This window comes from Talpa occidentalis, unplaced genomic scaffold, assembly GCF_014898055.3.
Source record: "Talpa occidentalis isolate TD23 unplaced genomic scaffold, MPIMG_talOcc4v2.1 talOcc4.11, whole genome shotgun sequence".
Lineage (NCBI taxonomy): Eukaryota > Metazoa > Chordata > Mammalia > Eulipotyphla > Talpidae > Talpa > Talpa occidentalis.
The window spans coordinates 64,753,907-64,814,854 of record NW_023601104.1 but is presented as its reverse complement, the minus strand read 5'-3'; the positions used below and the strand labels follow the sequence as shown (position 1 = coordinate 64,814,854).

At 39.9% G+C, this 60,948-nt stretch overlaps 2 protein-coding genes across 3 annotated transcripts; one reads left to right on the top strand and one right to left on the bottom strand.

Annotated features, from left to right (window-relative positions):
• Positions 1–5,524: 5,524 nt before the first annotated feature.
• DLGAP5 (DLG associated protein 5) lies at positions 5,525–39,548 on the top strand. Of its 2 annotated transcripts, none has more exons than XM_037503388.2 (19): positions 5,525–5,646; positions 8,620–8,855; positions 11,278–11,450; positions 13,044–13,106; positions 14,341–14,425; positions 14,522–14,644; positions 15,649–15,713; positions 16,703–16,971; positions 17,724–17,836; positions 18,213–18,336; positions 21,429–21,514; positions 22,544–22,704; positions 26,722–26,814; positions 29,283–29,502; positions 32,260–32,449; positions 34,330–34,390; positions 34,955–35,207; positions 36,510–36,559; positions 38,537–39,548. In XM_037503388.2, the coding sequence occupies exons 2-19, from the start codon at positions 8,621–8,623 to the stop codon at positions 38,675–38,677; spliced, it is 2,505 nt and encodes an 834-aa protein (XP_037359285.1). In that variant the 5' UTR covers positions 5,525–5,646; position 8,620; the 3' UTR covers positions 38,678–39,548. The 2 variants fall into 2 exon arrangements, with proteins under 2 accessions (XP_037359285.1, XP_037359284.1); XM_037503387.2 differs by lacking the exon at positions 5,525–5,646 and adding an exon at positions 5,863–6,250.
• A 2,788-nt stretch (positions 39,549–42,336) lies between these two features.
• LGALS3 (galectin 3) lies at positions 42,337–59,126 on the bottom strand. Its single transcript, XM_037503385.1, has 6 exons — positions 59,073–59,126; positions 50,229–50,250; positions 49,159–49,614; positions 46,733–46,821; positions 43,800–43,965; positions 42,337–42,616 (listed from the first exon to the last, which is right to left on the bottom strand). The coding sequence occupies exons 2-6, from the start codon at positions 50,244–50,246 to the stop codon at positions 42,461–42,463; spliced, it is 885 nt and encodes a 294-aa protein (XP_037359282.1). The 5' UTR covers positions 50,247–50,250; positions 59,073–59,126; the 3' UTR covers positions 42,337–42,460.
• Between the last annotated feature and the right edge of the window lie 1,822 nt (positions 59,127–60,948).

Genomic DNA, 60,948 nt, shown 5'->3' with positions numbered 1-60,948 from the left:
CAATGGCAGCTTTTATCTTGATGTTGATTTTGCTCTTTTCCTTCCGGGCTTGTCTGGTTGTTTGTGACCCTTTTCTGTGGGTCCCCACTGGAAGATGTTTTAGACTTGTGGTAGACTTTGGGGCCTTGTTCTGGGCCGATCCCATATGGATGGACTTTTACCCACGAGGGGATGGGTAACTTTGGGTGCTTCATTTAGAAACTAGATTCTTTGCCTTACCTGTATTGTTTCCTAGTTTTATTAAAGATCCTTCCCATTAGTCTCATGTGTTTTGTGTTGATGCGGCGGATGGCAGAACCCATTTAGTATAGGCAGGTTTGCGGGGTTTGGGCTGCCCCTCTCCCTGTCCTATAACAATACCACACATGAATCAATTTGAGAATGATCATAGATCTAACATAAGAACTAAACAGAGAATAAGTTCATAGTCTTGTGGTAGTCAAACACTTCTTAGAAAGGAGACAAAACAAAGATAAAAGAAAAAATGATAAATTAAACTTTATCAAACTTAACTCTCCTCATTAATGATGCTGTAAAGAAAATTGCTGCACCTCCCCCTGCAGTGACCTTTAGGGTTAACCAGCCCTAGGTCCGGCTGGGCAACCAGCGCGCAGGGGAAGAACAGCAAAACCCTACCTGCTGCACCTCCCCCCGCAGTGATCTTTAGGAATGGCTTTCGCCACGGTCCCTAGATCCGGCTGGGCAACCAGCGCGCGGCGGGAGAACAGCCTGAAGCAGAGGAAGTTCAGCGGAAGTTCCCTGAAAAGGCAGAAGCTTATCAAAAGATAACGACCACCAAGAACCACTACAAGAATGCTAAAAATCTTATCCCGTCTTTCTAGAACTACAAACTTTAATCCCTTATTTGTCTTTCTAAACTTCCTTCTTTCTTCTATAATGGTCATTGCTTGTTATGTAGATCACCTCCCTGATGGTGATAAACTGAGCCCATGAGCAAGCTAATTTCACTGATATTCATTCCTGTGCTTTTGGAAAACATATATATACTGGTCACAAACTCAAAGAAAATTACACTCAGATTTTCACTCTTGAAGTGTGTCTGTTTGTCATTTCTTTCACCGACGCCCTGACCACCCTGCACGCTTCTCTCAACCCTGAGGTGGCCTCATCGTCTACTGCTGTGCTGGTCCGTGGCAGAAAATGAAAAGGCAACTGTTAACAGAGGCAGGTTTTCCACTGTTGGAGTGGAAGCTTACAGATAAGCAAGGGAAGGAGGCTAGAATTGTTAGGGGGAAAAGGCGGTCCCAAAGCAAATTCCATACAGGCTTTGTGGACTCCACCCCCACCCCAGGTCAAAGCCAAAGACACTGGGAACTCCAAATCCCATCACCACCAAAGGGAAGGTGGCTGGGACCTGAGGGTGGGGTTAAGCAGCCAGGTGGATACAAAAGGCAGACACGTGGGCTTTGGGGGTCTCTCTCTCTCCATTTTGGGCTCTGGGCCAGCGCGGAGCCTCCGGCCAGCTCTGGGAGTGACTTTGGGTTTCCAGGTCGTCGGATCGGGTAGGACGCATTAAAGACTTTATTTCCCTATTTTCTCCCTGAGTTGTACATTTTCCTTATTTCCTTTCCTCTTGTAAATAAACCTTTTATTAACCCTTTTGTGTGTGTCTGTAGTAGAGTATTCATAAGTCCCTTTAAAGCGCGCGGGTGAGGACCCACAGCCAGGAACCCGTTTAATATCGGGGTTGCTCTATAACAGCTTGGCGCCGGAACCCGTTTAATATCGGGGTTGCTCTATAACAGAATGACCCATGTAGTAATGGATTAGAGTTTGGAGACATCAGGATGAACCCATGATTAGCTTAATAGATACAGATGGCTACATGTAGAAACATTTATACATATGTTTAAACCTATCATAAGTAGACAGGAATATTTATTCATTCTGTCAGCCAAGAGAAAATTAGCAAGAAGCATATTTAATGCTCAGATCTTGGTTTCTAGTACCATTCTCTAGTAAAAGGAACCAGGATACCTTGGAGAAGTGGCTGGCTCTTGTAATGGGGCAGGGAAATTACAGGATGAACCTGGCAATCGTGTAGTTCCAGAAAGTAAGAAAGTTACTAAAGCAAAAAAATAAATAACAAAATCCCATAGTGATGGGGCTATGCCAAGGTGACGGAACAAACTCAACTAGCCAATGGACAAAGTTAGAACAATTTGAACCATAAAATAAAGTAGGCGGCCTCCCTGGTGGCACAGCGGGTTGAGCACATTGCTGTGAAGCTGTCCATGGCCTCTGCAGTGCAGGTTCGATTCCCGGCCAGCCAGGGAGATACCCACATGGCAGAACTCTCCTGTCTTGCCCGCTGCTCCCTTCAGCAGTGTATTTTGGTCAATCTGCCTGTTCTGCTCCCCGCTCTGTCTCTGGTGAATTCTTTCACCCTCCTGTGCCTCTGGCCTGTACCCCAGTTCTTGTATAAATCAAAATAAAATCTTCAAAATAAATAAATAAAATAAAGTAGTATGGGAGCATAATCCAAAGTATAAAATCATCCATTCCATCAATTATAACAAATGAACCACACTAATGTAATAGTGGGAAACTTGGTGTGGTGCACATAGAAACTCTCTAGTATCCTTGTAATTTTCCCATGACTCTAACACAATTGTAAAATTTAAAGCTTATTATTTTAAAAAAGACAACCCACAGATTGGGAGAACATATTCAAAATACATGTATCTCCAAAGGATTTGCACCAGAATTGACAGTTCTCACAAATGAATACCAGAAAGACAAAAAAATTAAAAAGATAACCCCTAATTTAAAAAGCATAGGCAAAAGACTTGAACAGACATTTCAAAAAAGAAGATATAAAAAAATTCAATAAGCACATAAAAGAGGCTCATCATGATTTGTTACTGGGACAAAAATAAAAGGAGATACCATTTCATACCCACTAGAAGGGATAAAATTAAGAGTGATAACTCCAAGTGTTGGCAGGCATCTGAAGAACACCCAGCACTCTTGTACAGGACTTTAGGGAGTGTAAAATGTACAGTCACTTTGGAAAACTCCTTAAGTACAGCCAGAACAACCCAGAAATTCCACATCTCTATTTCCCAAGATAAATAAAACATGCCCACAAAGCCTTGTACGGGAATATTTGTAAACTTCATAATAGCTGAAAACTGAAACAATTCTGAAAGGTTCGGCGCGGTAAAGAAAAGGAGAGCCAGGCTACATTTCTCAAAGGGAGGGAAAGTTGATTGCGCCCCGGGCGGACCTCACGCACCCAAGGTGGGGGTCAGTGAAGCCGCCCACGTTGTTAGGGGGAAGCAGGGTTTTATAGGGTGAGGAGAGGTCAGGTGGGTAGTTGGGCTCCTAGGGCGGGAAAAGTTTGTAGGGCAGGTAGAGGTTCTTTGTCTGAGAAGAGACTCCTAGCGGGAGGGGGGAGGCTCATTGTCTGAGTCCTCCAGGCAGGTATCCCCATTCCTGCCCCCCAGGTGGGCTTCTGGGTAGGCTTTTGCATTGCAGCCTGCTGCATGGACCTTTCAAATTCAAATGTCAATAAACAGGTGAATGGATAAAGAAGTCAATGGAATACTTTTCAGCAATAAAAACAACCAACTGTTGAATCTCACAAACTAGGGATAGATCTCAAAACATTCTACTGAGAAAAAAAAAGGCAGAGAGGAGAGAGTACCTATCACCTTCATTTTTAAAAGAAATATTATTTATTTATTTATGGATACAAGAGCTGGGGTACAGGCCAGAGGTGGGGGGTTGGTGAGAGGATTCACCAGAGACAGAGTGGGGAGCAGAACAGGCAGACTACCTGAAATATACTGCTGAGAGGAGTAGCGGGCAAGACAGGAGAGGTCTGCTGTGTCATGTGGGTTAGCTCCCTGGCCAGGGATCAAGCTCTTGCTGCAGAGGCTGCAGATTGCCTCATAGGTTGCCTCTTAACCCCTTGCGCCACCAGGGAGGCCCCATCTTCATTTTTATAGCAACAGGAATCAGAGAAATGGTTGCCTAAGTGGTGGGAGGTTATGTAACAGGGTGGTCCCCAGGAAAGGGGGAGGTTCCCTGCCCCACCCAAGGGAGGGTGGAGCTGAGCAGGAAGAGGAGGAGCTGCAGAAGAGACTGAGGAAGGAAGCAGGATGGAGCCAGCAGACCTGGAGGAGGCGCATGGAGCCTAGAGACACGTGAAGAAACTGCACTTGTCTTTTGGTCGTGGACTGGGTGACACAGATGTGGGTGAGACCCGTGGGGAGGTGACAATGGCAGCTTTTATCTTGATGTTGATTTTGCTCTTTTCCTTCCGGGCTTGTCTGGTTGTTTCTGACCCTTTTCTGTGGGTCCCCACTGGAAGATGCTTTAGACTTGCAGCAGGCTTTGGGTTCTTGTTCTGGGCCAATCCCATATGGATGGAGTTTTACCCAGGAGGGGACGGGTAACTTTGGGTGCTTGATTTAGAAACTAGATTCTTTGCCTTTCCTGTATTGTTTCCTAGTTTTATTAAAGTTCCTTCCCATTAAAGTCTCATATGTTTTGTGTTGATGCGGTGGATGGCAGAACCCATTTAGAACAGGCAGGTTTGCGGGGCTTGGGCTGCCCCTCTCCCTGTCCTATAACAGTTAGAAGGCTATAAGAGAATGCCTGGGTGATGGAAATACTCTATATCCTGAATGCTGGTGATGACAGCTGTTTACGTTTAGCAAAACTTACCAAAGTGTACACTTAAGAAACTATGCTTTTCCTTGTATTTAAACTTTATGTCAATTTTTAAAAATGGGAGTGGAAAAAGAAAAAAAAATTAGTGACGTGGAAAACACCAAACTGCAGGGAGAAACTTGGAGTGGTAAGCCCTTTCTTTAAAAGGTTAAGAAAACATCCCAAAGCTTCGCTCAATTTTTTTTTTAAAGATTTATTTATTTATGCATACAAGAACTGCGGTACAGGAGGGGGGGTGGGGGGGCGGTGAGAGGATTCACCAGAGACAAAGCAGGGAAGAGAACAGACTGAGTCAAATACACTGCTGAGGGGAGCAGCTGGCGTCAGGAAAGGTCTGCTGCGCCATGTGGGTATCTCGCTGGCCGGGGATCGAACTCGTGCTGCAGAGATCACGGACAGCTTCACAGGTTGCGTCTTAACCCCTTGCGCCACCTGGGAGGCCCTTCGCTCGATTTTTATGATGAAATAAAGACGTTAAAAAGTCCCGCAAACTGGGTGCCTTCCTTTCCCCCCGCGTCCCCTTGCCCTTCTCCACTACCGAAGACGCCCTGGCAGCTCCGGCGGACTCGCGTCGGGGGCTGCCACGCCCGCCCCCACGCCCTCCCAGACTCCCGCCGCGGGCGGGGCCCCAGGGCGCCCCACAGCCCCGCCCCATCCCGCCGCAGCCCCGCCCATTGCTTTGCTCACACCCAACCGTGTGCGAGCACCGACGGCTCACCTTTCAATCAATTCCAACAGCGCGAGGAGCGAACCAATCGCAAGCCTTATCCAAGGGGAAGGGGCGTGTACCTTCCCCGGAAGTTTGGTTAAAGCCTCTCCAATCAGCGGCGCGGGGCGCCGAGTTTGAATTTGCCGAGGGCCGGGTGCGGAGCGCCGGCGTCGGCCGGCCCGGAGGGTGCCTTTCCTGTTAGTTTGGGTGAAACTTCACGCCAGCGGCGGCCTCAGGTAGGTGGGGGCCGGGGCGCGGGAGGGAGGGCGCCGGCCCGCTTCCTTCTAGAAGGTCCAGACGGCCTGGGGACTTGCCGCTGCCGGCGGGACGCCGCCCTTGGGAGGCTCCTCCGGCCTCTCCCTGCCTGTCCCCGCCGAGCCGCGGGCACTGCCTTCCGGGCGAGCAGGTCGGGGGTGCCAGGGCCCGTAGTGGCGTCTCCCGCCCGCTCGTGACTGGACTTTGGGGCGGGGCAGTACTGCAGCTGGGGCCGGTTAGCCCCCTTCGCCCGGACGTTCAGTGGCTTACATCCTCCCGGAGGCCCGGAGAGCCGAAAACGCCCGGGTTGGAACCTCTGGGCAAGCAAGACGAAGGCACTGTAGGCTTCCAAGCCCGAGGAAACAGCAGTCAGCTCAAGGGAACTTCGCTGTGGGTGAGATGCCAGCTGCCTGGCTTGTGATGCCAGCCCCAGCGTTAATTGTGCCGCTGTGGGCAGTTCATTGAGCTCACCTGTAGCACGCGAGCGTTGTAACTACCTTCTGGGGTTACTGTGATCATTAAATATGCCTTCAGTAAAGAGGGAGCTTTGTCTCTACTGTGTATGGTGCTAGCTGTAGTTTTAAAGTAAGTAATACGTACGTTTTCTTTAAAGAATTAAACCAAGTTTTAAGGGTGCTAACATCTGTTATGACATTGCATGAGTTTCAGGTATACAACTTGATATTTCGACATCTGTATATACGATTGAGATCACTAGTAGGTTGCCATCCGCCATCATACCACTGATTCAGTGCTCCTCCCAACTAGTTTTATCCATCCTCTAATCCCCTTCCCGCCTGGTCACCATCACTGTTAAGAGAATTTTAAGTCTGCGTTCTTTATCTTCCACCTAGGAATGAGATTATATTTGTCTTTCTACGTCTGATTTGTTTCACTTGGCATAATCCTTTCGATTTGTTTCACTTAGCATAATCCTTTCAGGGTCTATCCACGCTGTCCCAAATGACACAAGTTCATGTATTTTTTTTTATTATGAATTTTATTTTTATATTCCCCTTACAATTGTGAACCCCTTATTTTGACCCCAATCCCGCCCCTCCCCCCCCCCACCCCCCATAGAGTGTCTCTGGTTCATAGTTGTTTGTTGATTTTGATTTTTACTTTCTTATAGTTATTCTTTTTCCTGGTCCCTTATTTAAGTTTTCTAGATTCCTGCTATGAGACCATCCGGTACTTTTCTTTTTCTTTCTGGCTTATTTCGCTGAGCATTTCCCTTCCAGCTCCATCCATGTTGCTGCAAATTGCATGTGCTTATCTTTTTTGAATGCTGAGTAATATTCCATGGTGTATATGTACCACATCTTCTTGATCCAGTCATCTATTTTTGGGCATTTGGGTTGTTTCCAAAGCTTAGCTATTGTAAACAGTGCTGCTATAAACATAGGGGTGCAGGTGCTCTTTGGAATTGATGTTTCTGTGTCCTTTGTGTAAATACCTAGTAGTGGAATTGCTGGATCATATGGAAGCTCTATGTTTAGTAGGTCAAGAAATCTCCACACAGCTCTCCATAGTGGTTGGACCAGTTTGCACTCCCACCAACAGTGCAGGAGAGTTCAAAAAAAGTTCATGTATTTTTATAGCTTGGTAGTGGTCCACTGTGTATATATGCCGCATCTTTATCCATTAGTGTTTTCATATTCTTCAGATAAATACCCAAAAGTGGGATGACTGGACCATAGAGTAATTCTAGTCTTAATTTTTTGAGAAATTTGCCATACTGTTTCCTGTAGTGGCTAACACCCATTTACATTCCCACCAGCAATGCATGAGACCTCCCTTTTCACTATATCCTATTTTGCATCTCACTAATAATCAGTAAGAATGAACATCTTTCCATATACCTGTTGACTTTGGAGAAATTTTATTCAGCGTCTCTGCCCTTTTTTGAGGTAGGGGTGGAGGGGGTCTGCCCATTTTTTAATTGGGTTTTTTTAAGTTGTATGAGTGCTTATATATCTTGGCTATTAATCCTCTGTCAAATGTATGATTTGCAAATTTCTTCTCCCATTTAGTAGACTGCTTTTTTGTTTTGGTGATTGGTTTTTTTAATGGCAGAAAGTTTTTAGTTTGATGTAGTCCTATTTGTTAATTTTTGCTTTTGTTTTCCATGCCATTAAGTCAAATCCCTAAGTTCAATTTAAAATTTTTATTTTAAGTTGCCAGAACATTTTTTCTGGAGAACCAGTCTTCTTCCTCCACTTTGGCCTGGCTGTTCTTTATGTCAGCTGTATGGATGACCCCTTAGGCTTTCTATTTATTCTTTTCCTCAGTTTGATCCATGCTTGCTTGGGGCCTATGACATCTTTTTTGTCCTTCTCTCTTGTGTGGCTTGAATACATTCTCAAGGCTCTTTCTAAGAAAAGGGCATGTGCTAAGTAAATTATATGATTTTCTTACATGATAAAACTAAATTTTATTTTGCCTTCACAAGTACAAACTGATATGCAATTGCCTGTATATCATCCTTACATGTCTAATAGGTGTCTCATACATTTTGATTTCTGGTTTTGGTTTGTTTGGTTTTGTTTGTTTTTGGTTTCAGGAAAATATGACTGGCAGCCTGTGTTCATCACCGGGGGAAGGTTAAGCAAACTGTTCTATCCTTTACTTACGTTCCCTATTTTCACCTTCATACTCTTTAATTTTGCAATGTTCTCAGTGGTAAGACAGATCCTCTTATCTATATTCTGGACTATAGCTTCCTGGGCTTCAGTTCATCTGTCCAGCAGATTTCTACTTAGAGCCCCCCCAAATAGGTTGTAGTTTCTTCTCTTTTGATAATATCTTTCCCATTATTCAATGTCACATATTTACTCAATTTTGTATTTTAATATTTTTATTTCAGGAGACTCTGCGAAGGGACAGGAGGTGAACTGGAAAATTTTTTAAATAATAGAATGAAAATTTGTCATTTGGTCTCTTTTCCTTGACAGGATGTCGTCTTCACATTTTATTGGTCGCTACAGAAAGGATTTAAGCTCTGAAATGATTAGAACTAAAATTGCTCACAGAAAATCACTATCTCAGAAAGAAAACAGACATAAGGAATATGAACGCAATAGACACTTTGGTTTGAAAGATGTCAACATTCCAATCTTGGAAGGGAGAAGTCTTGAGTTAAATGAGACATCTCAAGAGTTTATTCCACAAAAGACCAATAGCAAGTCAAGTAAGTAAAGGTCTATTGTAATTTTAAGTGCTTTGTAGAGTGAATAAAGATTGTTTTAATACCTGGGATTTAAAAAAAAAAAAAAAAAAAAGCCCTGACCAAAAGAATGGCGTTTCGAAATATTCTTAATAATTTGGTGTTTTCTACAACTAATTTCTGCTGTCTATTTAAGGCAAAGGTTGTGAAATTCCCAAACTAGGCTAAAACCATTCACTTACATAGCATTATGACAGTTTATTAATCTATATTGTGTTATAGAAATCTTAAAGTTCTTACTTCTGGAGCTAAATGATGATAAGATAAACTGACAGGGGACATAAAAATAGAACTGATAGAAGAATATATGAAATAAGGATACTTCACCAATGGAAACATTTCTTAGAAGAGTTGAAGGATTCATCCTTGCAGTTTGTCCAAAAAGTTGTGGGGTCATTAGGAAGGAAAGAACCAACTAAAGAAGAAAGGGATGATCTCAGAAAAGATAAAAACACAATAATGTGTGTTAGAAGGCAAGGGATGCTACAGGGAAAGAAGAAGAGAACTGGAAAATGACTTTTTCATTTAACCAGCAGTCAGTGGATTTCTGTTTACTTGTGTTTATATAATAGGCTCTTGAAGCTAGCTTACAGTGAAATAAAGCAGGGATAAAGGAGACCAGTTAGGAGACTATTGCAGTCATTTATTTTCATTACATAATTAGTTGATTAGTGTGGTAGCAGCAAAGACAAGTAGCTGCTTTCTGAATATATTTCAAGGTTTGAACCAAAAAGATTTTCCAAGTGCATTGGATGTAGGTTGATAAAGAGGAGAGGGGGCGATTTGAAGGTGTTTTGTCTGAACAAAAGTATGGCGTGGCCATTTACTAATTTGTAGAAGGCTTGATAGAGGAACAGATTTTGGATTTGGATTTAAGAGGTTTTTAAGAACTCTTAATATTAAGAGTTCAGGCTTGGATATGTTGAATTTGAGATGCCTATTATAACCAGAAAATCGGAATTTGGGCTACCTGACACCACTGAATGCTAATAAAGTAGAGACAGGAATTGAATCTTTGAAGTGTGCTTCAGTCAGACAGCCAGCAATCTGGAAGATTGGCGGGGAGGGTGGTAACACCCCAAAGAAACCACCTTAACATTTCATTTCCAGCTGCCTTTTTATAGTGAGTTGAATAAAGAGAGTTCAGCAGTAAGCAGGTCTTCACTGCTGCCCGGAGATTGTGATGTTCAGCCTCCGGAGCTCCTTATCGCCCTCCTGGACACCTGGCCTCATGCTCGTCCCACTGTGCTGAGGCTGGTGGTCACATAACACTGGCTCCCCAGACTCCTGCAGACGTGTCCATGGCTGGAAAATTAACTCGGAGAAGACAGGCCATAAGCAATATGTATGTGCACATTTCCTACCGTGCCAGCTTAGTGTCTCACTTGATCTACTCCTCCTCCCTAGCCCCTATCACTATAAGACATGCAAGAACAGATGATGAAAAGTTAGATATACAAGATGAGTTTTAAGAGAGACGTCTGAACTAGGGATAAAATTTCAGGAATTACAGGTGGTGTTTGGAAAGCAGCTATGAGGGGAAAACTAACAAAGAACTGAGATAAAATACAAAGTAAGAGGATAAGCAGAAGAGTGTGTTATCCTAGAAATTTCACCAAGTGAAACAGGCAAATCAAGGAGGGGAGACTGATTAAATGTCAGTGATGTTTGTCAGGTCAAGTGATATTAGAAGTGAGAATTTGAACTTTATCACTGTGGAGGTCAGTGGTTATCTTGATAATAGTTTTGGTAGATGAAGTTCAGGGATTGAAAGCCAGATTGGGATGGATTCAAGAGAATAGCAGCATCACTTGGGTCCTACTCTTGCACCAAAAGTTGAATTTGAGTCTAGTCAAACCCTTAGATATAATAACCTGGTTATAGAAAACATGAAGGCTAGAGGAGTGAGTGAAAAACATAAGGAAGCGAACATACCTATGTAGGGTACACTGTTGGACAGCTGACTATCTTGTCAACAAGAGAATGGCATGAGAAGAGAGAATCTGTTTGAGATCAAGAGACTTAAAACGTAGCCAAATAAAAAGCATGGATCTTGCTTGGTTCTTACTGAATAAACCAATGATTTAAAAAAGAGTTGTCTGAAACAAGGAAGTTTAAATTTGGTCCCTGTAGATAGTACAGAATTCTAAATTTGTTAGCTGTGATAATGGTGGTGTGGTTATAAAAGAAAAATATCTTTTTTAAGAGGTGCTTAAAATAGGAGTTGAAATACTTGTAGCTACCACATTAGGAATTAACAAAAGCATTTCTTATCAGTATTTGAAGTTGGACAAAATGATATTTTAGATACTTACATAACTTTTTATGTGAAACATTTTATGTACTGTCTTTCCCCCCCCCCTTGGGTCAATTAAAATTGTTTTAGGTGATCTACGAAAACAAATGCTCCAAAGATACAAAGAAGAAAAGCAACTTCAAAAACTGAAAGAGCAGAGAGAGAAAGCTAAACAAGGAGTATTTAAAGTAGGTCGTTTTAGACCTGATAAGCCTGTTTTTCTTTTATCAAACAAGAATGCGGTGAAAGCTGAACCAAAAAAGGTAAATTTAGTATCATAACTTCATAGAGGAATAATTCTTTTTTTTTTTTTTTTTTTAAAGATTTATTTATTTATTTATACAAGCACTGGGTACAGTCAGAAGCACAGGAGAGTGAGAGAGAACCCACCAGAGCCAGAGTGGGGAGCAGAGCAGACAGAAGGACTGAAGCACACTGCTGAGGGGAGCAGTGGGCGGCAGGAGAGGTCTGCGCGCCATGTGGGACCCTCCTCCCGTGGCCGGGGAGCAGCCGGGGATCGAACCGGCGCTGCAGAGGCCGTGCGCAGCCTCGCAGCCCAACGCTCAACTTTTGCGCCATCGGGGAGGCCTGAATAATTCTTTTTAAATGAAATTTTCATTGAGCTTAAATAACCGTTTCCCCTTTATTCACTTAACTAGTTGGTAGTAGGTGGTAATAATCTAATAGTAGCTCAGGTGATGAAAATCAGCTTTTGATATAGGTAAAGCTAAGTTGAGGTAGGATACAACTAAGAAAGTGAGTAGAGCCAGGTGGAAAAATGCCTAAAGATTTGGCATTATCCTGTAGGATATGGATAGCCAAGGGAGAGTTATAAATTATCATTGTTAAACTAATAATTCAGGAAGAGTACCCTGAACTTGAAGATTATAGTCTGGGTAGAGAAGCATTTATAGATAGGAAGACCGCTTGTGAGACTATCATGTTAGGTGAGACAGGACAAGTGGGCTAGGGGAGTGGGTTTTAAAGAAAGAATTAGGTGTAAGACACCTTAAAAGGTAAATTTTACAGATGGTGAGGAATAAAGGAAATTGACGAGTTAGATATATGACGATTTTAATGATATTATTTTGAACAACTATTAAAGCATGCTGCTTCTAAAAGAGATATAGAAGGCAAGCAAAGGAACAAGTTTAAGTAAGTGCATATTTATAATCTGCAATCTTTTTTTAAAATCTGTTTGGACCATCTAAATAAAGGGCAGTTGGTGATAAAAATTTGGAAATCTGGATAGAGGTCCATGCTAAGATGAGTATTTAGGATATGATATTGAGAATACAGGTGGACAGTTAAGCTGTAGAGACCCTCCAATAAGGACATATAAAATTATGAAAAAGAGTGCATTCTAGAGAGAACTTCTGGTAGACAGAAATCAGACACTCGTGGCTAAAATTTAGCTTTAGGGCCTCCCCGGTGGCGCAGCGGTTGAGCGCTGGGTTGCGAAGCTGCCCGCAGCCTCTGCAGCGCTGGTTCGATCCCCGGCTGCTCCCTGGCCTCTGGAGGAGGGTCCCGCATGGCACGCAGACCTCTCCTGCCGCCCGCTGCTCCCCTCAGCAGTGTCTTCGGTCCTTCTGCCTGCTCTGCTCCCCGCTCTGGCTCTGGTGAATTCTCTCACCCTCCCGCGCTTCTGACTGTACCCAGTGCTTGTATGTATAAATAAATAAATAAATAAATAAATGAATGAATGAATGAATGCATAAATAAATAAATAAATGAATAAATCCTTTAAAAAAAATAAAATTTAGCTTTAAATGAAAACTTTATTTCTTAATGAAACATGGAAGTAAACTCGACAGTTCATTTTTTTAAATTTTCTTTTCATTTTGACTCTTTTTAAGGCTGTTCAATCTTCTGTACTGATTACAAGGTCAAAGGCCAAAGAGCAAATGGAACAAACTAAGGTATAGTTGCTAGTACACCATTGTTACAAAATGACAAATTGTACTTTTTTTCTTGGTAAACAAATTCTTTTAAAATCTATTATCAGCTTCAATGATAGTGATTAGTTTACTATATTAATATTATACCTAATTCTTATTGGTTTGGTGACAGCAATTTTGACTAAATGCTAATGAAATATTCCTTATGAGAGTGATTCCAAAATTCATCTTTGTGTCACACTTATTTTTTACTAGGCTTCTATTAATGTATTCCATGTCATCATGGGTCCTCAAAACACTAGTATGGATAGTGTTAGTAGGAGGTTTACTAAAATAAAGTTTAATGGGCAAGGTGGGAATTACTTTGCTACTTTATTTGGTAAGGAAGCTAAGTTTCATATATTCACTAATTTTTTTAGTTAATTATTATGTTGCTCTAAGCTCTTGGGTATAGTAATAAACAAAACAAACAAAATTCCCTGTTTTCATGGAGTTTACATGAGAGACAGGCAATAAAATAAGTATGTAGAATATCAGAGAGTCATAAGCATTATGGAGATTTTTTTTTTTAAGGGAGATGGAGAGTACCTAAGTAGTTATTGGGTAGAATTTTGATGGGCAATAAATCATTCTGGTACCAATTTCTAAGGTGGGGCGGGGGTTCACTCAAATGCAATACTCTGGACACCAGCTGGGTGTCATACAGTTTGACTCAGATAGCGCCAATTTTGGCAGGGGAATCTCACTGAAATAGTAGCATTTTGCATGAAGTCTTTGAGTGGAAGAGTGAACCAGGGGAAAGAACTTTCCACCCAAGAGAAGAATTTTTTTAGGTAAAATTCAAAGTTCTTGAGGTGAAAACTCGTTTAATGTGTTTAAGGACTCAGGTGATATATAGTCAGCTATCTTTTAGTAGCTTAAATTATAGTGCTTTCTAATTTTTCTCCCAAATTTTGTTGATCTGCCAACTGTTTAAGAATACAACTTCACATCTCCGTATGTGCACATGCTTCATGCACTCCCCACATTTTTTCCCCCTGAATTCTAGAGTTCTAAAGAAGCTTTTAAGAAAATTTATATAATGGAAAGCTTTTTTTCTTATCTCATTTTATTTGGGGTAGTGGATTTTTTTGCCGGGTCATTTATAATTGTCAGAGTTCAGATGAGGGTAATTTATAGACTTAAAAATGTGGTAGTTTATTCATTATATAGCTAAATTAATTACATATATTTAAATACATGATCTTTTAAACAGATTAATAATGGGAGCAATGTTCGGGCAGTCAGACCTGGTCAAAGAAAAACTTCTGAAAAGAAAGTGTTGGAAAAAGAGAAAAAAGGTATGGATATTAGCAATTGTTATAGTTCTGATGCTGCCACAACAATAATTTAATGATTTCAAAAAGCATTTGATTCTGACTTTTTTTTCCCCACAGCTATACAACCAGTAGTGCCCACATCGATGAGAATGACTCGATCGGCTACTCAAGCAGCAATGCAGACTGTAAAAACAGTCTCATCCACTACAACAGGAAGGCCTATCACAAGAGCTACTATCAGTAAGACTATTTCTTGATCAGTGACTAAATTAGAGGTGCTTTAGTTTTTTTTTTTTTTAATATTTAAGTTTTTGAATTGTCATGTATTTTTTTGAGTAGGAGAAGAAAAAAGGAGATTTCAATTCCTGAAGGTAGGTTTTGTTATCTCTACCACATCCAGTTAGCAAATAATAGGTGTTCAAATGTTGAAGTACCTGAATTGGCATAAGCAGTGCTTCAAAGTGAAAAATGAATGGCCCAAATTAACTAAGGTCAATCCACTGATGGAATACAGTGTAACCATTTAAGAACAATGTAGAAGAAAGTTTAATCACATGGTTCCTGATATACTAAATGGGCAAAGAAAATCGGGTCTCATTCCAAACCATATGATCACAGTTTAAAAAAATAGTATGTGACTATGTGAACATAGAAATGAACTGGGGAAATGTACCATGATATGATTACTCTGTAATGTAATTTTTTTTAAATTGTTCATTGTGCTTTTCTTTATTTTCCTAATTTTCTGTAATAAATGTTCTTGATATTTTGATATTCAGAGGTAAAAGGTAAAAATACTTTAATGCTTTTGTTTCATTTTGAAAACAGATGGTATATACTTGGCAGGAGATTTTACATTTTACCCCATTTTATAATGCCTTTTAACCATAAAGTTGTTTGAGACACATTCCTGTTGATGCCTTTTTCTTTCCCCAAACTTCCTAGTACTTTTGTTTTTAAGAGTACACCATGGTGATTTTATTTTATCTGATTTATATTTGCATAGATGAACTAGGGTGTAGATTGGAGGTGCAAGGGTTGAGATTATTCACCAGAGATAAAGTGGGGAGCAAAACAGGTGGATTTATAGGAATACACTTCTAAGGGGGACAGTGGGGCAGACAGGAGAGGTCTGCCTCACCATGTGTAGGTTAGCTCCCTGGCTGGGGATTGAACTCAGGCCATGGCAGTGATAGTGCAGCTTTTTCTATCTAGTTAAAATGGATGTCATATTTTTATTTTAGAAGCAGAAAGTAAGTCACCAAATAAAGGAATACCTGCCAAAAAAATAGAAGGAGAATCTGACAAGGTAGAGTATAAACATGTTTATTTCTAGCTACTTTGAAAATCTCATTGCTACTTTCATAAAGTTGAAGTTAAGCATACAGAATTACTTTAAGAAGTTAACCTACATGTATGTTAAATCCTCTTGAACCGTAATGACATATCAAGAGGATTTACCCTTGTATTTCAGATATCTTGTCTTCAAATCTGTATAAGTAAAGAAAATATAATCAGGTTAATAGAAGACAGAGAAAAATAATTTAGAAACAGCTATGGACACCTGTAACTATTGTTAATAGCGTATTTTTTGAAAGCTGCTTAGAAAGTAAATCTTTAACGTTTTCATCACAAGAAAATATTTGTAACTGTGGTGATGCTAGATATTAACTAGACTTACTGTGGTGATCATTTTGCATTATGTACACATATTGAGTCATATGTGTGGTTCATTTGAAAAGAATACAATGTTATATGTCAATTATATCTTTTAAAATGTGGCAATTAACTGGGAACAGAAAAATGCCATACACCTTCTATGGCTAGTCTTACTGTGTCATACTGAAAAGTTTTTTTCCTCATCTGATTACTTATAATCAAGGTTATTTTAAAAAAGGATTTCATCCTTGACAATAGTACTCATCCAATAAATTAATTAGATTTCCAACTATTGTAATTGTCAACATGATTTAAGCAAAAAGATTTATATGCCTTAGTTTACACCTTAGGTTAATTTGCACCTTAGTTTTCATATAATTTGTTGTAATATCCAAAAATTATTATTTAGTTCTTTAATAAGGATTTTTTTTTTTTTTTCTTTTTCTGGCTCATAGTAATGGCTTAATATAGCTGGTCTTCTAATTCCATCTATACATTTAATTGTATTTCTTTGTATGTCTTGAATTCTTGTACAGGGGACATATTTCTCAACTGACACATTTTGAGATCTGTAAAAATTGGTTGAATATATATCCACAAAAGAAAAATTCTCACTCTATTCTTTTTACTTACATTTAGGTCATTTCTTTTAAAGTTGATAGTGAAGAAAATACTTTGCATTCAACTACCAATACAACAAATGGAACGGATGGAGTCTTGTCAAAACTGGAAAACTTACCTAAGACAAACTCTGCAAAAATGAAAGGGAAGAATTCCTTCGCACCAAAAGATTTTATGTTTCAGCCGCTCGATGGCCTGAAGAACTACCAAGTAACACCTATGACTCCCAGAAGTGCTGATGCTTTTTTGACACCCAGTTACACCTGGACCCCTTTGAAGACAGAAGTGTAAGAATGTAATGTTAATAACGAACTCCTTGCTGAGATGAAGAACAGCAAATGCTTTTCTTAGCTTTGGCCTGTGCTTTTTAGAACTTATTAGTTAGTAAACTATGTGGATTATAAATCATGCAGATTTTGTCTTCAGAAGGCTGCAATAATGGATTTAATAGTTTTGATATTTTAATATATTATTATTTTCATGGCACAGTTTGGGATTCTGGGGATTTTTTTTCCTTTGGATTTTAATAAGTGAATTTATTTTCACTTAGAAGTACATTTTTAGAAAGAAGAGATTGCTATAACTCTATAGTTTAGACATGGTTTGGACTTTTGTTTGTGCTTTTTTGCTGAGTATTACTTTAGAAAAAACTACCTCTAAAGAAAAATTATTAACTTGCAATGAGGAGGGTGGGGACAATCAGTTGAAATCTGTAAAAGAAAAGGCAAAGTTGTTTTGTAAAGACTGACTAGTGGCAAATACACTAGAAACTACTCAGCAACCTCCAAGACTACTAAGTGCTTATGTTCTATTAAGAGATCTTTAAAATCTTTGGATTTCATTATAATTAGGAAAGATGGATATTTCTACTACATAGGTTTTTGATTTTTTTTTCTCTCCAGAATAGACATATTTTTAAAAAGATAGAAACATTTCTATTTTATCCCAGGTTTAAAAAAAATAAGCATTATTTTGAAATCCTTTAAATAGAGATATAGGGCTCATGTTTCATGAAGTATATATTTGCTGTTGTTTTTAGTGATAAGACTCAAGAAGCAGCAAAAGAAATTTTGGCACAAAAAACTAAAACTTACTCTACCAAGACAGTACATCAATATTCAAGTAAATTACAGTGTCCTTTGGACAATAAAGGTATGGTATTTTAACTAAATTTCAGCTGTTTTCTGGATAATGATTCATCAGAGATTTGTTTAGTCTATTTGCATATGATTCAGGAATGTTACCACAAGTGAGAAAAGATGGGAAAGCATGGGGAAAGACATTCTAAAGAAAAAATGAGAATAAAAAGTACAAACTGAGAAGGGGGGGTTTAAATGTAAATTTGAAGAGATAAAGAATAGTGAGGCACCCATTTGAGGAGATGTGAATGAAATCTATTAGGCGGAAATAAAATTTTGAAATTCAGCATTGAAAAAACTGAAGGTCCCCCCAAAAAAAAAGTCTTGTTATGGGGGTGTTATTTTAGGAATTACTGCTTGGAAATTTATGTGCAATATTTTCTTTATAGAACCTGTCTTTAATAAAAATGAAACTACTAGAAATTCAAATGGCCTCCCAATAAAGGAAGACTCATCATTTGAAATAAATGAAGAACATATACCTCAGCCACAACATGATGTGCCATATTTCAGGTTTGTCTATTTGTTCCTAGTATAAGACTTTTGTGTTAATGTCTGGACATTGGAAATTGACATTTCAGCTAGTTTGACCTTAATATAATAGATATCCCTAGGTGGAAATTGACTGTGGGTGCTTTATTTTTTAAATTTCAGTTATTCTTCAATAGCTGGTGCTTTTTTATGGTTCCTAATTCAAAGGGTAAAAAAAGGTACAAGTGGGAAGTCTTCTTCCTAACTGTCTGCCAACTCTGTTGTTTGAACATTTCATGGAGGCAAATGTCCATTCATTTCTTATAAATACTTCCAGAAAGATAAAGTTGAACATTTATAGATTTATTTATACTGTTTTCATAATCTTAAAGTCTAGAGACATTTCGTTGTTAAGACTTAGACCTCTCTCGTGCTTTGTGTGTGTTTAATGGCCACATGGTATCTAATTGTGTGTATTTACCACAGTTTACGTAGTCGGTCTCTGTTGCTGGTTAATTATATTGAGATCAGTCAACTACTATTACAATGAAGCCTCAGAAAATGCCCTTGTATGCCTTTCACTTCTCTTAAGTGTAAAATATAATGACTCCAATTTATATTCCCTCTAGCAAGGTATGGGGACTTCTATTTTCTTTTACCCATTTAAAAAATTTTCCACAAAGACAAGTTAATGTTTATATTATTAAAGAACAGGGGGGAGATGGTAGGAGACTCTTTGGACAACTAAATCATGAGATAGCATTCTTTCTTCAACTCTGAAGAGTGAAAGTGAACACTATGTCTTGGGGAACCACAACCATATCACCTAAAGATCTTGGAAACAAGTCAGAGGACTGCATTTGGAGAGAGGCTCCAACATTCCATATATCGGACGTGATTACATGGTATTATTCTTGAATGAATGTAGCAAGAAAATTACCATATCCTTTTTATTGCAATGATAAACATTTTCTTAAGCTTTGCCAACCAAGAGGATGAGAAATATTATCTTGCTAAAATTTTGATATTTATTTGTTCTGTTATGAATGAATTTTATTTTTTTTTTACTTCAAATATTTTTAGAGCATAAAATTTTAGAATTGTAGGGTATTTTAGAGATTAGTCCATTGTGTTGTTCAACTGAGACATTGTAATAAAAAGCAATTTACCCAACTAAATAATGTCAGCTCTTCTTTTTCTCATTAAGTTGTTACGTTAATGCCATTGGATATAAATAGCTAAATTTTTCTTCTAAGAAAGAAAACCATCCTCAGTTTTCTCCCACCAGGATGCATTTTATAAAGAAACAAATTTAACTTAGACCAGGGTCTTAACCTTGGCATTATTGACATTTTAGGCTGATTTTTTTTTTTTTTTTTTTTTTTTTTTTGCTTGACTTCTTTTTCTTTTTCCTTTTCTTTTTAGAGTAGTAAGATTTTATTTTTTTTAATAATTTTTTTATTTTTTACATCATTGTTCTTTTTTAAACAATATTTGCCTCCCCGCAACCCCTCAAGTGTAGTCCCTATAGAATTTCCTTCACCAATGCACTCGTGCACCATCACCTCAGTCCCCTGTGCTCCTTCCTCCCTCCCTCTGAGTCTTCTCCTTCCTTGCAGTATGTCTGATTTATAATTGTCTGTTTTTGCTTTGTTGTGTTTTGTACTGTTAATATTTTTTTATACTGATGTCTTATTTGGTTTCCCTATATTCCTGCTACAAGTGAAACCATCCAATATTTTTCTTTTTCCTTCTGGCTTATTTCACTGAGCATAATTCCGTCTAGCTCCATCCATATTTCTGTGAATGACCTGAGTTTATCTTTTTTGATGGCTGAGTAATATTCCATTGTGTGTATATATACCACATCATCCTGATCCAGTCATCTGTTTTTGGGCATTTGGGTTGTTTCCAGGCTTTGCCTATTATAAATAGTGCTGCAATAAACATAGATGTACAGGTTTTCTTTTGAATCAGTGTTTTTGTGTCCTTTGGGTAGATCGCTAGTAGTGGAATTGCCGGGTCGTATGGTAGCTCCTTTTTTAGTAGACTGAGGAACCTCCAGACAGCTTTCCATAGTGGTTTGCACTGCCACCAGCAATGTAGGAGAATCCCTTTTTCACCACATCCTCGCCAACATTTGTTGTTGCTAGTTTTTTGGATATGTGTCATTCTTACTGGTGTAAGGTGGTATCTCAATGTGGTTTTGATTTGCATTTCCCTGATTATAAAGGATGTTGAACCGTTTTTCATATTAGGCTGATTAATTCTTGTTGTGGGGCTGTCCTTGGCTGGTAGGCTCTTTTATAGCATCCTTAGCAGTAACACTCCTTCAGTTGGTAAAAATCAAAAATGTCTCTAAACAATGTCAGATATCCCCTGGGTGGTAAAATCAATCCCACTTGACAATCACTGCCATTGAGAAGCAAAACCTAGTAGAGAGAACCTGTGAAGCCATATCACTTAATTCCAGGCGTGCAGTTTTTAGCTTCAACCCACTCTTGGCAGTTGGGTTGGTCTTAGTTCCATGGACAATAACAGAGAACTGTTAACAGTGATAAAGAATAAAACAAAATAGAAATTAGAACAGAGTAGAAATATTAACTTGAAAAATGGGCTCTTGGAATTGACATCTGAATAAGTTTTAGGTGTAGAAAGATGTACATACATAGGGTATCAACTTGTATTTATAGACTTTAAGATATGGCTTATAAGATGATTAGGCATTTGCTCTGGGAAATTAATATTAAACCTTGCCTTTTATACCTTCCTAATATTATTGTGTCATAACACTAATAGTGTGAGAAATATTTGTAAAACTGTAATGTTTGGGCCTCCCTAGTGGTGTAGTGGTTGAGCGCTGGGTTGTGAAGCTGCCCGCAGCCTCTGCAGCGCCGGTTCGATCCCCGGCTGCTCCCCGGCCACCAGAGGAGGGTCCCACATGGCGCGCAGATCTCTCCTGCTGCGCCCGCTGCTCCCCTCAGTGTATTTCTGCCTGTTCTGTTCCCCACTCTGGCTCTGGTGAATTCTCTCACCCTCCAGCGCTTCTGACTGTACCCAGTGCTTGTGTAAATAAATAAATAAATCTTTAAAAAAAAAAAAAAAAAAAACTGTAATGTTTGCCATCATTTCAGAAATGTTCTCCAATCAGAGACTGAGAAATTAACTTCATACTGCCTTGAGTGGGACCAGAAACTTCAGTTGGATATTCCAGATGATGGTGAGGGAGCATTTTTTTTATGGCTTAGTTTTGTTTCAATATGATCATATTTATCTGAAATATAAAAATCTAGTGTTGCCCAGTGGTATAGTTTCATTGTTATTCAAAACAGCAAGTTTTTCTATCTCAATATATGTTTGCAACTATGCTAAAATGGTACCTGACTTAAAAGATAAACACTATTGGAATACTGACTGCTGTTGGCCATGGGACATTGACCTGACCTTGGAGAGGCTGGGGACAGGTCATTCACGTGGTAGTCAGTTGCCCACATGATCCAGTCCGGTAGTATCCCCGGCCACCAGGCTTGGTGAGCTTCCCAGTCTGTGTGCAGCAATGCTGGGAGAGACAGGAATGGTCCACACAGCTCCTCTGTGGGATACCTGAGTGCCACCCAACCCCTGACTGGATCCACCCCTTGTGCCATTTTCCTTTTACTGCAATAAACTGCAGGAACCCTGAGTGGAACAATTTAAAAAAAAAAAAAAAAAAGAATATTGGTGGCTATCATTCCTTAGAGTTACACATTTGTCTGTTTTGTTAGATTTTTTTTTTTTTTTTAGATAAGTCTCTATGGATGGCATCTGTATCTGTTGTTGTTTAGTTACATAAAAGTGTTTTCTGAATGCGTATGGACCAGATTTTTTAAAAAGTTCCTTAATCTTACTTATTTGGGGAAGCGGTTTAGTTAAAAATCATTTGCGAGCTATCAGTTGGAAATGCTTCTCAGATACTGATATGCTATGAGTTGAGTTTGAATTCTTACAAAATTCAAGGAGAGACAGAATGCTGTTTAGTATGCAGCAATATATATATGAAAGTAATTATTGCTAATTTTTAGCAGAAATTGAGGCAAATAGTTAATGCTCAGTACTTGTATAACAAAGCTTTTGATATCTTTGTTTTCCTTAAAGGTAAGAATTTGTTACGTAAGCCCCAGAATATCTGGGGTGAATTCTTATTAATTAGTTAACCTGCAATACTCTGTTTTGTCCTTTAACTTTTTTAAAAATTTTATATTTCTTTTAGCTAAAGATCTTATTCGCACAGCAGTTGGTCAAACAAGACTTCTTATGAAGGAAAGGTTCAAACAGTTTGAAGGACTGGTGGACAATTGTGAATATAAAAGAGGTGAAAAAGAAACTACCTGTGCTGATCTGGATGGATTTTGGGATATGGTTAATTTTCAGGTATGTGGTCAAGTATTTTGAGTCTGGGTTTGTTTTGTTTTTTTAAGTGAGGTAGCAGTAAAACAGGGCAATAATTGCTGCTTCGGTATCTATAGTACTAAATGGGATACTAGACAGCATCTTTGTAAACTGTAAAACAACATCTAAATTTTATGACTGATGTCCTCACAGAGCCTATATTGTGAGGATAACTTATATGTACTTTGGAAATTGAGATTATATTCAACGGCTATAATGATTCTACATGTGAGAAAATAAGTAGATTTCATCTTTAGTAGTTCAGTTCATCTAGCAGTTACCGAGTTCCTACTGAATGCCTAGTAGTTAATAAGGCACAGTCCCTGTCCCTCCAGGAGTTTGTATTTCTCTTTGAGTCAGGCACAACACATAATTCCACAGTGCTATCACAGAGGGACTCACCAGGAAGGTCAGAAAAGTTACGGGTGGAGGTGACTTTCTAGCTTTTTAATCTTATTTTAGAAATAAGCATGCAAAATATTATTTCAGGAGCTAAAAGCCACTAATCACTAGATATTTGAGGAGAGCCTGAAAGAAAGGCCAAAGCAAACATAGAAACAAAGCTATTTGGATAGAGAATATGGGTAATAAATGCAAGGAGAAAAGAAAGTTTTAAATGATTCTATTACTAGAATTCTATTAGAATTCTGATAAAAGTATTAATATTCTCAAAGCGACCAGACATGTCATCTGCCAGTAAGAACAGCTATTAAAAAAAGAACATTCAGAGAACACCAAAAATAGCTTTTTGAGGTTAGAAACTATGAGAGCAAAAGTGTGAGATTCAATAGAAAGGCGGAATATAAAGTTAAAACCTCCCATTAAATAGAGAAAAATAGGAGAGGCTGGATTTGAAAACTAGGTGTAATATCCAAATAATGGGAATTCCAGAAGAAGAGAACAGAAAAGATAGTGAAGAGGAAATAATCAATGAAATAGTTTTAAATTTTTTCCCCAGAACTGGAAGACCTGAATTCCAGATTGAAGGAGTCTATCGAGTGTCTAGCACTGTGAACCATAGTGACCCATATCAATGCACAGCATTAAATGATTACACAACTCTTGGGATAAAAAGAAAAACCTAGAAACTTCCAAAGAGAAAACAAGTTTCATACAAAGGGTCAAGAATCCAAATAGCCTTGGATTTCTCAATAGCAACATTGATAGCTGGGAGAAAATGTTCTCAAACTTCTAAGGGAAAATAACTTCCATCCTATGGTTCTATACCCAATCAGTCAAATATGCAGGAAGGCATTTTTCAGACACACCTAATAATGAATTTTACCTTCCATATACCTTTCCTTAGGGAACTAAGTGAGAATGTACTAAACAAAATGGAGTAAGCCTAGAAAGGGAGAGCAGGCAGGACTGATCCCCAGTAAGGGGCAAAGGGAATTCCATAGGAAGAAGGTATGTAGCACGTTAGAAAGTAGTCGTTCAGAGCAGGAGGCTCAAGAGCCCTAGGAGATCTGTCTCTGTGCAACTGAACTGAGCAGAATGCCTGATTTACTTTTTGTCTAAGAGATTTACGCTTATCGTATAGCATTTAGAGGTGAATTGATAATAGATATCTAAGAAACTAAGCAGACAAAAAGCAAACTCATAAAGTCTAGAGAAAAAGTGAAGAAAACATAATTAACTCTATGGCCCAGATGTAAATAGTGTCTGTAGTCATTAATATAAGCATTACTTTGTGACCAGCTTTTATATTCCTACCAGCTTTCATAATGAGTTGGTTCACGCAGATCCTTCATTGGTGACCAATTAATTTTGTGATTTTTAGTATCATTATTTATGGGTTTAAAAAATTTTGTTTGTATGGTTTACAGGTGTTGTCTTTACTGATCTCATTTCCCATCTTTGGTTGGTGAGAGACTCTTCAAGTTGGCTGCCATGGCCTTTTTTTTTTTTTTTTTAAGAGCTGAATTGAATAATATACGTATCATAAAATTTTCCCAATGAGTGTACAGTTCAGTGAGTTCCAGTAAATTTACAGAGTCGCACAACCATCACCCCAGCACAAATTTAGAACATTTTTATCACCACAAAAATATCCTGTCTGCCCATTGCTACTCCCAGCATAAGAAACCACTCATGTACCTGCTGTCGTTAAAGATTTGCCTTTTCTGAATATTTCATATTAAAGATGTGATCTTTCATATGTGCCATCTTTTGCTTAGCATGATGACTTTGAGGTTCACCCATGTTGTTCCATGTATCTGCATTATAGGCCTTTTCATTGCTTGATAATCAATATTCTGTTGTAGCATACATCACTCTTTATTCACCAGTTGATAGACATTTAGATTTCCACTCCTTGGTGATAATGAATAATCATCTGTGGATATTCATATATAAATCATAGTGTGGCTGTTTTCATTGCTCTTGGAGTAGATACCTGGAAACTGCTGAGCCATATGGTAAATTTATGTTTAACTTTTTAGGGAACCGCCAAACTCTTTTCCAAAGTGATTGCATTTTACATTACCAACATTGTGTTCAGTTTTCTTGTTTCTTGACACCCTCAAGAGTACTTAAAACAGTATGTCTTTTCAGTAAAACCATCCTGGTGGGCGTGAAGTATCTTGTAGTTTGCTTTCATTTCCCTAATTAATAATGATGTTAAGCATCTTTTTATGTACTAAGTAGCTATTCAAATGCCTTCTTCGATAAAATGTCTATTTAAATCTTTTGCCCATTTTTCTAAATTGAGTTTGACTCTTTTCTGAGATGTAATTCGGATATGAAGTCCTTTATCAGAAATATTACTTGCAAATATTTTTTTTCCAGTTTGTGGCTTGTTTTTTTAGTTTTCTTGATGATGTCTTCTGAAGTGCAAATGTTTGTATTTTGATAAAGTTCGATGTATCGATTTTTTCCTTTTTGTTGTGATTTTAGCATCGGGTATAAGGACTCTTCACTAAACCACAGTACACAAGATTTTCCCTTTAATTTTATTTGAAAAGGCTTGTAGTTTTGGCTGTTACAGTTAGGTTTCTGACCCATTTGGAGTTTCTTTTGTGTCTGTTAAGGAAAGAGTTTAAATTCATCTTTCTTCTTATGGAGATCCAGTTTCCCCAGCTCTGTTGAAAAGATGTTCCTTTCCTCAATGAATTGCCTTGGATAATTGTTTAAAATCAATTGGTCTTAAGTATAATCTTGAATCTTTTTTGACATTTACATTTTTTTAAGGAAGAGAGGTTGAAAGTAATATGTGCAAAAATATGTGTAAGGGAACTGGAAGCATAGTCTACCAAACTGTTGACAGTTATTCTGTAGAGGAGACTAAAAATACCAGAAGGACTAGTATTATGCTTTCTAGTATATTCTTGAAGAATTGCCAATTAAAACAATCATATACCTATTAGAATGGCAAAAATTCAAACCATTTGATTACCAAATCATGGTGTGAGGCTGTAAAGCAACAGAAACTCTCATTCATTGCTGGTAGAAATGCAAAATGGTACAGATACTTTGGAAGACAGTTTGGCAGTTTCTTACACAATTTGACTTACTCTTATCCAGCAATCACACTCACTGGTATTTACCTAAATCATTTGAAAACATATGTCCACACAAAACATGTACAAAGTTGTTTATAGCGGTTTTATTTTTAATTGCCAAAACTTGGAAGCAACCACCCCTATGTTTTTCAGTAGAGAAATATTAATAGATAAGTGTTGGTTAGACAGAAGGGGAGGGTGGGCTTGTGTAATTTAAGGTATCTCTCCTACCACTGTAGTGATCAAAAATAATTTAGGAGAGTTATTCATATACGATATCCTTTATGTATTTTAGAGGTTTGTAAGAAATAACAATGAACAGTTTTACCCCATGAATTTTTTATTTAAATGCTAAATTGAGAATTACATTGTATAATTTTATATGTAACCAGCCTGAGTTATCAGTCTCACTTTTTTTTTAAATTTCATTGCATTTGCTTATAATTATAATATGATTAGCATTAATCTGATAAATGTGTGCCTTATTGATTAACAGGTAGAAGATATAAACCAAAAATTCAGCAATCTAACCAAACTTGAGGAATCTGGATGGCAAAACACTGATAATACAAGCAAAAAGGTCTTTAGGGTAAGTTTCTAGGTTTTATGTCCAAATTTCTTTTTTTTTTTTTAAGAGATATGTTTTATTTATTTGTTTGTTTGTTTGTTTGTACATGCACTGGGTACAGTGGGAAGCGCGGGAGAGTGAGAGAATTCACCAGAGCCAGAGTGGGGAGCAGAGCAGGCAGAAGGTCCGAAGTACACTGCTGAGGGGAGCAGCGGGCGGCAGGAGAGGTCTGCGCGCCATGTGGGACCCTCCTCCTGTGGCCGGGGAGCAGCCGGGGATCGAACCAGCGCTGCAGAGGCTGCAGGCAGCTACACAACCCAGAGCTCAACCGCTGCGCCACCGGGGAGGCCCCTTATGTCCAAATTTCTAATACAGACTTTTCTACTTTAATTTTTTTATGTTGTAAGCTTTGAAAACATTTAGTTTCAGATTTTTCACCATTTTACAAAGTAAACTCCATGTTTATCCCTTCTTATCTTTTTGTAGTAATGTTTTGAACTCAAAAGTTTCTGGTTATTCCATGTTCTTACAATGTTCTGGTTGCCTTTACAGAAAGAATAAGGAAATGATCAACACAAAATTCAGGATAGTTATTTCTAAAGGGAGAAAGGTAGAGACTGGTTGAAGTGGGGCAACCACCCAGAGGGCTTCTGAGTTACTAAATGCTGGATCTGTGCATGTTTGTTATATCTTTAAACTGTGCTTGCACATTTTATTGTAATAATAGCAGCAGTTGCAATAGGAGATAATTTACATAATGCTTGGCATGTGCCAAATCTTCTTCCATATACCCTACATGTATTAACTCATTCACTGTTCACAACAGTCCTTTGATGTGGGTGCTATTATTTTCATTTTATGGTTGAGGAATCAGAGACCCAGAAACAGTAAATTACTACATTTATTCAGTAATCTTTGTACAACCCAGGTGGAGCTGGGTTTCAGGCCAGACTCTCTCATTCCAGAGGTACGTAATAAACAATACACTATATGCCTCCTCTCTTTTAGGTACTCTTGTAGCTGATAGTATTTCAAAATGAAAGAACTTTTCAAATGGTAAAAATTAGAATATCTTTTTTCTTCCCTATGCTTTATTTTTTTTAATGAAATGTTTATTTTTTAAAGATTTATTTATACATACAAGAACTGGGGTACAGGCCAGAGTTTTGGGGGGTGAGAGGATTCACCAGAGACAGAGTGGGGAATAGAACAGGCAGATTGACTGAAGTACACTGCTGAGGGGAGCAGCTGGTGAGCCAGGAGAGGTCTGCTGTGCTGTATGGGTAGCTCCCTAGTCAGGGATTGAACTCATGCTGCAGTGGCTGCTGCAAGCTTCATAGTTGTCTCTTAACCCCTTGCCCCACCAGGGAGGCACCCTGTACTTTTTCCTATTTTTCTCTGTAAGATTTTTTTTTTTTTTTTTTGGTAGCGTGATAGAGTCCATTTTTACCTTTTTGTAGTAATTCTTTTTCTAGTAATGTTTTGAACTCAAATGTTTCTGGTTCAAGCGGATACTTCTCAAACCACCTTAGGGCATTGCCAGTTTTTCCTTTTAATTTTGGAAAAATGTGTGTGGTTATAAAATCAAGTTTCTACATTGGTATTTTATTATGCTATATACTCCAAATAAAACTCCTTCGAATCCTGCCTTAGGGGAGAGGTTAAAATGTTAAAAGAACCTTACTATGAAAATATTTTGCTACTGAAATCTCAAGACACAGACCCTGAGGACAATAATGAAATTTAGTAAATTTCTAACCTACTATCCGATGAAGGATGCTTGAACATTTTGAAACTACTGTGGGTATTTCTTATTGAGACTTAATCTTGGAGACATTAATTATGTCAGTGGTGCTGGTTGTGATTTTATCTTATTAGAGCCTTGCAATATCACCTCTTATCACCAGGTGTCTCCCTCTTCCTACTTTATTTTATGGGCTACTGTTAGATTTGCTTCATTTATTCAGTAATCTTTGTACTTACTTACATGTCTGTACCTCTCTCCCCTGCCTCTTATTCCTTTGTCCTACATGCAAAGGGTTTTATAATATAGCTATTGCCTGTCTCTTGCCAGCTCTTCTGTGCTTCCTTTTACTTCTGGCTTGGCAAACGTGCTTTTCTCTCTACTCATCCCTTTCCTCATCCCATCTTTTAGCCCAGCTGTGATTGCAGCTTAGTTACTACTTCTTGCCCACCTTTCTTAAGGCCTCTGAAGATTAATTTAGTTGTTAGCCTTGTGTTCTCCTACAGCCCCTGAGTTGAACATGACATTCATCCTTCTTAGTAGCCTTATCTAACTTTTCCACTGTGCAGTGTGAACTCCATAGGGGTAGGAAATTTGTCCTTTATCTTTTGACCTCTTACATGTTTAACACTTAGTTGGAACTTAGTAAATATATTATGAATGTGTTACAATTTTTATGTATGCTTTGTTTTTTTCCTAAAATGACAATGAGTAATTTTAACAAAAACATAATTTCTCCCTGCAGAAAAAAGTTGTCTCAAGTATAGTAAGCAAACCCAAACAGGATGACAGTGGAAGAATTGCAGCAAGAAATCGCCTTGCTGCCATAAAAAATGCAATGAGAGAGAGAATTAAGCAGGAAGAACTTGCTGCCACAGCAGACTCTGCAATGCCAAAAGAAGTTGATAAAATAGTGTTTGATGCCGGATTTTTCAGAGTTGAAAGTCCCGTTAAATCGTTCTCAGGTTAGTTTTTCTGCTGAGTCTACTTAAGGGAAATATTTGGGTTTGATGGGAGCTTGAACAAGAGTGAAAAAGTTTTCACATGAAAGGACATGAATGGTGTGTGATGTCTGGATAGTAAATTACATATTTACAAACACATGCAAATTACATTTTGATGGCTATGATTAGATTATCTTGAATGTGATATATCTTCTAAAATTGCTTTCATATTTTTAAAGTGATTTCATAGCCTTTATTACCACTTAACTCCGCAATCCTGTGAGGGTGGGGCACAGGAGCCTACCAGGTAAAGGGACATGGTGGAAGCATGGGAGCTGGGTGATTTTCTTCAGGTTAGTTGGACTAGAATAGAACATGTAAAGGAAATTTAGGTGGCAAACCATCACACTTTAGCTATACATTAAGGAGCTTATGAAAAATAGGTATGGCTATTTTCATTTGTATTAAAACTTTTGTGCAGGTGTTTTTGAAACATAAGAAATGTACTCATTTTCTAGCAGTGACATCAGTTTTTTAATTTTTCAGGAAGCCATCCTTATGATTTTCTTACTGGGCTTGTGTTTTTCAAATGCTATTTTCATAGACTATCTTTATTAGATTGAATTTTTTTTTTTTTTAACGATTTGCTTATTTATATAAGCACTGGGTACAGTCAGAAGCTTGGGAGGGTGAGAGAATTCACCAGAGCCAGAGCGGGGAGCAGAGCAGGCAGAAGGACCAAAGTACACTGCTGAGGGGAGCAGCGGGCAGCAGGAGAGGTCTGCGCGCCAAGTGGGACCCTCACCCGGCAGCCGGGGATCGAACCGGCGCTGCAGAGGCTGCGGGCAGCTTCGCAGCCCAGTGCATAACCGCTGTGCCACCAGGGAGGCCATATTAGATTGAATTTAAATTGAAATTATTTATCAGCCCTAGAAGAAGTCATGGTGGAAGTAATCTGCTCCTTAAATCTTAGTGGACATTCCTGTTAGTGCTTTAAGTGCTAGATATTTATTTTTGAGAAGAAAGGTGCCAAATCCTCTTCAAGTACTAATCGTTAAAGGACTGTTTCTCCCTGTTACTTAACTGCCCACTAGAAAGTATTCTGAAAATGAACCTAAGCTGCTCTCTAATACTTACATTAAAATATAAGTATCACCTCAAGTATATTATAAACTCCCTGTCAATTTAGGTAGCACACATGGTATGGGGTAGTGTGCTTCTTTTACTCTGAGTGGCTGTCCTCCCTGAATACCTGGGAAGTGCCCACTGCTAATAACATTTCTCCTGGCTACTCACTTCCCACAGATCCCATGGCTTCCACAGGTAGGAAACTCATCACCGTCTATTCTTTCCTATACTCACTTGAGCCCGTATGACTAGGGAGATTAAAATGTATGGCAAAATTGATCATTTTTAGGTTGAGTTTTTGTTATAGAGCACATAGTTTATGTGAGACTTGTTATAAAACAGTGGTCCTCTAAGAAGCCCCACTTGTCACACTTGTCACTCCCTAGAGGCAACCTTTTTCTAGTCACAGCGTCTTAGAGTTTTAAGTTTACTGACCTCTCTCTAAATAAGGTGTAGATTTTTTTTTCCTTTAATTTTCTTTTGGTTTACTCACTTTTGGTTCTTCCTGATCTTTCTTTCAGAAACACATGTTTTTCTCCTGGTAAATAAGCTGCCTTTGTCATTCTTTCTGAGGACTCTATTTTCTGAATGTTCTATGTTATAACATTCTATACTTATTTCATAAGTACACTGTCTTATACTTCTGAGGATATTAATGATAGCTTTTAATATAAGCTTTTTCCCCTTGTATAGTCACTGTTTCTTCCAGGATACTTCTGTCTCTCTAGGGGTATTTTCTATGTCTCATATCAAAGGCTTTCTTAGCTCTCTGGTGTCCATTCACTGCCTGCTGCCAGCTAACATCTGGGTTCTACGTGGCAGCACGTGGTAGAGTCTTTAGCTGGGGGGTTAGCTGGATCTTTAATGCTGGGAACCTACACATAACTGTGTTTCTTTTCGCATGGCCTGGATTTTCCAAAGAAGATTCTTCAGATCTGCTGTCTGGAGAATGTAATTCTATCTGCCGGCCTTTCCAGGGTCATGGCGGGGAGGGGGATGTCTTGATGGTTCATTTGTAAATAGTCATAATTCCTCTATTTTCCACAAAGTACCCTATCTTTCCATTGTACCTGAGACTTTGTTTCATTTTTCCATCTTTCTAATTTGGATGGTCGGCTATTTATACTTGCCCAGCTGTACAGAATGAGGAAAGGAATCTGGATTCAGTTGCACTTTAAACTGATTCTGAACTAGTTCTTTTGCTTTTAGCTCCATTTTTATCTCTGCTTCCAGAGATACTTGAGGTCACCAGTCCTTTTGAGGTGCTAATGGTGTAAGTTGTGTGGATTTCCATCTTTCTTGGCTTGTGTCTGGGTATTTTATCTTGGGACTAAGTAATATGCCATTCACCCATCTACACTGCAGTTTCCATATTTTTCTGATTATTGTTATCTTCCTTAATTTCATTTGTCCTTGTGTGCTGCCTTGTAAGGTGATCTCTGTTACACTTAGAGTAGTGGTGTGTCAAGAAAAGCAATCTAATGTGTGTGTTCAGATAATGTATCTTACTAAAAGTCCCAGGCATTTGACTTAATTTTTTTTTTAAAAAAAAACAGGGAACAGAGCCTAGTTGGTAGGAGAATAGGAAGCAGCTTCCTAATTATAATGAAAAGTAAATAAAATAACATTTTGGTTTCTTTCATATTCTAGGACTTGCTATCTCTTCTGAATGTCTTTCTCAAAGACTTAAAACACCTAAATCTGTCAGCAAAGCTGTGTTTGAGAGCAGGGCTGAGGTGGACCTGCGAAGACAAGCTGTGTTGCCAGAGTATCCTGATCTGCAGAATTCCAAAAACAAATGTGTTGATAAGACTCTTCTATCAACTATTCCTGAAAACAGGTATTTCTTTATGTGTTATTAGGAATTTAACAGATGCTGACATTACATACCATGTCAGATTGTTAACCTGGTGAAATATGTAAGGCATGTATTTTTAATTAAATTTCACAATGACCCTAGAACATATAGACAATATATCTATTTTATAAATGAGGAAACTGAGGCTTAGGATTTCAGATTGGCAAATAGTCATTGATGGGGAGGTAAAATCCTGTAGCACTTTGGGACAAGTTAAGTAACTCACTTAGCTTCAGTTTCATCATCTACAAAACAGTAGTGCTGATGCCTTTCTTAAGGGTCACTTGGAGGTAGGCACTTTTGCACCAATCTTTCTAGAAAGTACCTTGAGATTGTTGTATTAACAGAAGGCAGAGCACAGAAAAGAAGCTGATGTGGATTTATGCAATTATGGGCTAAACATGGTTCTAAATTCATAATGTGTCATCTCATTTAATCCTCCAAACAACTTTGTGAGGTACTAGATCACCATTTTTCAAGTAAGAAAACTTAGTAACTAAAACTTATTTAGAAAGGTAGTAACTTACCTAAATTCAGTTTATACTTGGTGAAACTGGATGCTGTTTGCAGTCTTTCTGCTATAGAGTACTGCCTCTGCATAAAAGCATCAAAATGACCTGGATAGTTCTTGTTCCTGGAACACAAATGTTCTGAAATTTGATGGGAAAAAGATACTTTAAAATAAGTACAGGGCCTCCCCGGTGGCGCAGCGGTTGAGCGCTGGGTTGTGAAGCTGCCCACAGCCTCGGCGGCGCCGGTTCGATCCCCGGCTGCTCTCCAGCCACCAGAGGAGGGTCCCACATGGCGCGCAGACCTCTCCTGCCGCCCGCTGCTCCCCTCAAAGTGTACTTCAGTCCTTCTGCCTGCTCTGCTCCCCGCTCTGGCTCTGGTGGATTCTCTCACCCTCCCACGCTTCTGACTGTACCCAGTGCATGTATAAACAAACAAACAAACAAATAAATAAATAAATAAAACATGCCTCTATTAAAAAAAAAATGGAAAAAAAAAATAAAATAAAACTTTAAAAAAAAAAAAATAAAAAAAATAAAATAAGTACAAATTATAACCTGAAGCCAAGAGAGAACTGTTGGATTTATTAATCTGTAGGTGAACAGCATTGACTACTCATTGTGGCAAGCAAGACTATCAAAAAAAAGAATACCCTATGAATTGAAAGAGGCAAAGCAAATGGAAGTTTTTGTTCTTAATATTTCATGAAACAAGTTTTTAAAATTTTGATTTTTAGTATAAACCAAAGTGTTCTAGTTTTTGTGGGAACTAAAATATTTTGGATGCTCTAGAAATCTGTGGATTATAAAATACCAATTTACTATCATTTCTTAAATGCAAGTTACTTTGTATTCCCTGTGATTTATCATCTTGTAGTAAGATCCATAATTGTATGTATGTAAGTGATATTACAGCTGGTCTTTAAGTTTTTTTTTTTTTTACTTAACACTCAAAAATAGTCCTGAAAGAAAGCATGTTCCAAATGAACAATAATTGTACAATAAAGGTGAAGTCAAACTGAAAACTAGAAAAATAGAGGATAGTTTTTAGAACACTAATTGCAAGAGGCCGAGACATATGTTTTTCTGATAAAACATGCTAAGAACTTCAGGATTAGAATATTTCATGTTGTATGTAACAAATATTGCCAATTCCAGCAATAACTGAGCTATTACTTCAAACCAAGAATATATTTGGTTCGTAAGCTTTAGTCCAAAAAGATTCATATGGAGAAGACCTCCTATTGGAAGACATCCCTCTTTCAGCCAGAAAGGATTGTCTCAAAACAAAGGTCAAATGATAGCAATATGTTTAATTATCTAGACACAATGTTGCTCTTTTTCTTTTTTCAGTGACAGCATTGAAGATGATGCTCAGTGTCCTGGATTGCAAGGTTTAATTGAAGTAAACCCTGTAAGTCCTATTCCCAGGTGGTATATAGCCAGGCATATTATCTACTTTTATTATTGCATATAATAGATGTATTTTATTGCAAATCTAAATAAGTCATATAAAATGACAGTTTTTCTTTCAAAAGCCTTTGACTTATTGGAGACCATAGTGCCATTTTCAACTCACCAAGATTATTTTTATAAAAAAAGTTTTGCTGTAACACAGCCATGCATATTTATATATTATAACAAGCTGCTTTTGCAATACAACAGAATTGAGTGGTTATGGCAGAGACTCTACAGCTCACAAAGCCTAAAATATTTACTATCTGGCCCTTCACAGAAAATGTTTGCCAATCTCTGGAGTATAGGTACTTGCTGAGAAACTTTCCTTCAGTCACGCTTTTGCTATAGTTCTATCTTACTAATTGTTTAAGAAGTAAGAGTAAGATTTACAGTGTTTTTTATCCTATGCCCAGAATGAATCCTTATGTTTTTCTTATTTCTAATAACAGTAAGATTTTTTTCTATTCATTTCCATTTCTGGTAATTAAATGTAGTAATCATTTTCCATTTTTTATTCCAGGATGTAAATATAAGTGACATATACTTTGAAAGGAGTCGTTTATCCAATGAAAGAATGAATTTGTCCCTATTTGCCAGTGAAGTGGCATCTAATATTAATACTAATACAAAGGAAGAAATTTCAGATGCTGTGGAAGGAATGGAACTAAATTCGTCAATTATAGCACAGGATGTTTTGATGATTAGCCCTGAAAAGAATATATTACCACAAGACAATACTTCACAGGAAGAAGAAACTAAAATTTCTCAGTCAGGTGAGATCTTTTTAATATATTTAAATGAATTTTTTAAGATGTATTTATGCATACAAGAACTGGGGTATGGGCCAGAGGTGCGGGATGGGGGTGTGTGAGAGGATTCACCAGAGAGCGTGGAGAGCAGAACAGCAGATCTACTGAAATACACTGCTGAGGGGAGCAGCGGGCAAGGCAGGAGAGGTCTGCTGAGCCATAGTGGGTAGCTCCCTGGCCGGGAATTGAACTCATGCTGCTGTGGCTGCTGATAGCTTCATAGGTTGTGTCTTAACCCTTTGAGCCACCAGAGAGGCCCTTAATTGAAATTTTGTAAAACAAATGAACTTGAACTAATATATAAATTATCGTAAATACTTCTGGATGTCTGTTTTTTGAGAATGAAGAATGAAAAATCAGATACTCCCAGTAAGCATCTTACAAGAACTAGTTTGTGTTATAATACACCATTCTCTACCACAAACTTTTTGAGGTAGACTTATCAAAAATCAACAAACCCACGCTGGATAGAAGTAATATTTAGGGATCCTTTACTCTTAATAAGGTTTCAGAATTATAAAAATTCCCTGAAGTTTTTTCAGTTCTTCTTTTCGACATACATACTCAAACCTTCCTTCAAAATGCCCTAATTTTTCTTCCCTAGTGCTTTTCATACCTACTTTGTTGTGATTGTTTTTCAGTAGGAAATGACTCATGTGTTTTTGTTACAGTGTATGATAGTCTCATCTACTCTCTGGGACTGCAGTGATTAGGGCAAAATAAATATAATCTTGGCAAGACATTTGGTGCTCTCCAACTATGTTCTTCATATAGTCTTTTGGGGTACATTTACTATGACAAGAGTGAGCTTTGTTTATGGCACACTTATTGAAATTAAGGATGAGGTTTTTATTAAAAATGTTTTAGCTAAAGATGACCTTTATTTTTCTCCTAGTGTTTGATATATGTAAATTTTTTTTAAAAGATTTATTTTTATTCTTGAATACAAGAACTGAGGTGTAGGCCAGAGGTGGGTGTGTGAGAGAATTCACCAGAGACAGACTGGGGAGCAGAACAGGCAGACTAAGTGAAATATACTGCTGAGGGGAGCAGCAGTTGAGGCAGGAGAGGTCTGCTATGCCATGTGGGTTAGCTCCCAGGGGATGGAACTCAGGCCTTAGTGGTGATAGTGCTGAGACTCAACCCCTGTACCACCAGGGAGGCCCAGATATATGTAACTTTTCATAGCTTTCAAGAGGTCATCTATTTCTAACAACCTTTGAGAATATGCTTTAAAAAGTTCTTTTTTTTTTTTTTGTCTTTCAGTACCATTTGATAATAAAATTCTCACTACTGAATATCATCTTCTCGATTCTGTAAGTTTTCCAACTTAATTTGCAAAGTTCCTTTATATTCTAGATTTGTTTTATGAAATATTACTAATTTTAAAATTCATGTGCAAAGTTTAAAATTTACACCTTGCCATTATTTACTCAGAAATCCATCCATTATCCATTCTTATCTAAGTGGGAACACAATTTAATGTTTATTTGATTTTGAATATAGTAGGTTTTAGTATTAAGCACTGAGAATTATTTCCCTATATGATTTGTGTATCACATTGGTTATGACAGTATATTTGAATATCTAATAATGTGACTTAGACTACACTAGGTATTTCTAATTGTTACAAGAAACTTACAAGGCAATGTTTCTGCCCATCTGAAGCACACAGTTGGGAAGATAATATCTATCCAATCTTCAGTCATCACTGTTTTTTTTTCATTGTAATTTTTTTAAGATTATTTATGCTCTGCTATTTTATTTATAAGTTCCCTAGCCTTTGAATTTGGTGACCCCTTGTCTCTAAATCTAGTCTTTTAGTTCTTTAGCTATTCTGTGAAGTCTTCCTATAAAACCTCTCTTCTCTCCCATGTTAATTTATATTTAGGCACAAGTAATCATGGGCATGTAAGGCATACAATGCACACATTTAATCATGAATTAAGATAACAATGTGAATATATTAAAATCATAAAGCATAATTTAAGGAATCTATTTCTCTTATTTACTATAAATTCCTCTTAAGGCAGAACTGTCTATTCACCTTCCTGGATGCTGGAACTGTGACGTGAATGAAATAGTATTCTCTTGTCTACTAAGTATTTACAACATTGGTTTTCAGTCTCTCCCATATATCTTTATTTCAGGGAATCTCAAGTCGGACCTTCATCGGGTGATTTTAATATATGCCAGTGTTGACAACTCTGGTTTACAAAACCTTACCTTGAATTTTTCCAGGGCCAATTGCTAAAATAGGTCAGGGAATGGCCCTGGTTTACTAATCTTTGATTTCAGAATATAACAAATTCATTAAGGCAAATGTGAGATCAAACAGCAATAATTTTTTCTAATGTCACGAAACCTGGCAAATACCAGACTTCCTTAAGCCACTAAATCCTTAAAAACCTGTGTATAACTTTACTTTCATTATCTTTCAAGGATGTCTTCTGTGTGTTCGGACTTCTGGGCTGCCCTGTGTCCCAGGAGCAGAATGAGTCACGTTATAACCCGCCCTCTGTTCTTTCTTGTTCTTAGCCTCCTTTAATCATAGACTGAGACCTAGAGGGTTAGGCACTTCAGCATCAGGGCCATTTACATAAACCCAATTTAATCCTGTTATTTCCAGATCTAATCTCTGAGTGATTGGTTCTGATAATATAGTATATGGTAATAATAAGTAAATCTGGAAATTAATTCAATACTGTTTTTATATATTGCTAATGATTAAAAATGCGTCACGTTTATCTTACACATTATCTTTTAATAAATCTTAGAACCTTATCATTTCATCTCCCTTTGATTTCTTTTCCACTTCCATAAATATTAGAATTTAGATTTATTTTTAAAATAGGTCCACCTGTCTATCTTAGGCTAAAGTTACTGTTCTATAGCATCATTTCAATCTGAAGTGGGACTTGGGGAGGAGCAAAAAAACAGATCCCAAGAGAATTAGATTGGTAAAAGGCCTATTAAATGTTATATGGAATAGGATTTGTGGAATCTGTTTACATGACTAAGATAGGGCCTCAATTTTAATTGTCCTGCCTATGCTGTTGAAGTCATTTACATATTGCTAATCACATTTTTAGCTTGCATTCTTAATACATTTTTTCAATTTAAATTATATTTGAAGTTAGATCCATAGAATAGGTAGCGTAATCATTACTAGTAATTTTATTGTTACATGGGAAAAATGTTTTTATGTTATTAAAGAGTCAACTATTAAATTGCAGTGTTAATTGGTGAAACTCTCAATATACTTTGGTGACTTCTCTGATTTTCTTCTCTAGCCTGGCCTAGACACTACAGTAATCCATTCACAAGTGGAGAAGAGACATCAGGAATATGCCAGAAACGTTTCTTTTGGTGGTAACCTAATTACCTTTTCACCTCTAAGACCCCTCAATGGAGAACAACAAGAAGAACTTTAAATTTAAAATCAAACATTTTTCTTTATATTATCAATGCTGTGATTTATTCTTAGACTATTGAAAAGTTTAAGACTGTATTTGTATTCATTTCATTTATATAGGTCATACAGTGTTTTAATATAGTTTATCAAAGTGTGTTTTAATTGTGATACTCTTTCTGGAGGGAAGTGGGGTATATTTTTGTACACCAACCATGCAGAATAAAAATATGGTGCCTTGCCTCCCTTGTTTAAAGCTAAGTTTAAGAACTTACAAACATTCTTCAGCTTAATCAAAATAATATTAAACACGGATAGAAATATTTGCGTACTTTACACTGTATTCTTAGTTTGAGCTCTTAAATTTGATGATGTTGAAGAGTTTGACATACTGTATTTGCCAGGCTATATGAAATTTCTTTAGATGAGCTCTCTGGATCCTGAAATCAGTTTACACGCTGCAGTTCAAATGCTTACATTATTAGAAGTGCTCATTAAATTCATGTCTTTTTCTTTTCATTTTCTCGTTGACATGGCTGACAGCCTTTGAAGTAAATGTCTCTCTCTGAGAGAATTCTATCAATACTTAATGTATTTGAAATGTTTTCGCTTATAAAACTCTTACCTGTCAAATTGTAGAAGATAGGGCCAGTAGAATAACAGAGCACCAAGAAAATTCAGAGTAGCTGTAATTTCTAACCATACCTGGGTCTAGTTATTTGTTTCAGCAGGATTTGAGGCTGCAGATATTTACCAAACAAGTAGTAACTTTGTGGGTAGCCCCAGAAGATGAGAGGTTTTCAAACAAGGAAAGGAAGTACATCGCCTTTGGTTGTAGGCTTGCTGTGGATAGTATCTATTAAATCCATGTGAGAGGGCCTCCCCGGTGGCGCAGTGGTTGAGCGCTGGGTTGCGAAGCTGCCCGCAGCCTCTGCAGCGCCGGTTCAATCCCCGGCTGCTCCCCGGCCACCAGAGGAGGGTCCCACATGGCGCGCAGACCTCTCCTGCCGCCCGCTGCTCCCCTCAGCAGTGTACTTCGGTCCTTCTGCCTGCTCTGCTCCCCACTCTGGCTCTGGTGAATTCTCTCACCCTCCCGTGCTTCTGACTGTACCCAGTGCTTGTATAAATAAATAAATAAATCTTAAAAAAAATAATAATAATAAAAAAAGAAAGAAATTTCTAAAAATAAATAAATAAATAAATCCATGTGAGAAGTTGTGGGCTATATGAGGTACAGGCTTAGAAGAATGTTCTCAGGGGGCCTCCTTGGTGGTGCAGGGGGTTAAGTCTCAGCACTATGAAGCTATCCACAGCCATGCAGCGCGAGTTTGATACACGCATGGCGCAGCAGACCTCTCCTATCTTGCCTGCTGCTCCCCTCAGCAGTTTATTTCAGTAGATCCCCCTTTTCTGCTCCCCACTCTGTCACTGGTGAATCCTCTTAGCCCCCCAACCCACACCTGTAGCCTATACCCCAGTTCTTGTATGCATAAATACATCTTTTTTTTTAAAAAAAAAAAAGAATATTCTCAGAATGCCTAATCTTAAGATTTTTTAAGAGTCCAGGGCCATGAATATGTAAAATAGGTTGGTGCAAAATAACCCAAGACTTAGAATCTTTATAAATCAATATACAACATAATATTTGCCCTCAAGGGTAAAGTAGTTGAAAATAAGACAGTGTCATGAAACAATTTTGGGGCGGGAAGAGGTTAATAAGATGTGCTATTGCTTAGAAAACTTTTGACTGTTAGGTCAGTTTGAGTTCTTTTTATTATTACTAAATAAGAAAATGTGTTATTTCACAAGCTGTAAGGTTGATACCAGGCATTTGATCAGTTCAATGATAGCATCAAGGTCCAACATTCTGCTCAAAGTTAATTCACTCATTCTTGGTATTGGTTTTTCCTATAAGGCTGGGTACTCCTGGAGTCAGAAAATGGCTGGTAGTGGCAATCAGAGTTACCATCTTCCCTTTGGTCTGGTTATGCCAACTAATGCCCTATCTTCAACTGTAGGTCAGTAAGTGTCAGAAGGAATTGACTTAAACTGATCAGAATTCCCTACTGAATCTGGGGTCATATGGCAATAAAACCATGACTTTTAGGAAGTGGGAAATGGATGTTGGATAGGCAGTTATCAATGTCCCCTACAACTGGATAGAGTGTTCTTGAGCAATTGGAGTCCAGAATTATGAGGTATTTGGAAAATCTTTAAAGACAAAATGAAAGAAAATTGCTTTGGATAGAATAAGAACCTTTCCAAAATTGAAAGGGAATTTGCATTTATTGAGAATCTACTATATGACAAGTCCTTTGCAAACTAGTCAATGATTACAGTAACCCTGCAAAAGAGATTATATTGCCCATTTTACACACAAAGGAACCAAGGTTCAGAGGATTTATTTTGTGTAAACCAAATGCTATCTTTTCCCCAAACCTTGCCTTCCCATTTATTTAACAGTCAAAACCAGAATGTTCCAGTTGCCGGAAGACCTGCTAGTAGATAGCCCTCAGCTATCATTCTAGGTTAGGAGAGCCACTTTGCTGTAGTTCACACACTCTTTCCCAGGTAGCCTGAATTCATTGACTAAAGTGAGGATATAGGGATCTGTACCCCTCAGCACTCTAACAGGTCATTCCAGCCTCACAACCCCTGCAGGTGGTAGAGTAGGATGAGGCATCAATTCTCACTCAGTTCCCTCTGCCCAATCCTGAACCGGCTGACCCCGCAGCTGTCAATTCTGAAGAGCACTCCTTCAGAATTCTTCCTGGATAACCCAACCTGTGACAATTACCAATTTAAATGATTTAAGATATTGTAGAAACAATATTTTGGTGGTGTTACCACATCCTAGTTTTGAAATTTTATTCATCTTTGGGCTTGCTGGTAATAAAAGGGCAGAAAAGCATGTTTAAGGATGTTCATCAAAGGAACTATTAAATTTTTGAAACTGATGATAAAGCTATTTTGTCTCCTTAACAAATCTGGCAATTTCATAAAAACCAAGAGAACCGGGCCTCCCCGGTGGCGCAGCGGTTGAGCGCTGGGTTGTAAAGCTGCCCGCGGCCTCTAAGGCACCGGTTCGATCCCCGGCTGCTCCCCGGCCACCTGAGGAGGGTCCCACATGGCGCGCAGGCCACTCCTGCCGCCCGCTGCTCCCCTCAGCAGTGTGCTTCGGTCCTTCTGCCTGTTCTGCTCCCCGCTCTGGTGAATTCTCTCACCCTCCCGCGCTTCTGACTGTACCCAGTGCTTGTATAAATAAATAAATCTTTAAAAAAAAAAAGAACCTATGGGAAGATAGTCTCATATCAATATCAAATACTGATTTGAAAGCAATGAACTGTAAATCTAGAGAGAGAAAATAAGATTTAAAAGGAGTCAAATATACCAGAATGCTAGTAATTATGAGTCATGGGTCATCTATGGGTAAATTTTTTCTTTTTGCTTTTCGTATTTCCTGAATGTATTTATGTAAGTGAGAAAACAGAATGATTTCCTTGGTTTTTATGAAACTGGAAGATGGGCTAATTTTTGCATAATATTTACTCTTATTTCCTTAAAATATTTAGCAAGTCCAGAAAACAATGGGAGACTAGTGCAATATTAATATTGTTACTTCTTTTTCCATTGAGAATGCCACATTATCTAGAATAAACAGCCTCAATAAAGACAGGTAACTTTTAGAATAAGTTTATTAAATGGATGATTTACAAGAAGGATGTTCACTCAGAACATAAAATTCAAACATGGAAGGTTACATTCACCTTCATTTTTTTTTTCAAAGTATCCACACCTTCTAAAATTATATCATAGTGTGGGTAACACTGGTGAGGTCTATGTCACCAGAAATTCCCACTTTGCTAATTTCCTGGAGGTTTCTCATCCTATGATTGTACTGCAATAAGTGAGCGTCATTGACAGCAACCTTGTAGTTTTCAGGTTCAACCAGTACTTGTATCTGAAATATCACAAACACAGAATTGTTAGAAATGTACATTAATTTCAAAACCAGTCTGATCTGAGTTCAAGATGTCCAACATCTCATCTTTATGATCATTTGTGGAACCGATAAAGTTGAGAAAAAGTAATTTTACAGCAAAAATAAACTCCAGATTATTGCAAGATTTAAATAAAATTGTTAGAATACTATATAAGTGAAGTCAAAGGAAAAGACTAATGATTTGTCTACCAAAAATGTTTTTGTATGGCCTAAAACACCTAAAAGTAAAAATAAACTCTAAAGTAATAATCTAATAGAATGACAAATGTTACAAAGATTGATAATATCTTTGGCAACATACTCTTCCAATACATATATCCCTTTGGAAGCAGCAATTTGGCAATATCCAAATTTTAAAATGTACATTCTTTGAATAAAATTCCTTTTGGCAGCAAAGATTTATGAGGATAATTATCACAGTATTTTAATAAAATAAATCTTTCCCCCCGGTTTTGTTTGAATATTTCCATACTGAAATTTTCATCAATAAATTACCACATAAGTAGACAACAAAATACTAAGTGATAATATTATGTTTGGAAAGATATCCACCAAATGTAGAATATGGTCCCCATTAGTCTCTGCCCTTGAGGAGCCCAATCTAGCTGTTTTATTGCTAATTTTACCCTAACCCAACACTGTGGACCTGATTAACATTTGTTGAATCAGTGCTTTAAAAATTGTTTTATGTCAACAGAAAATACTGGAAAGATATTCACCAAGTTACAACCTTTGTGAAGGTGGAGGGAGGGGTAAAGGATGAAAAACTTTAATTTTAAAAATCTACAAATTTTTCTTTGCATAAAACTTGTATATATTAATTTTAAATTTTAAAAAAGTTTTGATCGCCATGCCAACTTGTACCATAAAGACATTTTCCTTTTTTCTTTTTTTGTAAAGAGTCTATATTTCTCATTTCCAAAAAAGCTAAACTCAGAGGAGTGAGGGGCCTGAATGGATCTGGGGGTGAACCATTCCCAGCATGTTCTAACTTGCTAGGTCTGGTCTCATGGATAGGTGGAAGTAATGATTAGTTGTCCCAGGATAGTTGATAAAAATTGATTTCAAATGTGCTGAGGTTTTAGCGTGGTTCCCTATGAGCAGTAGATGATATTATTATATAATAGTAGCAATAACTTACTTTGAAGGGTTTACCACTTTCAAATGGGAAAGCAGACTGTCTTTCTTCCTTTCCCCAGACATTATCCTGCTTTGAATTGCAAACGATGACCCTCTTGTTGTCCTCATTGAAGCGTGGGTTAAAGTGGAAGGCAACATCATTCCCTTTCTTGAAATCCAAAACAAGTCTGTTTTAAACCAAAGACCAAGATTAGTAAAATGACCCAATTTGTATAATTGCATTAAGTGAAGAACATACAATCTAAAGAGCAAAGCATTTTACAAAATCAAGGGAAATTTTCTAAATGGAAAGCAAATAAACCAGAGAATAGGTTCCAAGTGGTAAAGATGCTAGGCCAAGTATTCTATGTACTACCATAGTATTTAAAAGCAAGCAAGGCAGCAAAGGTATGGCAGGACTGAACGCTGTGTTTGAAAGAAATAGCAAATCATCTGATAAGTGAAGAAACAGCCCTTTTTAAATGCCAGAGATTTACCCCATCACTCTTACTTAAAACCCTCCCCTCCCAGATGGGGCTCTCTTGCAAAGAACTGGTCCATAAACTTGCCAGGTAACCAAAGATGGGTCACCAAAAAGGAAAAAGGACAATATATTATATAAGCAAAGGTTAGAAAAATGACAGCAATAAAATTTTTCTATAAACAATTCATTAAGTAAACGTTGTCATGGAACAGAAAAACATTGTAAACATTCTACCATGAGATTAAAAATAATTACAATGGTGAACTAATCAGACAATGAAGGGAAAAAGTTCAAAGCAGGAATATAAGAACTCAAGCAAGATCTGGCCATAGCCCATAAAAGTGGAAGAGAATTGACCAATAAAAAAGAAGAAAGGAAAAGCTGACCATCCAAGAGAATAGAACAGTCTAAATGCTCAATGTCTGTACCTGGGCTTTTTTTTTTTTTTTTATCTGTTTGTCCACTCGTGAACCAGTAACATGTTTTCTTTATTGGTTTAACAGATCTTATAGGCTACCATTCCCTCATTGTTATTGAAAAGAAAAAAATAAGACAACATATGTTGAATATTTTTGCCTGTTTGTCTTTCGTCACATCACTCTATACAGTCACAATGTCCTCCTCACTGCCTCTACTCATGAAAACCCTTAAGATTTCCTAATAGAGGTTCAGAGCCACTTAGAGGGCACATTCTGCCTTCCATTGCAGATAATATTGTATACCTCCTTCCTGCCAAGGTTGCTTTTAATACCTAGTAAACACAAGCCAATCACATAAATATGAGCTATCAAATACCTGGGTTTTGCCGCAGTTAACCAAAAGCGTAGTCCTTCTAAAACAATAAGAATAAGCTAACATAATAGTTAATGTTCAGTATCCCGTTGCTACCTTGTAAAGTCATGACAATAAATGGGTTAAACATTCCACCATGTAAAGTCGAATTAATGGAAGTGCACGCTTCAACTTCTGATCTGGTTCTTTCTTGGATGCTAAGCAAACACAAGTCCTTGCTAAAGGACTAACTCTGTTCCTCTGTTTCTCAGTGTGCTTGCTCCACAGAGCGCTAACATCAGAATCAGCTGGTGCTCTTGATTTAACACAAGGTCTACACTCTAGACTACTAACAAATGATCCTCTGTATTTTGATTCACTCAGTAACAACAAATGCAACCACAAATGTATCTTCCAGTGATTAAATTCACAGAGGAAGGATGAAGATAGTCACTTGACAATGGAATTTATATTTGATTAATATCTAATGGCTACATTTCTTCTGCAGTGGAAAGGAAGTTATGGTTATCTCCACCACCTTAAACATTCCTCTGCCCCTCCCTCCATTGTAATTCTTCACATAGCATTTGCAAAAACAAGGAACAATTTTTTCATTTTACTATCACCCTAACCATTTCAACCAAAAGTAGCTTTGATCTACCAGTCTCAGTCTACCAGCCCCGTCTACATCGCTAATGTTATTGGAGCTTAAGTTTCTAGTACAGTAACCCTAAATAAGGCACAGGTACCGGTGTGGTTCTATAGGATAGGGGTTGTGGGAGGAGGAAAGCAGATATGAATAAAGTGTACTGCTATGTGAACAGGATAAATGCGTGAAGTTCTGTTATGTTGGGAGGAAAATGGCTAAAGGCCGAGGTAGAGGGTAGAGTATGTTCTATAGCTTGCTGTGAGGGAAATACTGTGCTCACAGAAACTGCATGGCTGAGTGGAAAGAAGAGTTGGTTTAGGGTAATTACTACCTGGTAGAACCAGAGGAGGCTGGCTGGAGGTGGAGTCAAGGGCAATTTGAATATAAAGGGATCAGATCAGAGGCTGAGTCCCTCTCCCCATAACAGGGCTCTTGGTGATTTACCTGACCCAGTGGACCCTGACTCTGCTCTTGTACCCAATGTGAAGATGGAAGTGACAGCTGAGATGCAAGATCTGAGACTACACTGTGACCTATACAGTTGCAGGGAGATTTGTATAAATATGAGGACAGAGCAGTAACATATTCAAGCTATCAGAGTATCTTGGAACTATATCCCGTGGAATCTTTTTTTTTTTTTTAACCCTAACCTTTGCTGGGCATCTAAACAAAGTACACACTGGGTATTTTAGACACTTTATGACTCAGAAGTGGAGTGATGGCCAAACATTACCTTACAAAGGCCCAATTTGCCTTTAATCCTAAGAATTTCACTGACAGGAGGAACCAACAGAATGGGTCTTTCTGCCCTCCCTCTTTGTCCTCACAAAATAGAATTTTGTTTTCTTCTGGTTCTGGGAGAAAAACAAGATTTGGCAAAGGAAACCTTGTCCCTTGGGGGGAAACATATACTGACTTATGGGCTAATGCCATACTATGGTATTACCAAGATTCTAAATGCACAGTTTTAAAAAATTTATTAAAGTTGAAAGTATAATTTTTATTCAAAAACCAATCAACGCGTATGTTAGATTTGTTAGTTTTACTCTACCTGTTTGCGTTGGGCCTTACTGTGCCCATAATTGTTATCAGCATGCGGGGCACAACTCCACTAGGCAAAGTCAGGTCATAAGGCACAGTCTAGGAATGAAAAATATTTGTGTTAGCAAAGAATCACGTTTTCTTAGTGAATGAAAGAAAAAGATGTCACTAAAGCTCAATTACTATTTTTTTTTTCAATTACTATTAACATGTGTGAATAACACATATTTAAGCCATCTGTCCAGACTTCCAGGCTATCTTGCCCAGGGCTTGAAGAGATAAGTCTCCCTACATGCACTACTAATAAGTGAAAATAAGGTCATCAGTAAATTGGTGTCAAAAGCACAACACAATCTCTTTGGGAGCTCTGAGGCTCTCAACACAAAGGCCATCCCAATCTATAACTCATTCCTATGGATTATTTTTTGGAAAGGCTGAAGCTAGACCTTGCAATCCACATTAACATTTTTATGCCACTCTTCACATAACGCCCTTCACCATGGCTATGCTGCTCTCTGAGAGCAGAGGCTATTTATGCCAATTCTACTTAGCCCCACAAGGCCCTGATCACACTCCACTATAGAACTCTTTCCTCCTGTCTACAATCTGTTTTCCAACTAGACTGTTACCTGTGTCTGGGATGGCTCTGGATCCCCAGTTAGGGTTTTATGCTTAGAATCATTGACTACAATGTGTTCACTGTATAGATATCCAATCCTTAACTCACAAAATTGTCTTTAGAAGGTTTTTCCAAAATCAGATTTTCTTGGTTACACCAAATGTTCCCTCTTATTGTAACAGGGTGGTCCCTAGGAAAGGGGGAGGTTCCAGGTTTCCTGCCCCACCCAAGGAAGGGTGGAGCTGAGCAGGAAGAGGAGAAGCGGCAGAAGAGACTGAGGAGGGAAGCAGGATGGAGCCAGGAGACCTGGAGGAGGCGCATGGAGCCTAGAGACACGTGAAGAAACGGTGCTTGTCTTTTGGTCGTGGACTGGGTGACACAGATGTGGGTGAGACCCATGGGGAGGTGACAATGGCAGCTTTTATCTTGATGTTGATTTTGCTCTTTTCCTTCCGGGCTTGTCTGCTTGTTTCTGACCATTTTCTGTGGGTCCCCACTGGAAGATGCTTTAGACTCATGGCAGGCTTTGGGGCCTTGCTCTGGGCCAATCCCATTTGGATGGACTTTTACCCACGAGGGGACGGGTAACTTTGGGTGCTTCACTTAGAAACTAGACTCTTTGCCTTACCTGTATTGTTTCCTAGTTTTATTAAAGTTCCTTCCCATTAAAGTGTCATATGTTTTGTGTTGATGCGGCGGATGGCAGAACCCATTTAGAATAGGCAGGTTTGCGGGGTTTTGGGCTGCCCCTCTCCCTGTCCTATAACATTATAATCCTGGACCACTTATGAAACTCTCTATTTCCCCACTTTCTTGGGTGTATGTGAGAATAATGAATGCTTATGGGGTTAAGCACACTGCTGGCATGTGGTATATAATCGTTGTTTATTAACACTGGTGACCAAACTTCCTACTACTATGGTCTTAACTAGATTCATATTAAGGTAAAGCTGCATTATAGCTGCCTTCAAAAGAGGTATTAGCTTCTCTTTACACTCACAGTGTAACAGGGTGATCCCCAGGAAAGGGGGAGGTTCCAGGTTTCCTGCCCCACCCAAAAGAAGGGTGGAGCTGAGCCCAGAAAGAAGCTGCAGAAGAGACTGAGTAAGGAAGAAGGCAGGATGGAGAGCAAGGAGGAGACCTGGAGGCGGCACATGGAATGGAGAGACGTGTGAAGAAACTGCGCTTGCCTTTTGGTCGTGGACTGGGTGACACAGATGTGGGTGAGAGACCCGTGGGGAGGTGACAATGGCAGTTTTTGTCTTGATTTTGATTTTGCTCTTTTCCCTCCAGACTTGTCTGGTTGTTTCTGATCCTTTTCTGTGGGTCCCCACTGGAAGATGCTTTAGACTTGGGACAGGCTTTGGGGGCCTTTTTCTGGGCCAATCCTGGTTGGGTGGACTTTTACCCATGAGGGGACGGGTAACTTTGGGTACTTGATTTAGAAACTAGATTCTTTGCCTTTCCTGTATTGTTTCCTAATTGTATTAAAGTTCCTTCCCATTAAAGTCTCATATGTTTTGTGTTGATGCAGCGGATGGCAGAACCTATTTAGAGCAGGCAGGTTTGCGGGGTCCGGGGTGCCCCTCTCCCGACCTGTAACAACAATACACATGCTAAACTCAATATGCACAACAATTTTTTCACTGGACCAACATATATTGTAGCTGGCTCTTGAAAAGAGGATCTTAGCTGTGAGTTTAAAGTTTTAGGGCTCCCTGAAGCCCAGACAGGTCAGTGCTCAGAGCCAGCTATGGCCAGAGTGCAGCCTTAGCTTTGTCACAGTCAAGCACACCAAGTGACTAACTCCAACTCACCAGTGGTCCAGAAGGGGAACCAAAGGGGCCGGCAGCAGGATAGGCTCCAGGAGCACTTGGTTGTCCAGGAGATGGGTAGGCCCCAGGTCCACTTGGTTGTCCAGGGTAGGCTCCTGGTGCATTTGGTCCAGGATAAGCGGGTGCTGTTGGACCAGGGTAGGCACCAGGGGGTCCCTGTCCAGGGTAGGCCCCAGGAGGTGCCTGTCCAGGGTTGGTACCAGGAGGTGCCTGTCCAGGGTAGGCCCCAGGAGGTGCCTGTCCAGGGTAAGCACCAGGAGGTGCTTGTCCAGGGTAAGCCCCGGGAGGTGCCTGTCCAGGGTAGGCCCCAGGAGGTGCCTGTCCAGGGTAGGCTCCAGGATAAGCAGCCCCTGGGTAGCCCCCAGCCCCAGGCTGGTTTCCCCATTGAGGGTATCCTTGAGGGTTTGGGTTTCCAGACCCAGATACGGCATCATTAAGCTGAAAAGAAAGACACAAATCATTACTGGATAGTCACAAAAACAGAATTAAAAACAAAACAGGAACATGTTATCTATGAAGCAGAGGGATATGGTGAAAGTATGGAACTCATATCAATTAAAATTTCCCCCTGTTAACTAATTTTGCATTCTGAAGACTGAAGTTAGACTTTGGGATTACATATGCATCATTGTGCCTCCCTTAATCTCAGATCCAGTGGGCCACATTTTTATATTTTGCTGAAGCTGGGAGATAGCCATCTCCAAGGTGCAAGCACATGCTTTCTAAATGACATGAAGGAGACAGTCACTGAAGTTGTGGGTGCCCAGATTGCCCCACAATCCCCAGTGCCCTCTCAGCTCCTGATGGCGGAATCCACCACTTCATTTCCAGGCCTTTCCGCAGAGGTGGGGACTGTTAGTCCAGGCCTCTCCCACCTCGCTTTCTTCCTGAAGCTGTTACTAGAGAAACAAGACCCGCTCTAACAAGCCCCCATTAGACAGGTGGGGGCAGAGGAAGCCATGTGGTGGGAAAAGTCATGGGGGAAGTTGGGCGTAAACACAAATCCCCAATCTATGTGGAATGTGTATTTGAATAAGACACAAAATACTTACTGAAAAACTGTCTGCCATTTTCCTACAAAGAGAAAAAAAAAAGTTATATTTGATCTAAAAAGATTTTGCTGATTTCCATTTACACTTAACATCATAAATAGTTCATTGTGTACTTCTAGCCAATCCCAGGCCTTTCTTCTAACACAAGCCAGTAAGTTCTGACAATACGCCTGGAGCAATACCGTGGAACCACAAGAATGTCTCCTGGAAGGGTGGGGATGCACTGCTGCTGCATTACCAGCCCGGTTTAACTCTTGACTTACTCAAAATCACTCTGGCCTGCGTTCTGAGGCCTGGGAATAGCAGGTCATAGGCCATACAGCAGAAGGAAGAAGAATGAAGGAAAGAGTCTTCCCCTTTGCCGGGTGAAAAGTGTAAAAATGCCTGGTTTGTCACTGGCTCTCCTTCACCTTTCTTCCCATGCTCTCTCTCCCACATCTCTCACACAGCATTCAGTGTGTAAATATTGCCCAGCTCCCCTTCTGTTCCCACTAACAGCCCCAGGTCATTTTTGGTTTTAGGAGGAAAGCAGAGCTGGTTGATTACAAGGGACAATGCTTCCCCAAGTAGTTGCTGCCTGCCGATGTTTTCCTTCTTTTGCATATATGCTATGTCTGCAATGGGCCCTGCAGGCACGGTACTGGCTCCTGATGGGACATCAGGACAACGGGCCAAGAACTGCATGATCAGAGGAACCACTGCCCAGCGGGGCCCACACAACACCGTGGAAAGTCATAACTTTATGTTATGCCGAAGACGGGAATAGATGGTGTTGTTTGAGCTAAGCCTCCAAGGAGAGGTAAGATTTAGATGTGGAGCAAGGAAGCAAAAAGGCAAGTACAAGGTACTCTTTAAAAAGATATTTGTTGTTCCGACAAAAGTCTCTGGCAGCATCACAAGCTAAGATTAAAAAAAGAAAAAGACTGGGCCTCCCCGGTGGCGCAGCGGTTGAGCGCTGGGTTGCGAAGCTGCCCGCAGCCTCTAGAGCACCGGTTCGATCCCCGGCTGCTCCCCGGCCACCTGAGGAGGGTCCCACATGGCGCGCAGACCTCTCCTGCTGCCCGCTGCTCCCCTCAGCAGTGTACTTCGGTCCTTCTGCCTGCTCTGCTCCCCGTTCTGGCTCTGGTGAATTCTCTCACCCTCCCACGCTTCTGACTGTACCCAGTGCTTGTATAAATAAATAAATAAATCTTTAAAAAAAAAAAAAAAAAAAAAAAAAAAAGAAAAAGACTAATTATAATAAAGAAAAATTAAAATCAACAAGCAACTGTAAACCAGAGATACACTGGGGTGGTGGAGGGGTGGGAGAGGAGGGATTAGGGTCAAAATAAGGGGGGGTGCAATTGTATGGGGAATATAACCAAAATGAAAATGCATACATTATGCAAAAATGAAAAATGATGTAAGAATTATATAAAATAAAAAAAAAAGAAGTCTGGCAAAGTGGGGGAAATTATTTTGGTTACAACACTGCCACAGAGAGTTTGCCTTGTCGAAACTGCCTGGAGGGGTGGTCTTCCAGCTTCCTCCTGCTCCTCCTCCTTTCCTGGAGCCAGGTTCCTAAACTTCCAGATGTTTTACGCCTTCCAGATGTTTTCACCTGCTCCAGCTAAGGGCTACCCATCAGTGAGTGCCTCCCAAGGTCCCCCACCCCTGCATTGCCAGGCTGTTTTTAAACCTTAGTTTATGATGCTGCTGATACCAGAATTGTCAGGCCTAGTCTCCCAGCCGGGATAGGATTTCAGGCTGCAGGGCAGCGCTGAGCCCCAGCCACTAGACCCCCACGGGTTGGTGTCTCACGAAGCCGCAGCAGGAACTTCGCAGACGCTCAGGCAAGCAAGCGAGAAGAGACAGGTTTGTTTAGAAGAAAAAGTTTATTGAGGAGAAAAAGAGCAGAAATAAAGTGGGACTCCCAGGCCAGGGAACCAGGCCTGGGAGGGGCAAGGAAGCCAAAGTAGAGTCGTGTCTTAGGGAATATATACCTTTTTTCCCTCATTATTCTAAAGCTCCACCAGTCTCTTTGTGATTGGTTAGTTCTCGGCTGTCTCACTCAATTTGCTACTGAGTGGGGATCTTCACATTCCTTATCTAACAGGTTTCTCTTTCCCCATTTGTTGCATCTTTAAATTTATGGCCCAGTCTTCTGGATGGGCATCCCTGCATTGAAGTTAAACAGCTGCCCTTTTAATGTGACCATAAATTAAACCACTCTCCATTTCTCCAATCTCCGCCTCCCTTTATCACCTGAAGGAAACCAGGACCAGCATTAACAATGTTGTCCTTGGTCCTGGCATGTTTGTTTTCCTAATGGAATGGGTTACTTTCCCTTGCTTGTCCTTATCTCTGAAGCCTCCCTAAATTTTTCAGAGGTCCCCTCCTGCACTATCCCTAAAACTGCCTAATAACCCTAGCTTGCCCTGTCTCATTGCCAGAGACTTTTTTTTGAATAACAAATATCTTTTTTAAAAAAGTAACTTTTACCTGCCTTTTTGCTGTTTTGCTCCACATCTAAATCTTTTTTTTTTTAGATTTATTTATTTTTATTTATGCAATAGCTGGGGTACAGGCCAGAGGCGCGGGAGGATGAGAGGATTCACCAGAGACAGAGAGGGAAACAGAACAGGCAGACTGACTGAAAGCACTGCTTAGGGGAGCAGTGGGCGGTCTGCCATACCATGTGGGAATCTCCCTATCTGGCTGGGAATTGAGCATGCACTGCTGAGGCTGCAGACAGCTTCACAGCGCTGTGCTCAACCCACTGCGCCACCGGGGAGGCCTTCCACGTCTAAATCTTAACCTCTCCCTGGGAGAACAGCTCAGATTGCTGAGGTCTGTGTGAGTTCTCTCTTAGTTCCTCACTTGTGCTTGGCCAAAATTACCTGAGCCTTAGCCAGAATCTCTTTTCCCTTGATTTGCCCATTTGTGATATTTGTTCAATTATTTTAAGAAAGGACATTACCTCAAGGGTACCCCAAAGGATCCAATAAAAGGCAACTACTTGATAGGTCTGAAAATGTAAACTACAAAAATTTCTTTGTGAAACCTCACACAGGCAGACCTCATCCAAGGACTTACTGTTTACTTCACACAGCAAATAGTTTAACCGATTCTGCTACATATGCCACAGTTAAATATTCCCTTCCACTAAAATTTTGCACATTTTTTCTAGGCATTTTAACACATCTGGAAGCAGTTAGGCTATCACCGTGTCTATCTTCCAAGGTGGGAAACTGTTGGCAACTAGTTTGGGAAAGTCTAGTGACTCGGCTGAGGCTTACAGTCCTTGTGTTCCCTGCAGTCCTTGGCCTTTGATTTCTTTTTATATTTGTGTACTTGGACTTTTAAAGCAAAAATCAGGTGCTTCTCTGCTTGGACCTCCCTCCCCAAATGGCTCCCACTGCCTAGAAAACTGAATGGCAGGAGGAACTTAAGGGAAGATTCAATACAAAAAAGGCGGGTTGGGGGGTTGGGGGGGTGGGGAGTGGGCTCATCTTAGATCAAGGAAAGAAATTTGCTCATTTTAGACGCCAGTAGGAAACAATCCGGAACTTCCCAATGGCAGAGAGCAGAGTTCCTTTACTTTCATAAACTCTTCTGCTCCTGGGCAACATATCAAAGACCCAGCAGTAACTATGTTAGTCTTGTGACTTCTTTTATATATCCCTACTGCTGAGGGGCTTATTCCCAGCCTCAGCATTGATCCAGCCACAGAGCATGTGTCTCTTCCTCTGTCCCACCAGATAGGCGCTCCAATTTCCTTTATTGACTGGTTAGGCTTAACAAACTTTGTTTTCTTACATTTGGGGGAAAAGACCATTGCTAGAAAAATAAAATCGGAATAACTGACCACCCACCAGGTGATAGCCAAAGCAAGCTGGCCTCAGCCAAAACCTCCAAAGGCTTGTGTTATAAGGATGGACGTGCCCCTTTTGGTCCCTTGTAACTCTGGATAAATACCCCCATGCTAGCAGCACGGGTGGTCTTTCACACACAAATCAGCCACCTCCCCCTATTTGTCAACAAATTAAACTACTTTCCTTCTCTTCAAACTTTGTTTCATTTTGTGGCCAAGGGACCTGAGATCGGCATTCCAATACCAGCACCACTGACATTTCAGGTAGGAAACCTTTTCTGGGGGAGCATTATGTTTAGCAGGATCCCGGCTTCAATACACAAGATGCTAGCAATACAACCCCCTAAACCCCAAACTGTGACAACCAAAAATACCTTCAGACATTGTCAAATATCCCCAGGACAGGGAGAGGGCAAAATTTGTCTGGTTTGAGAACTACTGAAATAGGCTGACTAGAACGCCTGTCCCGACAGAAATGTATGTACACATAAATGTATATACAAAAATGCAGAAAGGAAATTTCTATTGTTAAAACTAGCTAAATCTGTGCAGCATCATAAGTGTCTTATTAATATAACTCCAATCAATACAGCTAAGATGTATTTAACGGTTGATTACAACCAGAAACTCACACAAAGAGGACATTTCCAAAATTTCACACTCATACTTTTCAAAGCCTCTGCTCAAAACATATTTAGTTTTTAATTTTTCAACCTGACCAAACTAATTTGAGAAACTGAGCAGATTTCACTGTGTGTCCCCTGTGTTTCTCATGAAGGCTGCATGGCTGTTGGGACTATTTGGTGACACATCAGGCAAACCCTCTGGGATAATGATATTCTCTTATGAGGGGGGTGCTTTTTGGTTTACAAAGCACTTGCACATTCCTTGTCTATTTTGATTCTGATAATGATCATGGGAAACTGAAATATCCCCACTTTGAAGGTGAGGAAGTGACGCTCAGAGAGTTAATATGGTGGCCCTAAGTCACTGTCACTGGCAGGTCAAGGACCAGGGTCCAAATGTCCCGACTCCTAATTCACTAATTCTAAAATAGTGATCTACACTAATAGAAAGCCTCCCACTTTGGGGTGTTAAAGTCCTCTGAAAGCATTAATGACTTCATTGTAGAAATTAATTCTCTGGCTTATTCATTCGGAACTACACAACACACTGAAATTATAAACAAAAATTAGAAAAATCTTGTTTTTGTCAAAAACAGGCCAAGTGACTCAGTGCACAAGATACTGAATACAAGGATGCCATTTCGCACAGTCACTTTGCTAATTATAACCACATTTAAACCAATAAAGTGTACTTTCCCCCAAACTGGTTATGCCTATTTGGATTATGTCAACTTCCAACTCCCAGGTCTCTTTTTTTTGAAAAGGACTATAACCAATGTTCTTTTGAAATCAAGGTAAACAATCTTAGAACTTTTTTTAAAAAAATCTATTTGGATAAATATCTTTCTTCCTTGCCTGGAAATGCTCTTTCTTTTTTTAGATGATTCATTTATATAAACAGGCAATCAAATGTTCAAAAAATTCTTTCCGCTCTACAGATACTATAGGTCTGAACTCTGTGTCAGCATTCCCAGAGTCTTGAAGAACAGGGAAAGAAAAATGGCATCAAAGGCAAACAAAGAAACAAAAGTAGAGAAAAGCTACCAGGGTCCTCACATTTGAAAAACCTACAGGAAGTAATTTGGTTGTTTTGGAAAAAGGAATGGAAACATGAGTCAGAATGTAGATCATTTTAATTGGCTGCTTTTCCCTTCAATAGAAAGTGGCTACCCACTAACCTGTGCTATTCTAGAGCTATCTAGCAATTTAGCAGGTTGCCTGGGTTCCCGGGACACTCCTGAAATTTCTGCTCACAAAGGACCCTGGCCTTTATACAAGAGGTAAGGGAAGTAGATTGTGAGTGTGCTTCCTCAGAACCCTAAGGCACTGCCCACACTGCTCTCCAAAGAATGGAGAGGTGGTCTACTTCCTGCCCTCACTGAAGCACTGAGCAGCTTTAGGAAAGCCCACTTTCCAAAACCAAATACAGTGATGTTGACTTGGAATAAAGGAAACTGACACTTTCCTAGGATTTCTTTCTTATCATAGCTCAATTTCAAAGAAGGTAAAGTTTCTTTGTGCCTCTCAGTTACTGATTCTTTCCCCCTGTGGAAAAGCTGAACCACTGTTAAGAGAGAACACATGATACTTAGTCAACAGCAAACTGGAAGTATACAGCAAGCTCGCCCCTGGCAGGCTTACCACTCTTAATGAGAAGAACAAGTTCAGGCACTAGTACAAAATGCTACCCAGCTGTTCTCAGCAGGAAGCTGTATCCCAAATTACCACAGGAAAGAGAGGCTATGTTTTAGATTAGTTACCATGAGCCTCAGGTATGTATGGTTGCAAGCTAATTAGTATTTAAGGTCAATAGGAGATTCTCTAGTTATACGATATGAATAAAGGTCTCTGCTGTAATTAAGATTTGGAGTCTGACTAATGAGGGTTTCACGCAAATCAGTACTTAAATTGTAGGTGAGACCAACATTACTATTTTAATTTCACTGGCAATAAGTGAAAAGTCTTTCTAGAGCACCTATGCATATTTGTAGTAGAGTGAAACACCACTGAATAAGGAAACTTACTCAGAGCAAGAATTGCCTATTCTATTAAAAACAGCTGGCTTTTGGGCCTCCCTGGTGGCACAAGGGGTTAAGACGCAACCTAAGAAGCTATCCCAGCCACTGCAGCACAAGTTCAATCCCCGGCCAGGGAGCTACCCACATGGCACAGCAGACCTCTCCTGCCTCGACCGCTGCTCCTCTCATCAGTGTATTTCAGACAGTCAGCCTGTTCTCTTCCCCACTCTGTCTCTGGTGAATCTTCTCACCTCCCACACCTCTGGCCTGCACCCCAGCTCTTGTGTGCATTAATAAATAAATCTTTATAAAAAACAGCTGGCTTTGGGCCTCCCCGGTGGCGCAGAGGTTGAGCGCTGGGTTGCAAAGCTGCCCTCGGCCTCTGCGGCGCCAGTTCAATCCCCAGCTGCTCCCCGGCCACCGGAGGTGGGTCCCCCATGGCGCGCAGACCTCTCCTGCCGCCCGCTGCTCCCCTCAGCAGTGTACCTGGGTCCTTCTGCCTGCTCTGCTCCCTGCTCTGGCTCTGATGAATTCTCTCACCCTCCCGCGCTTCTGACTGTACCCATGCATGTATAAACAAAACAAATAAAACAAAACAAACAAATAAATAAAACATGCCTCTATAAAAAAAAAAAACAGCTGGTTTTTAGGGTCATTGTATGGTGTAGCACTTCCCCTCTTCTGTGTCTTACATAACCCAATGAGGCATCCTCCCAACACCTCTAAATCAAAACTCCCAAGGACCACCATCAGACCCCTCCCCAGAATATGGAGTAAGTGCTGATACTAAATGTAGCCCCCAAACATTATGGATTTAGGAAGCAGCTCCAGCTCCAATCCCTCCAAAATCAAGGGTGAGATACCACCTCATTCTTTTGTTAAGGATTCAAAGTCAATGGCTGAAAAGGAGACTTGTGGAAAAACAATTTTTTGTTCTTCAACTTAACCTTAATGGAAACACAATTGCCTAGTATGAAAGACAAATTTGAGGCAAATGAGTCAGAATTTTGAATATTGGTCAATATTTTCTCCCACGTTCTGTGTGTGAGTGGTGAATTTTTACGGCAACCAAATTGTCAAAATTTACTGAGCCTGCCTTCCATTCCTTTCCCACAGTCCTAGAAAAAGACTGGGTCACTGGGCTCTAGCTGTCCTCACTGTCCAGCAACCCAACTCCCCAGGAGTCACTTTATCCACAGTAGCTGCAAATGTATGCACAGTATCGGGAATGGGAATCGCTAATTTCAAGGGGTTGTCACAGGCCCCACCTATGTGTCCCTGACTCCCTGGCATTGAGCTCCTGCTACTCAAAGTGGACTCATTTTAGTGTCCAGCATCTTATTTGAGCAATTGTTAACCCCAAATAAATCCTCAAACCAGTTTTTTTTTTATTTTTATATTCCCCAAACAATTGCAACCCCTTTATTTTGACCCCAATCCCTCCCCCCCCGCCCCCCGCCCCCCTCTCCTCATAAAGTGTCTCTGGTTCATAGTTGTTCCTCAAACCAGTTTTTAAGTCCCATATCCGCTCCCACCAGTTAGCAGTCTGCGCTCCGGTACCAACGCTGTGCCACACCCCACAAATCCTCTGCACAGATCTGAGATCCTTAATGCCCATATTAGCCAATCTAGGCAGCAATGAGTCATAATTTGCAAAACCTGAGTTGGGATCTCTGCCAAGTCGGGCACATAACCACTTAGACCCTTTTCTGTGGATCAGCATCCAGGGAGCCCTAGCAGCCGTCGAGCTCCTTCGCGCCCCCAGCAAGTTCAAGCGGCCGGCGGACAGTAACCGGTGCCAGAACGCGCTGCTTAGACTCCCTGGGCAGTACCTCAGCCCAGTGGGAGGAGACCTGGTGCCTCACACCTAGCGTGCAGCGTGGGGGCGGGGGGCTGGCGAGCGTGCCCGCCCACCGTCTGCTGGGGGTCGCCCCTGGCGGGATCCCAAGGACCCGAGCGGCGGGCGGGATGCGGGGGGCGTTTCCAGTGGCCGCGGAGGGTGCCCTGCGTCTGGGCTGGGTTCCGCAGGCACACCCGCCGCCCTGAGGTTGCGTAGGTGAGTCTTTGCAAAACGTTACTTACTTTTCTGAGTCTCAGACCCCTCTCTCCAAGGAGCGAAGGCAGTGGATCCCTGCCCCGAGCGGTGCCCCACGCTCCAAACCTGGCCGTCCCGCTCCACGCCTGCCCGCGCGTCCCCGGGGCAGCCAAGCCCCCTGCGCGGGCTCTAAGCCCCTTCCCCAAGGGAGCCGTGCACCGGGCAGTGCCCCAACGCCCTCGCCCCGCCCGGCCGGTGCCACCAGCAAACCGGGTCCCCAACCCCAGGCCCCCGGCGCCCCGCGCCTCTCACCCGGCGCCTCGGTGTTCGCTGGCTCGCTCTCTCTGGGGCGTATCCTGGAGAGGTGGTGCGGGCTCTGGCTGGGCGGCGGCTGGGTGCTGCAGATATAGCCTCCCTGGGCGGGGCCGCCGCCCGTGTCCGGGCCGGCCTCTCCTTGGCACTAAACTGGGTGAGCCCGGACACTGCAGCCCCAGGGCGCAGAAGAGACCCTCCAAACCTAAACGCAGAGGAGGGAGTGGGATGGGGGAGAACGGCCTGGGGGACCCTGAAGGGCAGCCGCCCCACACACCTACCCCCACCCCCACCCCAGCGACTCTGGGTGTGGACAGGGGGATTCACCTGATAACTCCTCATGATGAGTGTGTGCAGTTTTAGTGTGTGCTTCTGTGGGGGTGTTGTGCTTGTTTGCTTTAACTCTGTTTACTTATTTCCTGCCCAAAGGCAGCACTCTCACCCCTTTGGCATTTACTTTACCTAAACCCTCTCTGCATCAAAGCCTTCTCCCAAAGTGCCCTGTGACTTGTGTCACTGGGAGGGCCTGGCAAATCTTCTGAAATGCTGGGTGAGATGCTCCCACTTTTTTTTAAAAAAGATTTATTTATGCATAGAAGAGCTGGGGTACAGGCTAGAGATGCAGGGGGTGAGAGGATCCACCAGAGACAGAGTGGGGAACAGAATAGGCAGATTGACTGAAATACACTGCAGAGGGGAGCAGCAGAGGAGACAGGAGAGGTCTGCTGCGCCATGTGGATAGCTCCCTGACCTACTGGGGATTGAACTCCTGCTGCAGAGGCTGCTGATAGCTTCATAGGCTGCATCTTAACCCCTTGCGCCATCAGGGAGGCCCCATGATCCCACCTTCTTTTTTTCTTTTCTTTTTTTCTTGACTCTATATTCATTTCTTTTCTGAGCTGTGATGTGGGGGTACACACCTCTCAGACTGAGAGCAGAGCCCTAAATTGTCTTACTATTTGTTTCTTCACGGTGTCCCCAGCATCTACCGGGTGTTTGGTGTGTAATATCTGGTCCTCAGTCCATATCTAAGTGAATTGAATAATGAATCACTTCCTAGAAAGCTTATCTGTTTGCTCAAAGATTAGGAAGTGTCCTGATGAAAGAGGTATGCTTAATTACAATGTCCCTTTGGTAAAAGCAGGAGTAGGGCGAAGTTATGACTCTAAGAAAGGTAACAGCAAAGGCTAGTGCTTTGCAGACTGATGGTGTTTGTTTGGTATTATTTAGCTGAGTGAGGTGGTTAAGGATGTCCCAGATGGATTTTTTTTGGGGAAATTCAGGTAATCACTAGGAAAAATTAACTTGAATTAGATTAAAGACATAAATATAAGACCTGAAGTGTAAAACTCTGGAAAGAAAACAGGAGAAAAGCTTCTTAACGTTTGTCTTGGCAGCACTTTTTTTGATGACACCAAAGCACAAACAACAAACATCAAAAATAAGCAAATAGGACTTCATAAAACTAAAAAGCTGCCTCACAGCAAAGGAAATAATCAACAAAACGAACTTAGAAAAAATATTTGCAAGTCATGTATCTATGAGATTAATTTCCAAATATAAGGAACTCTTAAAAAATCAATAGTAATAAAAAACACAAATAATCATATTTAAAAATGGGCAAAGGACCTGAGTAGACATTTTTCCAAAGAAAACATACAGATGGCTAGCAGATATATAAAAAGGTTCTCAGCATCACTGTCACCAGGGAAATACATATCAAAATCACAATGAGATAGTCCCTCACCCATGTTAAAATGGCTGTTATCAAAAAGATGAGATCAAGTGCTGGTGAGGATGTGGAGGAAAGGGATTCCTTGTGCACTGTTGGTGGTTATGTAAACTGGTGTGGCCACTATGGGCAGCAGGATGGAGG

Excerpts from the sequence above, each read along its gene's own strand:
- DLGAP5 (XM_037503387.2), top strand. The coding sequence starts at position 6,228 with ATGGTGCTAGCTGTAGTTTTAAA. Across the intron at positions 15,714-16,702 it reads TAGAAGGAGAATCTGACAAG|GTCATTTCTTTTAAAGTTGA; the intron begins GTAGAGTATAAA and ends ACTTACATTTAG. Across the intron at positions 21,515-22,543 it reads GTTGGATATTCCAGATGATG|CTAAAGATCTTATTCGCACA; the intron begins GTGAGGGAGCAT and ends TATTTCTTTTAG.
- LGALS3 (XM_037503385.1), bottom strand. Across the intron at positions 43,966-46,732 it reads GTAAGGCCCAACGCAAACAG|ACTTGTTTTGGATTTCAAGA; the intron begins GTAGAGTAAAAC and ends GGTTTAAAACAG. Across the intron at positions 42,617-43,799 it reads AAAGTGGTAAACCCTTCAAA|ATACAAGTACTGGTTGAACC; the intron begins GTAAGTTATTGC and ends GTGATATTTCAG.